At 39.1% G+C, this 63,049-nt stretch overlaps 1 protein-coding gene across 1 annotated transcript; it reads right to left on the reverse strand.

Annotated features, from left to right (window-relative positions):
- Positions 1 to 25,446: 25,446 nt before the first annotated feature.
- si:dkey-215k6.1 (transmembrane protein 132C) lies at positions 25,447 to 59,037 on the reverse strand. The gene is made up of 11 exons (XM_046034152.1): positions 58,486 to 59,037; positions 40,008 to 40,213; positions 35,978 to 36,041; positions 35,622 to 35,753; positions 34,818 to 34,895; positions 31,932 to 31,994; positions 31,136 to 31,264; positions 28,572 to 28,700; positions 28,062 to 28,361; positions 26,858 to 27,132; positions 25,447 to 26,269 (listed from the first exon to the last, which is right to left on the reverse strand). The coding sequence occupies exons 1-11, from the start codon at positions 59,035 to 59,037 to the stop codon at positions 25,675 to 25,677; spliced, it is 2,523 nt and encodes an 840-aa protein (XP_045890108.1). The 3' UTR covers positions 25,447 to 25,674.
- Between the last annotated feature and the right edge of the window lie 4,012 nt (positions 59,038 to 63,049).

Consider the following 63,049-nt stretch of genomic DNA (forward strand, 5'->3'; position numbering starts at 1 on the left):
TCTCTCTCTCTCTCACCCCAACCGGTCGAGGCAGATGGCCGCCCACCCTGAGCCATGGTTCTGCTCGAGGTTTCTGCCTCTTAAAAGGAAGTTTTTTCCTTGCCTCTGTCGCCTAGTGCTTGCTCTTGGTTGGAACTGTTGGGCTTCTGTAAATATCATCACAGAGTACGGTCTAGACCTGCTCTTTTATGAAAAGCGCTGTGAGATAACTGTTGTTGTGATTTGGCGCTATATAAATAAAATTGAATTGAATTGAATTGAATTAACTCCTCAACCATTTGGCTTAGATGCATAATTCTGGTCTCCTTTGAAAGGTCAGAAGCCAAGGAACATAAATCCATTGTACATTAACATATTTATTTTACTATTACGGACTACATGGAGATGAAATGCAGAAAAAATATGAGATTTTCATCCTTTTTCTTGGTCTCGACGAGACGAATCCGTACGTATCCTGGATGTATGTGTAGCTCCTACGGGTCGCCAGCAGAGGCCGATAAAGGCCGCAGCCGCCAAAGCAAACTCTTCTTCTGTAGTTGTATCTGATGACAGAAATGAAACTTAGATCTAAGGCGACCTCACCAAGATGGCGGTCCGCCAGACGGTCTCTGTTGACACAAAGTGCCGCTGTTTTTGGAAGGAAAACGTCCCCCGTACCGGGTCAGTCCGTTTCCAGGTGTTAACCATAGAGTGTTTTGTAACATAACCAAGCAATTCATAAACACACACACTCAAATAATAGCATTCTGACAGCTGAATGTTAAAAGTCCTACAAGCCTTTCTCTGCCAAGAAAGAAAATTTCAAGGAATATATTATCTTAAAAATGTGTGGAATATATTCCAACCACATGGCTTCATACTGGTGAAACTTATTGCCCAGCCTAAGTCCTTAAAGTCTAGTTCCTCAACAAACTGGCAGCATAGAGAGCATTGCCAAACTCTGATTTGTCCTGGCACATTGCAGAGCACTGCTTTTTCTTTATTAGCTTCAATGTACCAAACAAACTTGCAGTACATTTTTAAGTTTAAACTACTTGACCATTAACTCCCTCACAAAAAATTCTAATGTGTGGTCTCTTTGATGGTTTCCTCTATCCATTGTATTACTAGTTGTGTCTACTTGGTGCAAAAACCAATGATCTTGACCTTGATAAGGTCTGCTCTGCAGAGCAAGCTATTTTGAAATACACACAAAATACCTGTTGACTATACATTTGAAACACTTTTGAAAAAGTAACATTTCTACATGATGCAAAATTTGACAAATTAATAAAAAAATATATCTGGTTATATTCTGATCAACATGTCTCAAATATGTTTCTGACAACGAAGAGTCACTTTATGTGTGACAGCAGCACAGCGATATTTGGAATAGGGCCAAGATATGTGCAGAATGCTGAGACCTGAATCCTGATACCAGCATCTGTCATTATTACTCTTTGCAATTCCTTCCATGTCTCTTCTTCTATGTTTCTGCCTCATTCTTTTTTTGTTTTGTCTTTCTGTACTTCATTTGATGTCTTTCTCTTTCTCCTCTTGCTGAATCTCCAGTTGTTATTAAATAGAGAAGGGTTGAATGGAGTCTGACTGTACATGTCATACATCACACACCTACACAAACATAGTCCTATCAATCAGCTCGTGCACACATTCTGTACTCACACAGCTTATTAGTTTAGTCTCATGTAAACACACACACACACACACAAACACACACAGATACATAAACGCGCTGCCATAAATCAAGACAGACTTTGCTGGACTCTTAGTAGGGGAGGAGGGACAGATGGCGCAGTGGTGTGGGCTGAACAGACATGTATCTGAAGCCGAGGGGTGTGTGTGTGTGTGTGTGTGTGTGTTTGTGTGTGAGGGTGAGTGTGTGGAGTGGGTATATAAAAAATAAAGCTGTGCAGCTAACCTTACCCCTTTCCTGATTTTGTGTGTGCACATGTATTTGTGTATCACGGAGTAAGCCAGTGGATTTAATTGCAGAGAAAGAGTGTGTGTGTGCTTGGATTTTGGTATTTTGTGTGTAGATTCATAGCACATTTTATTTGCCATGTATTTCTCACAATTGGTGCGTCCTTTAAATACATGTGTATGCCTCAAGTAATGAGGCAATTAGTTGCTACAACCTTGACACAGAATGCAATTTAGTTGACTCAGTGTGAAGTAGGTGTATCTATTTACTATATATATGTGTGGAAATACACTATGTGTGTAAACAGTGAACAATGCCTATTACCATCATGATCTGTGAACATGCCAAGAGGCTCTTATTGCTTTGTGTGTGTGTTTGTCTGGTAGGATATCATATATTAGCCTGCAAGCTCACTAAGAGCTGTGGCTCATCAAATACCTCAGGAGAAACGATGATTAATTTGGCATCAATTACATGTTCAGCATGCTTGTGTGTCTGTGTGTCTCTCTCTCTCTCACTCACACTCTCTCTCTCTCTCTCTCTCTCACACACACACACACACACACTGTCTGTGAATGTGTGTGTAACTTTTATAAATCAACTATTAAATCATGAAAACGCGTCATTCATTTTCTGATTTTCTGAAGACTTATCCTAACATTGTAGCTTGGGGAGTTGAATCCCCAAAATGTGAGTGCACGATATAATAAAAATGCCCATAACATGATACAAATGCACACACACACACACACACACACACACACACACACACACACACACACATACAGACTTACATGGACTGCAGAGGGCAGAATGAGAAGGGAAGAAATTAAAGGAGGAAGACACTGACAGGATTCCAAGGTTAAAAGGACAAAATATCGTTACATATTTTGAAAGGTGAGAAAACAAAAGCAGAGGAAAAATGCACAAGAGATACTACTAGTGTTTAAACTTAAATGCTACTTTAGTCTTTGCGTATTGTTTGTGATGATGCAGAAGCATAGGTCACAGAGGACAATCAAGGGAAATTAAAGGGTTGAGAAAATATTTTCAGCTCTTATAGAAACTGTTCAGAATCTATTGGATGAGAACAAGACTGTTTTACAGTAACAATGACAAATTGCTTATGTAATTCCATAAAGGGAAGATTAAAAAAAAACAAATTACTTCTATAAAAACAATTGTACCTCTGTGTAGACTAGTTAGAATGCAAACCAAAGTGCAAATGATTATTCAAGGCAGGGAAACACAGGTAGGACACATTGGCCTTTAGTACATGATCAACAGATCCTAATTCAAATACTGGTTTCACTCTAGCCGGCTTCTATCTACTGGGAAAACCCCCAGTGGTAATGGAAAGGTTAATTAATGATGATTTTGTTTTTTATAAAAAGGGACTATCTACGAGAGAATGATCTTTAGAGTAGCTGGTGGTAAAGTCACTGTATCTATCACTGCAAGACAGTTTGCTGGCGAAGTTTATTGTCATGCAAACAAATAAGTTATTTTATTTACAAACCGTGTATATTAGTTTTGGTTTATTGGCAAATAATATCTGCGTCAGATTAAATAAAGTTTTCACTGTCTACCTTTCACACAACTACCAAACCAATGCAGCCTTTAGGAAGTGAATGCCACATGGCTATGTAAATTATTTCTGGTGGGACACACGCATAGATATACACTAACAAATGCCGACACATACCCATTTTATCTCTCAACCTCTGTTGTTGCTCATTGGTCTCTGCCTCAGTGGCTGGGTAAAGTTAAGACATCCAGTGGCCCCTGTGTTTTTAATCCCCAAATCTCACTCCTCGTAACATCAAATGTTTGTAGTTGACAGATATTCACACAATTTGCACTTTCTCGTTATAAAATTAAATGGAATAATTTTGTTTCTCTTCACAATATGTAAAATGTCCCGGTGCTTTCATCTGAAATAACCCAGTTAGACACCAACTTTCTGAATGGCCAACATAATAAAAGCTCTCTCAATCAGTTGTTAAATTTTGATAAATGGACGAGTGAAAATGTACACATGCAGGGCATTTAATATTTTTGGACTGCACCAGAGCAGTTAAAATTAGGACATCTCCAATGAATTTAAATGTTCTCTTTGCACATTCGAGGCCCCACTGGCACGCCGTGTCCCTTGGTGTGCACCCGGGACACACTGATAGTATATGCAGCCATTTTGACCTCCCTTTCACAAACAAACACTACATTGCTGTTTATGACCCTACACACACTTGCATAACACACCTTCAGACATACGTACCTTGTTCCACATGCTCTCTAACCAACACAGATGGTAAAGCTTAAACTCACACACTTAATGTACAGTATTTCCTTCTGTGACACTTTTTATTCATCTTTCTGTCTCACTCTCCTCCTCTCTCTCTCTCTCTCTCTCTCTCGCACACACACAGAAGCTTTTGGCATGCATAGCAGCAGTCATTTTTCTTGTTAATGTAGCGTGTCGAATTTGCAGGGCGGCGGCGTGCAAATGAAAGGTTGCACGTCTCACTCGCTTGGCAATATGTATTTGATAAGAGCTGTAAATCAACTAGTGTAGCAGAGTGGAGCCTGCAGGGACGGACAAAACACATGTTAATGGAAAGCGGGCTCTAAATTGGAGTGGAATACAGTATATGCCTGAGCCAGTGACACAGAGCGAGACTGTGTGTGTGAGAGAACAAGACAGACGGTCAAAGACTTGTAGGGTCAGAGTGAGAGGAAGACATGGTGTGTGAAAAAGACAGTTGCATTTGTGTTTACCTGTGTGGAGTCGGAAGTGTGTGTGCAAAGGGGTTGAACAAAGGTCCTAAGATTTGCACGATGCGGAAAACAAGGACAGAGTCATAGAATCTGATAATGAAAATGGAATCAACTGTAAAACATCGAATATCATGGAATTTACCAGAATGCAGATGCAATTAAAATAATTATAAAATTCAGAAAAAACACCTATGCTGCTATGTTTTTAGTGTCATTTACGGTCGCGTCTGTCCTCCACACACACACACACACACACACACACAGGCACACAGGCATTGAAAAGGCCCTCAGAGACAGCTAAGTCATCCAAAAAACTGAGGAAATTGACACTAACTGCTAAATCTAGAGCAGAACAATATCCAAATGATTACTCGGAATAACGACAGAGCAACTATTCTGTAAATTTCAACAACATGCATCTAATGACCAACTACATTTAAAAGCTCACATCAAAAACTGAGAGGCAGCATGCTAGCAAGAGCTCATCACTTCAACAAACTCTTAAAAGTGCAACCATATTGGCAGCTGCAAGATACGAGTTCAATGAAGACTTTATTAGCTAAATTATATTTTATATATTTATATTTTAGAAATATAAGTATATATTTGATCAAAATCATTAATAAAGACTAATAAATAAGTAGCAAGTATCAAGGACTAAGAAACAAATCCTATTAAAAATTAAAATACATTTTGTTCAATTCTTTTCTGTTTTTTACCTAAAAGAATTCTCAATTTTTCCTCATGGTTCATTGCAGGTTTTGAACTGCAACTTTCTGATTGTTTTCATTTTTATGGAGGGATGTAACTATTTTTAATATGCTATAACTGTCCCTGTGTTGGAGTCTGTCGCAACATCTGACTTCTTCCATTCAAATAAATATTGTGAACAATATGTCATATGTAATCTTCTTTAAAATTAGCATAAATTAGCAGACAGATGTAAGTTTAATATAAGATTTGTTTGATCTAGTCCAAAAATGTTGCAACTGTCCCCAGTCTCTGCTCTCTTTCACCGTCACTTACCGCTGCTCACTCTCTTAATCTCACACTGTACGCACACACATTACGCACTGCACTGTTTCTTTAAGTAATTAAGCAACTTTTATAACAGTACTATTCATGTAGATGTTGAGGAGAGGGAGCTAGCCAACTCACACACTCTGCGAGTGAAAATCATTAGTATCCCATTGATATTAATAATAATAATGTGAAATTTTAGCAGTAGAGCTCAGTGATGCACCACTACAAAGTTAATATGGAGAAACAATGGTGGGCAGGCAAACTGCTCCAACGTGATGATGGCTCAGACAATCCTGGAAGGCACCCCCCATCCTACAGCAGTTTCTGCAAACAATGGGACCTGGAGTCCTACATTGTGAGCGGAACAGCAAAAACAGTCATTGCAGAGACGAGAGGGGTGCTTGACCATCTCTGTGATGCATTCCACCTGACCTTCACAAAGTACTCAAAGAATGAAATGTTTTGTTTTTTAACTGTATTGATAAAATTAGTGCAAGGTGTTGTTACATAAAATATAATGATATTCGTTTCATTTTGAATATTTTCTCATTGAATTGTTGAAATTTTATTCATCCACCACAGTATTACACTCTTTCTGATGACAAAATGTGAAAATATAAATTGATTTGATAGTGACCTATGTAAGGGAGAATGATTACAGTTTATGGCAGGTGCAAGTGCAAGAAACTGATGGAGATATCACTACATAGCATAGCTATAACAACAAGGCCAGCTGAGTGTCCGAAGTTTCTTTAGAAAGCCCAATAATTGTGATGTGGTTGATAAACGAGGTGAAAAGAGGGAGTGATGCGACAGAGGGTGAAGGACAAGTAAGTAATGCTGATAATGTTAATCAGCCAGAGGCAGCTAATGTTGCGGGAGAAGCAAGTTGCAGCAAGGAAGTCATTCATCTGCTTCTTGTGGTGAATTGAAAAGTCTCTGTTCATCTTTTCTCTCCATGCCCTTATAAATGCATAATCTATACATTCTGTATATTAAATGTTGTTGTGATCAAGTTGCTTTTGACAATTAAATGCTAATAAATAGGCTATATGAATTATCATATATTATCATTATCATGATGGAAGCTATATAAATTGTAAAACGTTAGCTATGGCTGCTATCGTTAATTAATTCCCCACACCACTATTTTGAGAAACGTTGCTGCTGTCGGCAGGGCTGTGTGCGATTATTGTCTGGAATAGGACACCTGAGAGAGAACGGTACTTTTTATATTTGTCACAAGATTCTTGTTGAGGTTCTGATGCCTCCACATCTGCTAAGTTACTCAAAGCTTAAACTTTGAGTGTAAAATAACATTGCTAGTCTTGGCTACTGGACATTTGACAGCTGATAAAATTGTCTGTCTTAAAAGGACAACACAAAAACATTTAAAGACTGTCTCCCTTGTTCCATTTTCTCCCACGTATGTGACATAATAGTGCTGTCAACATTTAAACACTGAGGCATCTTTTAGAGGACCATCTCAAAAAATTAGAATACTGAGGAAAGGTTCATTGTGAGCATCAGAACCAGACTGAGAGATTAAAGGCTTCAAAACCTTTCCAGGTGTTTTAAGTTAATTAGCTGATTAGATAGCTCTTCTGCAGTTGACATTTCTGTGTAATTTATAATACAGAAATGTATTTATTCTAACATTTTAATACATTTTGAGATAGTTGAGTTTTTATTTCCATGAGCTTTAAACCCTAATCATCAAGATGAAAACAAAAAGGCTTTGAAATGCTTCAATTTGTGTAATGAATCTAGAATATATCAAAGATTCACTTTCTGAATTAAATTACGAATCATCTGTATTTACTATATATTTTTTTATCACCTGAAGAATTTATTACACATTTTCCTCCCAGAGTCAAATATTGTCCATATTTGTTTTATAGGCCCATTTAAAAAAATATATGGTTTATAGTTCACTTGTAATAAATTCTATATATATATTAGCACTCCCTGTCTATACTACTTACTGAAAGGCTAATCGTATACCACAGATAAAACATGAAACATTAAAACTGAACTCTTGCTTAAGAACATCAGTCTAGTATAAGTTAAAAAGTGAAAATACTCCCAAACATGTTTCACATGACATGTTGAAAAGTAATTATGCAGTGTATCTCTGTGTGTGCAGGAGTATTTTTACTTTCTACCTTATACTTTAAGATAAATAAGGAGCCATACAACCAGTACCCATAGACCGTATAACAGAGCCTGAAGTTCCTGTAGAGTGCCTTGTTTGCTGCTCTGATGTAAGTCTAGTTTAAACACAGAATAATGTGGGCACATCCAAACCATCCTGTGGGTAAGAGCTGAAACAAAGAATGATCTGCACAGAGTAATTATGAATTCCACTAGGTGGTTTTTATTGTGACCTTGCAAACTCTGAAGTCTCAGAGCTGACTGAATGCACATGTAGTAAATAGGTGAGTCTATAAAATGTAATAGATGTAATAGGTCCAGACGATCCAATCCAGTAAAAACATTTAGTCCAAAACACTTTTTTCCATCAATAAATCACCAGGGACTGCTGCTGCATCGTTTTATAGTTGCCGGCAGACGTTGCTCGTTTGTCATTATAACCGTAATAACTCCAATTTGAATGTAAACAACTATGATATCTTGCATTCAAATTAGCCTCTGAACTCTGACCTTTCGAGTGACACCAAATTTGACCCAATAGGAACTCACATGTTGTATAGCCAATGAGAGCCTGCGCTGTAAGAAGGGCCAGCCCCTATTATTTCGTGGGTAGGCTGAGCCAATTGCAACCAAGAGTGAAAATAATAGCTTTAAGTAGGAAGTTCACAATCTACCAGAAAAAAACACATCTGCGTCAATCTACCGGCTAATACAGCGCAGCAGAAGCAGCCGCTTGCCGCCAAGGGGCGGTGCTGTTTTACAAAAAATATGCTAAGACATACACTTAGAAAAATCTGTGTAAAATAGTCATTTTTCGCAGTATTGGTATAAAATTTAAACTTGTACTAGGTGAGGCTTTATGCCGTGGCCCTACAGTGTTTTCCAGCTAATACGTCCCAGCGATAGTTTTCTGCATGCATTTGTCAACAAGCATTTTTAAGTAAAAATTAAAAATATATTAGTTTTAGTGTGTTTAAACTTTTCAATTTCAGTCTATCAATTCTGACTTTTGGGTTACATACTCCAGAGTGTTATCTTTCAGAGATAACACTCTGGAGTAGTGTCTTTGTATTTATTCCAAATGGTTCAACAGCTACAACTACACATACTTTGGATATGCCTTGAATAGGCATTTTGCAAGAATGTTACAGGAATGGTAAGAGGTTAACACCCGCCAACCTGCCAAATGCGAGTGGATTTCAGCCGTGGCGGGTAATAGTCACTCCCACTAGCCATTTTGGTGTGGTGTTAAGTGCCGTTAAATCACAGATATCTTCATGATTATGTGACATGGTGTTACTACCAGCAGGGCTGCCCTTATGTCCCATCATATCATCATCTCACAACTACCTTTCCAGAGTTAATTCTATTTTTTAATAACAGTAATCATGCCATTTAGAAAAGCAGGAGATGCGTTTGAATGGGAATAATCTGGAAAATAAAGACCAGTATTCTCGTTTCAGGTGGTCGTATTCAGTTTGTTGATCCCTGCCCTGCTAGCCCCCAGCCTGATCCCCGGCCTGCTAGCCCCCTGCCTGTCCCTGGGCCTGCCAGTGCAGCTAGCCTCCAGCCTGCCCCTTCTGTTACCCAGCCTGCCTGTCATCCCCTCTTCCCGCCCGACCCCACGCTTAACCGCTACCGTCTGTTCGAGGGAGCCCGCCTGGCCACGTCTCCTCCGATGGCCACCACGGCTCCCGCCAACACCCGCCACTTTCCCTTGGTTCCCACCTGATCCCCGGCCGGCTAGCCCCCAGTTTGGTCCTGACCCCCAGCCCGCTAGCGCCGCTAGCCCACAGCCTGTTCCCGGGCCTGCTAGCGCCGCTTTTTCCCCAAATAAAACCTGTTAATCCCCAGAATTGCGTTTGGGTCCACTCTGTCCCAACACTTCACAACACAGTTACTCATAGTGACCGGAGCTTTGTGATGATGAACATAAATCCAATCAGAGCTCTGAGGGAATGAAGATGCAAAACAAACAATCCAAAGTGCCCAAAACTGACATAGGCCTACATAAAATTTGAATCCTGTTGCCTTAAAGACCCCCTCCAGCCAGTTTTAACTGCCGTTTTTGGTTAACGTTCTTTCTCAAACAGAGAATGGGGTGTGGTTAATAGTCGGACATAATACACTACCATGACAACGATATTCTGTGTTAACATCACTACACTGTAAAGTTTAGTAACATTACACTTTACTGTCTGGCAGGAGTAGCTATTACTTACCCATGACAGAAACGAATGTGCGCGTATCAGCTGTTATCATTCATACAGTTGATGGTCCTGTCACGCACTGCACACGATAAATCCCACTACGTTTTATGGTGTGCTTACTTTACTGCGGTGCGGGGGTGGGTGGGGGGTCTATTACTCTGTTGAACTGTATGTAAAGACTTCTGATACCATTGCCTCTGCTGATGCATTGGGAAAACTATTAATTAACTATTAACCATACAAAACGTACTTTTACAAAAACAAAAAATATGGCTGGTGAAAATGCTGTGTGGCTAGTAACCTTGGAAAACCACTAGCCACATTGGCTAGTGAGCAAAAAAGTTAATGTCAAGCCCTGGTTATAACCATATTACAAATTACATTGTTGCAAAATATGTATATGCAATAGATGATTTTACAAAGTTCTGTATACTTCTTTATGTCACATTTTCACTTTAATTCTCTCTTTGCTATAAAGATTTAAGGAGGGAAAAAAAAATTATATTATTATTCCAACACTACATGAATGCACCATCCGTCACCGCTCAGCCCTCCCTTTCCAGGCACGCAGGAGAAGCTATGGTGGACGACATGCTATGTTGTCTCTTGTGCTAAATAATAAGTATGGGCCTACAATTTCTCTTTTCTTACTTCTAAGAAACCAGTCGATGACGACTACTACTACTATTACTGCTACTACTAATGTTACTACTTCTTCTTCTTCTTTGTGCTTATTCAGTGTAGTGATGAAACATGCTCTGTAGAGACTTTTCTCCGTTTGGGCTACTGTAGTAACATAGTGTAGATACACAGAGGTAGAAATGGGTGCCGGTTCATTATTTAAGGTCTTTATACACCACTGAACTGGGCGCCATTCATCAAAGAACTGATATTGCAGCATTGTAGTTGTGTTTGGTGGTAGTCTATGGCTCTGTTCTGGGATCTCCCTGCCCTTCTACGTGGTTACGTGGAAAGCCACGAGGCAGGGAGAGCACATCTCTCTGCCCATCCATGTGCCTACATGGAAATCCAGAGGCAGAGAGCAGTAGTAAAGAACCTCTGTACGAAACAGTGCAGGCATGCCGAATTACGCAATAATCAGATACAAGATGGCACTGAAACACTGTGTTAAACGGGCTGGGGCTGAAGACCATACTGTTTATTATCAGGCTGCATCTCTGGAGTTCCGTGTCGCCTCTGCACATGAACACACATATGCGGACGTGCACTCACACACAGCAGCCAGTGCAGAGATAGGCTGACGCTGAAACGGTGAAAAACATCTGAACCTTGATGACATGTTTGTTTGGCTCCAGCTGTCTTCACTGTGTCTGCGTGGCTCTGTCTATGAGCAGCAATATGACGCCCAGAGCGCAACAACAGCAGTGGCGCATGTTAGCATTATTTGATTCTGATCGACCAAATACTCTGCCAAAATCCATTTCCCGATATGATTCCAATAATGAAATATACACAATCGAATTGATAATTATCGTGCATCCCTATCAGATACGGCCTGAAAGGCGAAGCTGGGGTGGTGGTGGGTTATGAGCTGTTGCAGAGGAAGCAGCAAGGCTACGGCAGCTTAAATAAGGCATTGGAATTTGCCAATGAATGCTAAGAGATTAATCAGCTGTCAGCATGTGGCTGGCTTAAGATGGCTGCTATCAGCTGACGTGCTGGGGTTGTGAGCTGAGCTTGACTTCATGGCCTGCCTGAACTAACGCTATGCTTGATATGGATATCATATTGCATTTCTGTCAATAGATCCTCCTAAATATTACACACTGAATCTTTTAATGAAGGATAAAGTTCCTATCCTATATTACACAGCCTATATTTAATATATTTAATCAGCTTTAACTGATGGGGACAAAATGCCAGTGGCAACAACAGATGAAAATTTGGATCAAACAGATAAGACACAGTTTAATCATGGACCTGTGATTGTAAAGCCACAGTCCAACCCATTAATTATGATTTTGGTGATTTTGAGTTGAAAATGTGTCTAGGTTCAAACTGACTGTAAAGTTTTAGATTCATATCTATCATACAGAACAGTGTCACCAATAGATTTTATTCTGAGCTGAGGAAGAATCCACAATGTCCAGAGATCGCTGTCTCTGTTACATTGATGACAGATGGATCATAAAAGTTGTTAAAGATCATCTTTGGGTAATGAACTAATATCTAACTGGGATTTCCATGTTTCTAAAAACTTCTGTAATTGAATGTATAGTGTATGTGCTTTTATAACAACAGTATGAAAGAGGAAATGAAACAGTGTGTCAGACGTCTGCTTCAGGCTCTGTAGGAGGGGCAGAGTTCGAGAGAAACTCAGAGTTTGTTGAAGCTATCCTCCTGAGGAGGAAGATAGCTTCAACAGCAGAAGTTGCAGCACACAGCATGAATTGCCAGAATTACTTATCTAGGGTTTATCTGATCTTGGTCTCTGAAACAGATAAAGAGTTTCGCTCATCAGGCTTATGTCTTTGTGTTTGTGTGTGTGTGTGTTAATGTTTGTGTACCCTTCCAGGAAAAAATAAAGTGTAGAAGGCGTATTTGCCTTAATAGACAAAAACACTATGACTATATGACATGGGGAAAGTAATACTGTCATTACTGTGCTCCCTCTAAAGCAACTATTATATCAACAACAGATAGTGTCATCATAACATGCACACGGGCATACACAAATACATACTGACACACTGATACACAGACATACAAAAGACAAAAAATATAAGCCTGTGCATACAAACACACATACACAAATAAATAATGAAGCCGTCCTTTCACCAAACAAAACCAAAAATTACTGGAGCCCTAATTTATTCCTAAAGTAATCTTGAACTTGGTGAACAACAACAACTTGGTCCTCATAGGGATAGAAAACGCAAGCGTACAAATACACTCATAAACACAACACACACACAGTCAGATGCATTTGAACAACATCTGAGTGGTATGTGATGGAGGAAAATGGGTAGATATTTGGAGAAATGGCCTGAGAGGCTCTCTGTGACCCTTATTACTCATAAAGCGTAATAAGGGTCTGAATTTGGACATCTGTGCTTGTTTTCCCACATGAGTATGTCTTCTCTCAATAGCTGCATCCTCACCGGGGCGTAAAATACATTTCAGTGCAGCATCCCCATGGCTCAGCATGTTTAAGGGTTACACAAGCTGGCTCATGTTCCACAGGGAGAAAAGTTGGTAAAAGAATAAAATAAATCAAAACTTATTGTTTATTCTTTAAAATTACAAGAATTATGAAAACCCTATCAAAAGTTACCAAAATCTCTTTAACTTGCTTATAATCATGAGTTACTACAAGTTGACTGACGAATTTAATTATTTGTTTTGGCACTCACTGAACCCTACAGGTACAAACTGCAAGCCATTTTAGATTTAGGCTTTAGATGAAAATGCTTATAAGTTTGTCACATTTCAGTTATTTTTATCCTTCATAGCTTTAGTCCAGTTTAAGTTGACGGAAAGTCCTTACATTTTTGTCAACATTTGGTCAAAATGTTTTATCTCTTAAATTAATTCAATTAGGCTAAGACAGGACACAAGACATTCAAGTGTGGAAATTCATAAAACAACAAGTGCAGCCAGTGTTGTACAGAGGCTCTGCAGGTCTGCAGGCAGCATACTGCCTACCATCTGAAAAGACCAGAAGCCTCTGCATCATCAGCAGCTCCATGTTTGCAGATTTCTTGTTAAACATGCCAGACAGTTGTATAAGGCTTTTGTGTAGGTTGTACATACAAATATTACCATTAAAATCACACTAGTGCTGAAACACTGGCCTTGGAGCTAAGAAATCATACACATATATCTTTCTGTGTAAACTAGATAGTGATTGCAATGCATGTTCCCCTGAACATGCATTGCAATCACTATCTAGCTTGCCAATAAGCTTTTTTCTAGTAAGGACAAGTAGGTGAAAATGGATCAAGCATAATTACAGGTTGGTTGTCCAAATAATACTCAGGCTATAAACGTTACAGCAGCAACATGTGATGTGCATTTCAACTCATTGGTCTGAAAAGCCAACACAGTTTCACCTCCATGTTTCATTTGAACAATAGGACACTATATGATAAAGCATTTCACTTGTCAGAAAAAAAAGGTTGCTTGTCCTGGAAAAGTTGGACATGTTAATTGTCAAGCTGTCCATGTTTCACTCACAACCAATTGAAGCTAATAAACTGACATTAGCTAACACATTAACCTAGCCATCTTTAACCAGGCTCATTCATTAATTTGCTACGTAAACCAGTAACTAGCAAATTTGGCGCAAATTGACATATCTTTTCTTTTTCTCGAACCTTTTTGGATTGAAACCATCATAGCCCTCAAGCAGTCAAGATGATCTCACCGCTAAAGAGAAAAAAATTATGATCATTATTAAATAAATAAATTATTATGATATTAAAGTGCAAATAATGCACTTTAATATCATTTTGACTTGACCCAAAGCACTGGTGCGGTCTCCAGAGATCTATGGCTGTCCTCTCTCAGCTGAATGTACAAAGGCAAAACAGTGTTTGTGCATTTGTGCAGCATCCACACAAGTTGAAACCACATGATGACTTCAGTTTAGACAGGAATGACACACGTTTTCTTCTTTCCTGATCCTATAAAGACAGAAAATCAGAACATTTCTATAACGATCGAAAATGTGTGTGTATATGTAAAGACAGAGTGCATTTCTCAAGATAATGCGAGCAGGGGCATTAATGCTGCATGCCTGTGTGGGAGTTGCCAGTGTTTCGGTTATCAGTCACTTATTCTGTCCTGTCTAGTTGAGTCCTATTTGGAGCCATTTTCAGAAAATGGTTGTATTTATTGTCTACCCCCACAGTGCACTCGAGAAAAGGGAAGGCTGTTGATTTACCACTGATATAAAGACACAAATTCAGAGTTCAGTCATACATTTAGCCAGCCAGTGATCCTTCCTTTTTTGTTGTGACTTAATAAACAGGTCAGTTTCCCAGTGGTGGTTCTGATATTAAACCACAGGGGCCAGACTAGTCCCAGCTGTCAGTGCCAGTTAAATCTGTGGTTCACAAATGTTTTGGCTTGTGACACAAAATGAGGTCTGCTTTTGACCTCACATCACAGAGTATGGCCTCAGTGTGGACATGAGAGAGATTTATCAAATTGTTTCATATGAAAGATTTGTATGCGCTTGAAAATGTGAAAATCCAGTATTTCGCACCCCAAAAAAGACCAAGAACTTAGTTCTGAAACAAAGCGGGAACACAGCTCAAAGTCTGTGAATTTGTGAGTGTGGAGATTTTTTTGGACTTTAATATTTGTAACCCACAGAAAACAATCCACAAATGTGTACTATGATGGGTCACGTTACATGTGAAACAAATACAGTGAAATAGTATAGTAAACTATATATACTAAAAGTATAGACGGAGTAGAGTCCAGTGGTAGCCCAGAAAGCAGTGCTGCAGGCTGGGAGTCCAGTTGTAGCTCGGACAGGATGAGGCAGAGAAAATGGGGAGACAGAAGGGGAAAGGCTCACTGATATATTGTAGAAAATTCTCATCACGTCAATCCCGTAATCATAAAACAGGAACACAGTGCAGTGACATCATGATTTACTGTCACTAGGATAATGATGATTTTGTACTGATCAGTCAAATTCTCCTACCCTACTGATTCCATCACTGTGGAACCTAAATATTGACTCATCACCTGACAGCGGTCAGGTATAAAAAAAAGGTGTATAACTGATTGATATGCTAATTCCAGTTGTAGTGTGAATGACCAATTATTGTTAAAGCCATAAAATCTCTGGACTTGAACTAAATTATTTCATGTTATGTTGTTACGGAACGTGGGTTGACGTTGCGCAACTAACTTAGCACAGGTAACACAAAGTTATTAGACTGCACAGCAGACTTACCTAGAGATGACAAGGATGAACCCGATCCTGAATCACGAGCGTTGAGTTAAATTAAGATTCTCCGCCCCTTTTTTTTGGCTAGAGTCCTTTTTCTTGTTGTCTCCTTCAGATGAGGATGACGCTGGGTACTGCAGTGGATATCCTGTCAACTAATTTTTTTTGTACAAGTGCCTATAGTTTATTATAAAACGGGTAGCTCAAATCAAGCGATCTGATTGGTTCATAGCAGAGATGGGGACTCGAGTTTGAGACTCGTCCTCAAAAGACTTCAGATTTGACTCAGACTCGAGGTGTGGGACCCGTGAACAATGTTTATTTTTAGAAAACGACTGATGAGCTTGCTGTTATTCCCTTCCCTGCGTTACCTATAACCTGCCTACGTAATACGTAGAATCAGCTGCGCACGGCCATACGTGATAGAGAACAAAAACACCGGCAGCTGCTGTGCCATTCATCATAAACTTTGGCTTTAAAACTTCATACAACAAGACCCAAACAAAGAAGCACTGAATACGCAAGATAGGTTAGTAATCTGAGGTTAGTGAACATGTTCAGCTCAGCATTGGCCATCTAACGTTAGCTTGCTTCTTGCTTTAGCTATGATCTACCGGAGGTTAACTCCGACTGTGTTATGAAAAGATGAATGAGCGTTTGTTTACTTGCCAAACTTGTGGTAGCCAATTAACGTAATCATTTATGTCCTGCTGTCTGCCATCACGATAATTATTAACGTCGACTGCAGGTTTATTGATGATCATGTAACGTTACAGTTTTATTTAGTTATAACGTTACACTGGTTTGAGAGTCTGGGGGACGTGTTGGCTTACAGTAATTTATAAGCTGTCATTAGTTGTAGACGCATTGTACATTAGGCTGGTTGTGCTCTGTAAGTGAAAAGCAGGTTTATTGTTAATCACGTAACGTTACAGTTTTGTTTAGTTAACGTTACATTGAGTTTGAGAGTCTGGGGGGTGTGTTGACTGAGAGTACTTAATAAGGTGCGATTAATTGCATTGCACATTACACGGTTGTGCTTTGTAAGTGAAAACAGGTTACAGTTACAGAATCCCTTTTAGGTATGCAGACGTGCAAATTCCTTTGATGACAAATTCCTTTGCACAGATATCACTCCGCGACAAACAGGGTTCGAATTATAATCTGAGCTTCGTGGGGGTCTCTAATATACTAACTAATGTTACAGGCGGAGATAAATAAATAAATAATGATGAGAGAGAGATATCATTTGTTATTATGTGATTCAACATTTCCCTCTCTCACACACACACAGCAGTCCCCAGATGTCTGCGATATTGCAACAAAGTTTAAGTTTCAATAGCTTGAAAAATGCCATCAAAAACTATTGCTCAAGGAGAGACAGCAGTTCCCCTTTATGGTAGGTTTAATATTAAAGTGTTATTATTTTACGCACTGCTGGCCGCACACAGTAGCAAGCAGATTATCATATGTAGCGCTGTATTAATTTTAGGATGCAGCAAAAAGCCAATAATACTAAACAAATAGGCAGCAGTCAATACAGAGTCTAATACAGTACAATACAACTGAGTTCATGTTCGCAGGTCGCGGCCTCAACCTGTTAGTTCAAAACTGTGCGCACGATAGTGGCTGATAATGGAGAAGTGCAGCCCTCCTGTCAGTCATGCGATGCGCAGCATCGTTCATTAGGAAAGTATGTTCATTTAAGTCTGTTTATCTTTTTAATGTTAATAATGAAAAATACATTATTTGTGATTCAAAATAATGGTTGTTGATAAATTAATTAGTGATCCCCACAGATGCATGATTTTTCTGCTTCCATGGGAGCTCAGACTCTGCTTGTGGGCGCTGAGCTCACATCACCACCTCACAAAAAATGCAAACCAAGTTCAAGTTACCAAAGTCAATCGCTGAACAGTTTTTAGTGACTGAAGGGGGTTGCGAGTACAACAAACAACGCTTCTTAACTGTGATATAATAAGCGTATACCATGGCCTGTCGTGACCTATTGCTTAACTGTACTTTATCACTGTATTTGTTTTACATGTAACGTGACCCGCAAATGGACAGTTAGCAATATGCAAATGTGCATTTTAGATTGCAGCCAGGTACGTGCTCGTACGTGTGCTCAAATTCATGAGTGAGCAGAATCCGCTCATGAGCTTCCCACAAAGTGCTAGAAACTCAGGTAAACATCCACTGCAATGTTAGAGTAATATTTTTATCAGCCTGAGGTTAAACTAATCCATGCTCGTTGCATGAAAACGTTACATTGACAGCAGTCAACATGATACATCAGGTTTAGCTCCCTGCCGCTTTTCCTGTTGGTGCATTTTTCACCCCTGAGCACTCACCTGTGGGCCCTCACATCCGCCTTTCGCAACGTTTCAAATTGCATAATGTCCGCCAGCCAACAAGACTAACCCTCCACTATTACATTATAACTAGAATGATTTCTATTTACAGCACCCTCCCAACTCATATATAATGTTAATGTTGTGTTGTGTAATGTGTTTGTCCAGTGGTCTTTTTCCTGTCAAGCGCGATAATGTGCTTGGACATCCTCACATCATCTTTCTTGCAAAGTTAGTAGGCTATTTATCATGTTTAGGAAGTCTAAGAAAAAAAGTGATGCACAGAAGAGGAAGAAGAAAAGAAAGCGGGAGGACAGTAAATCCAAATTGCCAAAATTGGATACATTTCTTTAACCTTCACCATCAAGTGCTAGCAATATTGTTGAAATTAGCAACGTTGATGTGCAACAGGAGGCTTATGTTAGCATGCTACCTACTTGTTCCAAAACAATCGAAGATGCATCAACCCAATCAGAGATTTCCCTGTTGCAGCCTCAAGTCCGGAGCCCAGTGGTAGGTTTTCAGCCTAGAGATAGGGGACTCTGTGACAGTACTGTGCTTCCCGACCCCAAGACCAAGAGCTATATCATCATTTAAGAAGTAATATGTGACAAGAAAGACTGAGTGGATTGGCCACACTCTCTACTGAGAATGACAGAGCCAGGAAGTTCAATGTAAGCAGTGTTGTCAACGACTTTGCTGAACAGAAGGCCCCTTGAGTGAACTTCTGATGGGTGAATTACCGGTTTCTTTCTGTTTAGCGTAGGATCTGGGATTTAAATTGCAATTGTTACCTCTTGAATGTTGGAAAATGAGCACTTACTGTAACCTGTCTCTGTAACGTTTCTGGACGCTTTGCTGCTGTGTTGTTGGGACCTGAATCCACAGGAGAGGAGATTGATAATTGAAGGCTCTGGTTCCCATTCTACTTTCGACTCGAGTCTATCTGTGAATTCTCTCCGACCAACAGCCCTACAGAGTGCTGACTGGCAGATTTAACATCACCAAATACCCAGTTTGCGCTCATCTGCATAAATGATGTTTCCATGTCAAAACCCACTTGTCACATATTTCCTCACAAACAGGACAGGCCTTTCATATGCCTAGAGGTTGTAAATACAGCCTCATTCCTACAGTGAAGCTACATTTGAATTTATCATGTATAAATATAGACATGGCTGTCAAAGTTCTTGTAACCTCATGAATCTTGACTATCACGACAAAATGATGATTTAGCCCCTGGAGGCAAATGGCCAGTGTTTCAGGGTTTCTGGTGTACCCGGCAGAGATCCAGATACTTGTGACTATGAATGGAAACCAGAATGCTTCAGATTCCAAAATCTTTTCCCTTGCCTGCAGATTCTGCATTACAAAGATTCAAGTTCAGGAGGCTCCACTGTTTATGCCTAAAAAACATCAGCAGAGCAGTCACAGCCAGTTGCATTTTCCACAACCTCTGAGTAGAACTGGCCAAGTTGTTTACAGTGTTTCAAGAGGATACTGACTGACCACCACTGTGATGCATGTCATTACAGGTGCCTATATCACTTCTTTCTACATTACACAGCTTTTCTTTGAACACTTTGTGAGATGGTGGGCAGGATGCCACAGGGTGATGGAGGCAAATGTAAATTTTATCATGGATATCTAATTTCATACTTATGCGTGGTAATCCAGTGGGCCACAAAGCATTATCTTAATTAACATTTGAAGAAGCAGCTCACAGAAATCTGGTGATTAGAGCCCAGACAAAATTAGCAAGGGATGTTAGAGCATCAGTGGTCCCCAGAGGTAATCACTTCCTTTGTAAAATGGGACCATCCAATTCATGTCTGCTCTGTGAGCCAATAAAAGGGGAGAATATCATAGCTATTGGTAAATTTATAATCGAGATAGCTCTAAACATAATCATGTGCAAATGATTTCCCATCATGCACATAGCTGATACAGGCATCACATGATTGGGTCGACATAAGTTTAAGTTGGACATAATTTATAACCAGCAGGCATTGTTCTAAGCCAGACAGTGATCTGCTCAGACGTTAAAAGTCGAGCCCAAATTTGCCACCAGTTGATTTCATTAGTGATTGACTAGACTGACGGAGTACTAATCAGTGAAATCAGTTGCTGTTGTCTTGTAGCACTTCATCACACAGTTGCCTAATTCTAATTCACTGTTGAACTTAGGTGTTTTTACAGAAATACCAGTGGAAATCTTAGTCTTATTGTCTACAAATACAAGCAATTGAAAGTTCATCTCTGTGCAGCCAATATGTTTTAGATTGACATTTCAACACAAAAGTCTGATTGAGAAACACAGACATATTATTTGAAAATGACAGCTTTTCTAAACAAAGGATGATCAGAAAATTTAATTTTAGGAAACTCCTGATGACTAAAGTTCCAGCTACAGTACCTACCTTTCTGATTATATTCTATAGTCACCATGAAAGGTAAAAAAAAGAGCTTTTTTAATGTGTATGAATATGAGTCAAAATTATCATGGCTGGAAGCTGAAGTTGATTGTTATTGTGACTTAAATGGATGACACAATAAAAAAGTATTATAAGACAGTAAAAGAAAAGTCAGTTTTTTGGGGGTCTTTATTGGCCTCCATGAACCATGTTTAAACAATGACAATAGCAAAAAGAAAAACAAATAAAACAAACAAAAAAACCCCCTTAGGGCTTGTGTCCATTGGCACCCCTTCTACCTGTAGCACATTCAACTGTGGCCCATGTGTAGGTCTCACTGTAACTATGTAAAAACTGAACTCAGCTCGTTTGCATAATATAACAATATGTATTTGTTTTTTAGCGGTAATATTTTTTTTCAGCACTGTCAGATGTAGCCACTGTAGATGTCCCATTTTTTACAGCTTGCTTGCTGGCTGAACTCCGGCTGGGCATTGGCTTCATCTGGGAGGAATTGTTTAGAAAAATATTATTATTTCCACAGTTAGAAGTTACTTGCATTGGTCTGAAAACAAGATGGTTAAGGGACGTCTGTAGTGGCTAATAATGTAAAACCATCCTCTGAAAACAAGTCATCCTTGTTTTCTCTCAGAAAAATAAGGCAGCAGCATAAATACAGATCCTTTGTCACCACGAAGCCTAAGTCTGTAGTGTCAACATGAAGAACAACTGAATCATCCAGTTCAAGGATATACAGATCTGTCTCAAAACTTCTGTTCATTTTAAACTGTGTTGCATTAGTTAAAAAAGTTTGGATTAGGGCTAATAATAACGATTAATTGTTTTCAAATCGAAATTGCGATTTGAAAGAACACGATTAGCTAATTGTGAAGATGGCGAATAAATAGGTTAATTATACAGCGCATCTGACTCGTTTTAAACAGTCATGCAGTTACAGATTAATTCCGTTGTCATCCTTGTGTGACAGATCTGCTCGGCAATAACAAGCACCATGCGCCTCCTGTTACACTCCTACTCACCTATCAGAGTGCGCAGGCCGTGCACATGTTACAACAACAAACAAAACTAGAGGAAAACGCGGGACAATGGCACCAGGCAAACAGACACAGGCTGCAATTGGTTTTGTCTAGCGTCAACTCAAGTGTTTCAGCAGCGGAGCGTTTACCTACACTTTGTTGACGTATTGTTAATTTGTCATTTTGTGTACTTGAACTATGGATAACAGCTCTCTGTGAGCCCGTTTCGTTATGCTTTCTGCAGGCTACAGATCCACATGGAGCATTTCAGAATAAGAGCGTTTTGCCTGCCTGCTTTTTCAGACTTGTTAAGATTTTGCTAATTTGTTCAGTTATCTCTGATTTTTGTGCTTCTATCCTGCTTAACTAGGCTACGTAGTTAAATTGTCTTTTTGTCTGTTTTAACTGTATTTATTGTTGACGTATGATCGTGAGCCTGCACAGGGCATTTTATTTTGGAAATCAACCCGATTCTCTATGCCGTTCTGTGTCTGACTTCCTGGCCGGTTCATGAGCTCTGTGTTGCTTGACGCGGCTTGCATCAAAAATAGACAGGAAGTGAATATTGAACTTTAGCTAAACTTAGATTAAATGCAATGTTTCTGTGCAGCATTATGTTGAATATTGGAAAAGTCAATGCTGTTGAATGCGCTGAACACATTGTTTGCCCAATCGCCTCTCTTAGCTCCACATCCTCGCTTCTACTTACACTGTATAACATCACACTACTTTGGCTTATAGTTGCTATTGCAAATTGGTTAAATATGAACATAATTCTGTAGAAGACAGATTGACATAAGATTGGGTATCCATTTACATGTATACCAGAGGAACAGCCTCTGAAAGGTGAAAAATAAAATAAAACACAACTGTGCTCTTGTTTCTGCACCTGCTGTTGAGCCACATAGCATGAATTAAAACAAAAATCTACTCTCTAGTAGCAACAAATTATTATCCTGGGCGTTCTGTGTAACTTCTGACAGCTGCAAATATGATAATGAAATCAAACCTTTATGCTTTTAAAACAATCCTTGGGAACTGTGCCAAAGTTCAAGCAGTTGTTTAGTAAGCAGTCAGTAAATTGTGGGTCCTTCCGCAATGGCTACATAGTACATTTGTCTTTCTCTGATATCAAAAAAAGCTGAAATGCCCCCCAAAAGTTATTTTTTTCAGTTGATAGCCATACAGTTTTAGACAGGTAGAATGGGTGTCACAAACTTTAAAGTATAATTAAAGTCACAGTTCTAGCAAGTCAAAACATTTTTCATCTGAGAGCATTGCTACACTTCTACCATACGTAACTATGGAACCTGTACCTGTTTGACTGATCCTTTCAATTCACAGCAGTGTTGTAGCTACGTTAGAGTAGGCGAGATACAATAATGTCCAGATCATATGGTGTGGTCGCCATCATCAGTCAAAATATCTATTGCTTTGGTGGAGGCTGTGCAGCTAATGTACTTCCCCCATTTGAAGTCAGCTCAGGTCTCTTATCTGTGTCTATCTGAGCTCTCTGGCCTTTCAATCCTCTATTTACTCAGTAAAGATGATTTGTGATTTCATGTGCATTTTTATCCATCCATTGTCAACCGCTTATCCTGCATACAGGGTCGCGGAGTGCATTTTTATCATGTGTCTTGTTTAACAAATGATGAAAATATGGATGTTTACATCGAAGTCCAGATTTTGCCTTTGTTTTCTGTTGGACTAGCCCAACATCCTAACATTTGGTTTGGTTTTCTTTCTGAAATGGATCTCTTGGACTCACCATCCTCACGCAATTTTGAGTGTGATGTAAGATGGATTGCCTCCACTTTTACATCTCATGATGGAGGTAAACTGATTCCTACCCTGTACAAAGACAAGAACTCATTCAATATTTTAAACAAAGACAGGAACATTTTTAGAAAAAGAACCAATAAGATCACTTTCACATTGTGTTGGTAGATAGTATTGTGTACCATATTTGCACTGTAAAATGTACAAAATATCACCATGTTGTTGGCTAGTGACCTGCAATCTTATTCACAAGCACTTTGAAGCATGTTTATTTATCTACAACATACAGTGTACTCTGAAACAGTAACACATTTATAAATAAATATTGCAATCTTAACAATCTTACACATCTCCTTTTTTATTGTTGGTTCTTCATGACTCGTCACCTGAGCTTAACGAAGGTGAGGCAACCTCTGCCAGTTCTGTCTCCTTCCCTTCACTTGTTCTCTTGTGTGCTATCATTCACCAGCAGGTCTATTATTTTCAATCTTTGCCCATGGCCTTTCTTTCCTTCCTCACCCTCTCAAATGTTAATTTAAATAAATAGATAGCTAGGAGAAAACAGAATCATATATCCTTAAAATCTTAATAAATCTCTGAAATAAAAAGCTACAATTAATATCTTCCCAGATTAGGAAAAAAACTTAATATGGAAAACCGTTAAAACATTCTATTTATCAAAAAGGATAAACAAAAGGAAAGAAAAAATATATAATCATGTTCAGCAAGAACAAACATGTTTCATCAACCCATATCTATTTGTGAGATTTTCAAGAGTCACTCCATTTTCATTTGTATTGTAATGTCCTTCAATATATCCTGTTAGCTCCATGTACAACACTGTAGGTACTCTAGTCTTGTTGCCCACATGGTTTCTGGTTTAAATAATCCTCATAATCAAGTGTTCAGTCAGGCTTTGCAAAGCCCAAGCAGCCTTCTTTTTATATGAAAAGAATCAGTCAGTCCCCTTTAGTTTACAGACATTTCACAGTATTTCACTGTGTACTTTAGTTCACAAAGTGTCTACTGCTGTCCAATCACTGACAAGAAGAGGGGCAAGGGGATGACAGGATTGGTTCTGAATACAGGGAGAAAGCTGTCATTGGCTGGAAGGTTTCAGGAAACAGGAAGTAAGCCTCAAATACGGCTAATGTCCTTTCCTGTTTGTAATTGTGCAAGTTTGAATGCCTCTGTCTTGGATCCAAGGGAACAGTCTTTTCATCATCACAATCAACATTTTCCAACTCTTGACACATTCTGTTGTTTGAGGAAAGAGCAATATAGCCTGTGTTCAGTGCTGAATGGCAACTCCCACTGCTATCTGAATTTATAATTGAGTACTTGGAATATATATATATATATATATATATTACATGTTATATTTTACTTATGAGCAATTCCAAAAGCAAATTGGTCACATGATGGAACAAAAACAGATTGTATCTTTAATGCGAACCTATTCTTCCGTAATCATAATCAGTGATTATTATTCAACCATTCAGCAAACTTGGCAGGTGAATGACAGGTTTATATATTAAAATTAGATATAGCAATAATCAGTTAACAGCCACAGCCAGTGCTGGCAATATACCACATGAGTAAAAAAATACTTCAGAAAAGACGTTCTTGCCATCCTCATTTAAAAATGTATAGTGGCTTAATTATGTTTGTCCAATAACATACCCTGAATTTACTGTATATCGCAATGGTTTACTGCTATTGAATGAATAAATGAACATTCAAACCAATAGTGACTTTATTATTGATTTGTACATAATATTTTTTACAATAAGTAAGATAAACTGAAATAAAATGTTATTTATTGTTTGCTACCATTGATTTCAGTGCGAGCTAGTGATGACAGTATGCTTTCCATAGCCTAAGGGGAGCATCCCCTACACTGTCTGTTCAGTAATCTTCGCCTCACTGTCGCGTTCTCTTTACTGTTCTCAAATTCCTTCCATTCCCCCTCCCATCATCCATTGCAAAGGCATTACAGGTGAATTGTACTCATTGTCCATCCTCCTCCTCCTGTACTCATCCTCTGCCCCTCCATTTCTCAGTCCCTTTCCCATCAGTCACAGATTGTCTTGTAGCCTCTCCATGTAGGTTCTGATTTCAGACTGACCCAGGTCCATATCCTGGCACACCCACTTGATGTCATCCTCACTCCCATTGGTCACCAGGACTGAAGAATTGGTGTATGGGCCACCCCCACCTGAATTATCATTGGGCAGCACAGTGGCAAAAGATGTGAACTGGACGCGTTTGCGCTTGGCGGCTGCAACTGCAGCTGCAGCCGTGGCTCGGGGGGAATTATTCAGATGCTCCACTTGGCCAGTGGCAGTCTTACCACCACTAGTGATTGCTGAAAGGCACTGGTGTGGTTCTGGAACAGATCTGGGCAGGGTTTGTCCATGGGTGACGCCTCGGTGTCCACCTGTGCCCACGCCCATCACCATGGTGTTACCAGCCCCATTTAGCAGGTACTTGTTCTCCTCATATCCTCCTTCATTCCGGTCAATGATGGTGGTGCACTCATCAGGCAGCCCGCCCTGGCATTGGTCAGAGTGGTCAGCTAAAAGGTCCGCCTCATTGCCAAGCCACACCCAGTCATGGGCGTGATTCATGTTGCCTCCTGCTTCCAGCACGGGCACCTGCTTGTGACGGTATCTGCAAAAGAGGGATGATAATTAGTCTACCATTGAAGTACCATTTTGAACAAGTGCAATTTTATAATGTGCTGCTTTTTTACATTAACATATGGCATCCCTTTATAGAAATAGAAATGTACAGACTAAAAAACATAACTTCAGAGACATAATTTTAAATGTTGATAAAATGTGATCATACTCTTGACACTCTTGTGAAAAGAAAACTTAAAATAGACTAGCAGATGTCTAAGCATCATGTCATTGAAATTTTCAAGAAACAATTTATGCATAAAAATAGTGTTCACCAGAAGTAAACCTTAGATTGTGTATTATTTTCTAGCTACATGTAATATATATTTGAACCAAAACTACTGAGCAAACTGAGACTGAACAAATCAAATTCAAATCATGGGCTAACAAGCAAACAACAATAGATTAACCAAATTTAGCCAATAAAGACATTGTCCCTCAATGCCAGGTGCATCGTTGCTGTCTATGCCTTTCAGGTCATATGGTGATCCACACAGAGACCATACAATTTAACCTACCAACAATTTTATTGCTGGATTCCCTTAAATTATAGTCCTCAATTATCACAATGTTTTACCTGAAAGCAAAGCTCACACAGTTGATGAGGAAGACTAGTATTGCCAGGCAGAATACACCCAAAAGGGCATACATTCCAATCTCCAGGTCCGACAGTCCCCTGGTGGTCTGGGTCAGCTCACTATCCCCAGTGCCTGGTATCTCGACTTGTGCTGGGTAGTTATTGTAGTCCCCTGCTTGGCTGGGGCCTCCACCCCGACTGCTGCTGCTGCCTCCATTAGCAGCTTTACCACCTAAAGCACGATGGGTTACTGTGCTCTTGGTCGTTGTGCTAACCTGATTGATGGAAAAGAAGACATAAGCAGTGTTTACATGGACCCTAATATTACTAATAATCACAATAATAGCCCAATCAAGGAATTTTCAAAAGGGTTAAGAGGGGTAGTGTAAACGTTTCAAATTCTATGAAAATGACTAATAAACAACCTTGTAGCTTGTATTCCATTCAATAGGAAAATATTAACAGCTAATAACTATGTAAACACCCAATCCAATCATTTGTCTGTGGTTGGAATAAATATGTTCTCCTCATGTTTTCCACATGTAGGGGTAATATTAGGTGACTTGAGGGACAGAAACATGGCAGTAGCAAAACAAAACTGGTTTGTGGCTGATACAACTTTTTTGTTGGAGATCGTGCTGTATTCACAGGGATTCAAGCAGATGGTAGATGGCAGACAGACAACAAATTCTGGATGGCACAGGGAAAACAAACTGAATGGCAGGAGGGCAAAACTAAACGCACGTGACAATATGTAAAAGGTAAAGGTATTTTTCTGTCACATACACATACATGTAACGAAATTAATTCTCTGCATTTAACCCATCCCTCAAGGGAGCAGTGGGCAGCTACTGTGCAGCCCGAACCCGGGACCAAAGTGCTATATACTGGGCCACTGGGCCGCCCATGTTGCTATGGTGATGTCGACTACCTAGCGTAACACACTTTCCATATTACCTACCTATTAACCAAAAAATACTGTAGTTTATAGTTAAATGTTGTGGAGTCAAAAGCTGAATATTTTTGTCTTTTAGTGTTAAATTGGAGATTTGGGAGATTGGACTGGACCATCATGCCTGGCAGTGTACAGGTCATTCTCTTCCCATTGAGATACATAAGAATATAGTCAAACTAATGGTTTGGCGCATTTCATCTTTTGCTGACTGCACTGACAAGAGTTTTACCCATCCATTGTTCCTCTCACCTTCCTCATGGCTCCTTCCTCTCGATCCAATGCTGCACTGTTGGACTTCCACTCTCCTCCATCCTTTGTTCGATGCTCACTGGTGCTGTTGTCCATCCCTCCTCCAGCGTTCTGTCCACCTCTTCCCATAACACCTCTTTCCTCACTCTTTGCTCCAAACTTCACCATCACATTGCCAACTCCAGATGCTAGCACACTCTTCCTTTTGGATTTCTGGCAGGTCTCGGAGATGACCATCTCTACACGAACCAGGGCTCCCTGTCCGTCACCCTCTGCCACTACAATGGGCCAGTGTTGCTCCTAATAGAAGAAAAGAGACAATGTGAAGGTGAACAGACAAAGCAGTAACATTTGGTCGTGTTGTACTTTGGACACTATACTGTCACTTTTGAGTGTTTCCTGAAAATATGTATCAGTAACGTCTGTAAAACGTCCATGGATTTTGTTCTGCACATATTTTTTTACACACCTTTAAATCGTCAAATAAAGAAAACTTTTGACGGCTAGTACCTGATTGTTTACGGAGATGACACTCTCATCCAATGACACAGCCGACAGGAGGAAATCCTTGGGATCATAAACATCAAGTGGTGTCACTGAACCGTCACTGTACTGGATCCATGCGCTAATCACTGCTTCCTAAAAGACAATGAGAAAAAGATTATGGCTACAATTTGCATACATACATCTAATTAAGAAAAGTGTATTAACAGTTAACAGTGTTTTGTATATACACTTTCCAACGCTGTAATCTCTGCTGCCTGCCTTTTGAATCTTTGTAGTTTCTTAATGTACTTCATGGATAGATCTCAGCAAACTTGTGCACATTTATTCAGCATTTGTTAAATGCTCGTATGGGTATACACACATGCATACTACAAAACTTCAGTCTTCCTTTTTTGGTGTCTGAGCTATTCCACTGTTACAGTACAGTACAGGAGCTACAATGAAGAATGATAAAGGAACTCTGATGTATGTTGAAATTGCTTATTTTTGGTGCAATGTTTTAAAGTTCAGAGATAGATGATTTTGCTAAGTGGTCGTTTTTACTTGCACATGTTTTGTTCCGGTGACCTGGTATTTAAAGCTGCATTTATTTATATTTTTACATTAACAACAGGTTAAAGTGACAAAGTGACCCCCGAGAATTATCACCAGGCTCTGCAGCTTTATGGGGCTTTTTAGCATCTTTAAGCTAACTGATTTAGTTTTCTGGTAGGTAACTTTACTGTTTTGATTCATTCTCACTGCTCTCATCAGTGTTGTATCCAGATGCAGCAGAAGACAAAAATATGGTAGTTAGCAACAAGCTGGAGAAGATAGGGAAGCATTTAGCAGCTAAAGAGCCAGATCCTCCTGAGACCCGGCAATTCATTTTTGTCCTCTGTAGGGGGCATGGCACTGAGGGCTCTATTTCAAACACCATGCATGTAACCTGTTTTAGTCCTAATGTACTGTGTAGAGTACATCCTGGGCTTTCTGGTGATGTCAGACAGATGGGGGTGTGGCCAACAGATTAAAACATAGTATATATTCATTGGTGTTGGCCTTGGTAGCTTGTGGGTATGATGTGTTTTTTGAGTAATTCAGATTTTTGTATCAATCAATCACACGCTCACACACTCTCTCACACACACCAACTTCTCTGTCTTTGGTCTCCATCTCTTCTATTACAATGAGGAAAAACACTTGAAAGAAAATAGTTTTTTTGTCAATAGTCTTCTTCCAGCAGCAGCTATTCCATCAATAAAGAGTTCTGCAGATAGTGTATTTTTCTCTGCTTGTCTCACTAATTTCCCATGATAAAACCCTTTGCCTTCTTTAATCAGAACACAAAAAACATTGTGTAGGTAATATAACAGCAAAAAACTCCATACAAAAGTAATTAAGCTGCAACAACCCTTTATCTCTTTCCCTCCCTCTTCTTTTATTAAATTGAAATGTTTCCTTGCCTCCTCCATTCCCTTATAAAGCACTTTGAATTACCTTGTTGTTGAAATGTGCTATACAAATAAACTTGCCTTGCCTTGCCTTATTTTTACCCCTCTTTCTCTCTGTCTTCTGTTTTTTTGTTTACTTCTTTCCACCCTATTTTCTTCTCCTCCTTACTTTCACTCTCCATAGTCTCCTTTCCACAGGTAATTGTGAATGAGGTAGATAAAAACAGACAGATAGAAAAATAAATAACTGTGTGAATAAAATGCAAGATCATATCTCAGTTTTCATCTTAATGAGCTGCTTCTCATCCAATTAGCCCTTGGATAGAAATTATAACGTGGGCTATTATTTGATTTATAAAAAAGAGAGAGAGGGAGGGAGAAGTGAAGGTGGGGGACATAGAGGGTGTGAGGGATAATAGTTTGAGATGTGATTACAGAGTCAGGAATACCATGGCTTGTAACATGGTAGCCTAGCAATAAAGTATGCATTTGAGTGTGTGTAAGTGTGGTTTTCCATAGATAGTGTGGTAATGTACTGTGTAAGGGAGCAAAAATGGAGAAAAGACAATTAGAAACAGGTTTTTATAAATGCTATAAAATTCAATTTCACAATTTTAGTTTGGTTGAACACATACAGTATATGACAAATGCAGTTTTAACTGTAATTTCAACTGACTATTGTCAACAGAATAACTGCCTCAATTTGGTTCTAGCTAACAATATAGAGTTCTTTTTACTGTAGACCTTTAGGTGGTTGTTAGTGTAGTTAAAGTAGCGCTATAGCCCGGAAGTTACGCACCACTAATTAGAAACTGATTAATGGGCGAGATAGCAGCAATATGATGTTCCAGCACAGAATTACTGTTTAACATCTATGATTACAACGTTGGGGGTATTACTGTAGTGTGTGTGTCTGTGTAGTTGTGTGATCCCACCTAAAGGCAACGAGGTATCTATGTATGCTTATGTTCATGTTTTTTCATAGCAACTTACATTCTGAAAATCTGATACATACAGCCCTGGGACGATATGGTGTCTTGCAGAGATGGAGCTATTTTGATCTGTGTGTGTGTGTGTGTGTGTGTGTGTGTGTGTGTGTGTTAATGAGTTTGTTATACCTTAAATATCTCCTACCTGTTTAGGTGTGTGTAGCAGGTCTGTAGCTGTAGTTGTTAGTTGTATCGCCTGGTAATTCCCAGGACTTGCTGTCATACTGAGGGACAGAGATGCAATCAGCTGGACTCCCAGGTCTGTGATAGTGACCTAGACAAACAAGAGATACTGTATCTCATTCACAGAAGCAGCCAATGAAAAAGTTTGACTTTAACTTGTCGGCTCCCCTTTTAGTGGCTAGAAATTACAAGAAAGGGAAGGGTGTTTGAGAGACAACGTTTGGTACAAAGTGATGATTTTATCTTGTATGATGTTTAAAAATTTACTGAAAGTAAATCACTTTCTCGGTGGGGTAGATTCAGCACCTTTGGAAGTATGATGAAATTTTCATAATCTCTGTCGCACTGGAAGTGGTATGACAGGTCAGTCGCATAGGATGGCATGCAATATTTATAACTGATGATTTTAAGACATTGTACATGCTAAGGATAAAATTAGAACCACAATGGATAAACTTTACCTTTCTAATGCTTTGTTATACTATAGGATGTACGGATTCTATATTGCTCAGTACTCAAAACCTATGAGTAATTAGGATTTGGATTGGAGTCCTCAGGGATCACCTTAATAATCAATTGTTTTCTTGCAGTGTGCATGTTGTTTAGTTTCATTTTTCAGACTATTAAGATCAATGCTTTCCCCTTGTATAACCAATGATCTTCAACATTAGATTTAAGAACATACAATCATAGTAGATGCTAATAAAAGGGACCTAGTGCATCCCAAATACATACAATAAAGCCATATGTTATTTTACCTTGTCATCCAACACAGTCACAGTCTTCTCTGCCAGGATAGAGTCATATAGCGGGGACAGAACCTGCAACAAGGTACAAATCAGAATTACATTTAAACTTGAAAGAAGCTTTTGCTGCCTCAAATTAATCTACAATATTAGAGTAGTAGATGAGACGACATAAGCTCAAAAGCAATTCAATCCAAATTTGCACTCTATGACATTTTCTGGCATATCTATAATTTTACAATGTCAGATGTTCATGTTAAACATGACCAAAGCTTCAAATAATGAGGTAAAAGTATTAAAAAGAAGTCCCTGTGAGCCAAAACCTCAGACTTCCCCCTGTTCTGAATGCTGTTTTAAACTGTTTTTTCTACTAATGGCTCGGTATGATGTCATTCCGAGCCGGATTTCCATATATGGGCATTTGCTCCAGGCAGAGAATGCTTGCCACACCCACAAATGAAAATGCAGCCCCATCCCTGCAGCAACCTGGTAAATACATAAGACAGTGGCCAATCAGAAGACAGTGGGCTTTGGAGGGGGGGCCTTAAAGAGACAGGAGCATCTACAGCTTGATTCAGACAGAGGCTGAAATGAGGGCCTGCATGTAGTGCCAGTATAAGTTCCTGCAAAGCTGCCATATAGGAGTCACAGAACTACAATATAAGACTGGAAATACAGAATAATAGGTCTCCTTTAATTCCTGTTCAAAAAGCGTCAGATAGGTCTTTCCAGGGAAAAATCGTAAACAACACAGTGTTTTCTGTTTGCACCAGCTGCTAAATCAAAGAAAAAGTCATCACATTTCTGACAAGCTGGTTGTTGACAGATGATAGAATGACAGCTCATGTCTCAAAATGTTGCAAAAATACCAATGGAAATAACAAGCTCTTTGGGATCAGGCTGCGCAAGCATAGGGGATTGGGAAGTACAGGTAAAGTATAGGAAACTCTGGAAGACAGTATGGAAGAGAGGTGCATGAAGGAGATTTTGTTGTTGTCTCAGTTATCATTGCCTTAAGGTGTCAATGAAGAGTTTAACACTGACAGAGGAGCAGTGACAGCTGGTTAACCCCACAGTGCTTTGGGCCACATAGCCTGGCAGTATAGAAAAACTAACACATACATGCGCACAGGTTGATCAAGTGAGTTCGATCTACACTTTACACAGGATGTTATCTATCATGTCTTAAACACGCATCTAAACAAACACAGACCTATAAAAGCTGATACTAGTATTGTCTGTGTGAAGAAAATGATGGTTTGGAAACACTACTGCTGTTATTTAACATCTCTGACACAATATAACACACACTAAGTAGTGGAAACACACACGCACATACATGCATACGGTGTTCCCATCTGCCTCCCAGTGTGCTCCAGTGTGTCAGCATTCAACAAAGACAACTTAGCATAAACAAAACGCAAGGCCAAAACTAAAGAACTGAAAGTGAGCGAATGAAACGAGAAGAGAGACAGTCTAAGTGAGAGATGGCGAGCAAGCGAGAGAGAAATAAATGGAGTAGGTGTCAGAGAAAGAGAGACAATGACAAATAGAGGAGGACAGAAAGTGAGAGGGGGCAGAAAGAAGGAGCGTGAAAGAGATTGGGGTTCAGATGGAGAGAGAGAACAGCAGACAAGACAGTGATAGAGATTAGGAGCCCCGTGTTGTAGTGCACTACTCCGCCCGGCGACAGCAGGACAGGCAGATCTGATTGGTGTACAAAGAAAATCTCTCAGCGAACGTGTCGGTGTATCAAACTCAATCCCACCCTCAGCGAGGTAACAAAATGCAATGATTGACGGCTCTGGGATTGCTCTTCAAGACAGACAGAGTATAAGAGGGCGAGAAAGAGAGACTGGGGGCGAGAGAGGAGAGAGAGACGTGGAGGCGACTTGAGACTCGGGGAGATGGCGCTGGGGGGTAAAATTGAAATGTCAAACTATCGAATGACGGCTGTCGACTCTGGCATCTCGATGGGAATGCTAGGGAAAATTCTCTCTCCTGGCACCCAAACAGAGCACAGCAGTCTGTACGTGTGCATGTGTGCAGCAGTCCCCAGTCGATCGGATGCAAGCACACACTCAGCTGTTCCCCAAAACTCCCCAGATCCCCCCCCCCCCCACACACACACACACTACTGCCATGAACTCAGAACCAACTCACTTCTAAAACACTTAAAAAAGACTCATCAGAGAACCCATGTGTGTATTGTTGTGTGAAAGATGACTTGAAAGATTATAATGACTTTGAATAACATATTTTGGCGATTTTGCGCTGGCTCTGCAATATAACAGTATAGCAGTAATGTAAGACAGTAAGCCACAGGACTGTCCTCCACTGTCACATTCAGTCACAATAGACCGGCTTATTGGAATTCAGCAAGTGTGCAAGTGTGTTCACCGTGTGTCAATGTAAGTGGGTGTCTGTGTGTAATTGCTGAACATCACACTGAGATGTCAGGGCCAAATCCGACAGTTAATTGTGGCTAATTGTGTAACGAGCTAGCAGTCGAGGCTTATAACTGGAGAGAGAGGACGAGGAGAGGAAGAAAGAGAGGATAATGTTTACATCACTGGAGTGCTTATGGCTGCAATGTGAGACAACTTCAACTCTCTTTCACATACATTGTCCATGAATCCTTAAAATGCCATTGAAACACTGATTCTGGGATGCTTTGTCCTTTGACAGAGGTTGTCAATTTTTAAAACTTTCCATTAAAAGCTGAGTCAAAGTGACAAACTGACACCATGTAAGAACTTTTAAAAGTTTTGGGATATTTCATGCTATATTTTATTTATATTTGATTCTCATGTTGGCTGTCGCGGCTGGTGAAATGTAAAAAGAGAAAAGACTGGATCACTTGTATAGTTATGAGAGCAGAACATAGAGTGTACATACCTGTATAGTGGTATGCCCCCGCTCCCGCCCGATCAAGATTTGTCCGTCTATCAGTCTGGCAATTTGAGGATCTTCTACCTGTGGAGTTTAATCAATCTGAATGCAGTTATCCTAGATCAATACATACATACGTACATTTGCTAATTTTAACTATTATTCACCAGTCAAACAGTCAAATCAGTCCTAACAGGAAAGAGTTCAGAATTCAGAATGTTTTAATGAAAGACATAGATTTTTTTATGTAAATTTAGATTTGAAGATTGATACAAATTTTGTCTGTGAAGGTTCTCAGTCATCCAGGTCATAATTATCCAACGAAGGTTGAAGTCAAGGGCAACTGGATCAATCTTCTACCAAGTCCAGTTGCCCTTGACCTCAACCGTCATTGGATACAAATCTTGCATTTGTGCGTTAGAGTTAGAGCTGGAGTTGGGAGATGGTTTGCATAGGCAGCATGTAACTCCCTCTAATAGCACAAATTATTGTTTTTACATATTTATGTACAGATTAAACAGATGAGATACAATGTGTTGATTAGGTGGGTGTATTTCTGAGAGAGCCAGGCTAGCTGTCTCACCTCGCTTACAGTCTTAACGCTAAGCTAGGCTAATCACCTTCTGTGTCTATATATAAACTTAATGCACAGACATAAGGTATTGGGATTGATCTTCTTATCTAACTCTTGGAAAGCAAATTATATAAATGATAAATACAGTATTTCCCAAAATGTTGAACAAATCCTTCAAGGAAGATTTGGTGTACGTGTGAGTATATGTGAGTATATGTGAGTATATGTGGACCTACCTTAAGCTGGTCTAAGACCAAATGGGTGATATCAGCTTGCCAGTCCGCACCTAACATGTAGACCATTTCTCCTCCTGGGTCAGAGGGTTCTGCAACAAAATGGGTGTGGACCCGCACCAAAGCATGCTGGTACTGAAAGGTCAAGAGAAAGGTGAAATTAGACTCTAATGCTTTGTCTGTCAATGTATTAGCTTGTGAGTTAACTGACGGAAAAATAGTACACAATAATACTACACAGTATCTTAAACCAGCTGAAGCTAGTATGTAGCAGGACAGCTCTCAGGGATACTGACATTGAAGAAAAGGATTAAAGAAGACTCTTTAAATGTGTGATAGGCAAACCAATCAAATAATACCTGTAAGGTGCAGCCTTTGCCCTTCCTCTCATCATCCTCATCATCTTCACTGTCTCTTGTAGGTCTGGGGAGAAAGAAGATAAATGAAACAGAGAGAACAGAGGGTGAGATTATCTGGTAATTAAATGGCATTTTTACACTCAGATCCGGGTAATCTACTGTATAATCTCTGCCCCAGGTTACACTCTCAGTCAAAGAAAAGACAGTTTTTAATCCAGCTGTAACACTTTAGTCATACAATGTGGATTTCTTGGAATGCCTCGGTGAGCAAATCATTTCAGATGTAACTGGCCTTGTGATGCACTATTTGGTAATGCTGTATGCAGGTGATTTTTTTTAATTAAACAGTATACCTAAACTATTGTAACTTCTCTTGAAAAGACAATTCCCGTGTGAATGGAGCCCCAGTTTACCTCAATAAGTGTACAATATAAAGTGGGACTTGGTAAAAAACTTGCCTTATGAAACTTCTTAAATGTTCATGTACTTGAAAAGATGTCCGTTTAAAACAGCAACAGCGTCTTCTACAGTAAGTTCTTATCCCAACACAGCATTGAAACAACGTCTGTAAAGGTTGAAAAAATCTTTCTATACTGGTTTGTTGACAGGATTGAGCTTTGAGTTGTTTTTTCCTATTACTGTTCTCCAGTGCTATGAATCTGCAAAACTGACTCAAACCTATATGGAGGCACAGTATAATGCACAGTGCTACATATCATACTTCTTTATAAACTGTACTAAAAGTACTTTATCTAAGTATTTATATAAGTACCAAAAGCAAAAAGCAGTAGTTATACAATTTGCTATAAAAATCTGGATCTGATTCTGACTTTATCTGTTCATGTCACCACAATAGGTATTGTGTCCTTTTGCCATCTTTCCATTATTTGCCAATGTGCACCTGCTAATGAAGCACAATTTGTGTTTGAAATTAAACACAAAGTGTGTATATATATATATGTATATATATGATTAAAAACATATAAAATAATATGAAAAGTATAACTTGGTATAATTCCACAGCTGAGGAGGCTGAATAATTCCAAATAAAGAAATAAAATGAATCTAATGACACTTCAGTTAAAACAGAAAACATCTCTCCCTCACTCCCCGGTGGAGGATCTCTATTTCTCTTTTATACACAGACACACAAAGAAACACACATTCTTTCTTCTTTGCCTCCCTCTGTGTAATATCTACACAATACCACATGCAGGCAGGCCCACACAAGATCATACATCCACACAAGACACACGCGCGTACTGTCCCGGAGTGTGAAAGCCAGGCAATATAACAGGAATTCTTTTTCCATTTTTCCAGTGTCCCAGTTGCACAGTGTCTGTGTGAGAGAGTGTGTGCCTAATAGTGCTTGTGTTTCACTCAGATAGTGGTTAGGGGAGATAGGTGTGTGTGTGTGTGTGTGTGTGTGTGTGTGTGTGTGTGTGTGTGTGTGTGCCCAAGTTGGTGGCTATCTGAGCAGAAATTGGCAAAATTGAAAAATAGGACCAGCAGAACAGAATGAAAGGGTGGCAAGATGGGGAATAGAAGCAACACACACAAACACACACACACACACACACACACACACACACACACACACACACAAATGTGCAATGAAACATAGAGGCATAGGAGCATACACACAAAGAGAAAAGACAAACAGACAATTAAGAATAGGGTTTTTGTAACCTCACAAAGAAAGAGCACATGCATAGTTTGGCTGATTTTCAACTGTGTGTGTGTAACAAGTGTATGCTGTTATTAAAAGTTGAGCCTTTGAAACTAAATTCCCTATTGTGACTCTGAATTTCAGTTCAAGTTATATCAAGTTGCAGGCTGTGCATCTAAATGTGGCAACATCTTGCTTACATATCTCATGTACATTGAAGTTGGAGTTTCTTAAATTATATAAAACATCTTCATTTTGGTTTGTGCTGTCAAGCTGGGTTCAGTTTGTTCCCAGTGTTTTTGGTGTTTCCCCCTCCCCTTGTGTTCTGTCTTCCCTGTCTGTTGTCTGTCTCTGGGCCTTTCCGAAACTAGACCCTTCCGAAACTCAGCCCTTGCGATAGTGACTCCCAGCTTTTTTGTAGTTTTTTGCTTGTGCATGTGTTTTATCTGTATAATAATTTACAGTCAGAGTGTTGCATTTGGGTCCAGCCTATTAGGAAACATAACATGTGCTCAGCTGAACATAAATGTGAAGTTCCATTTTTGTCACATGGTTGATGTGCGTACGGCTAAGTCATAGTTTCATCCTCAGAGGAAATACAGAGTTTTAGATTTCATTCATTTTTAAACATTTGATTATAACAATGGTATACATTATAGATTGTACATATTATCTAATATTTTATTAATAGAAAATCTGGATCGAGATCTTCATTAAAATACACAGTGACAGACAATCATAGGTTACATGTGCCATTTTTTTTTTGCAGTGCAGTGACTCATCTCAGCCTATAATGTTACTGTAAAACATTTTAAAACTGTTCCTGGACCTGCAGCAACTAAATCCATAAAATGGATTTTTTCATATTCTAATGATTTGGATTTCTACCATATTTCATAAAGAATAGCTACATTTTAGAGATTCCCAGTTAACAAATAAACTGACAGATACAAACCAGACAGAAAACACATTCTCCTTGGGAGGAAAACCTAAATGACAAAATAAACAGAGTAATTTAGAGAATTGTGTTAAAGAAATATTTCATGGTTTATACAAAACTGATTTCTATTACAATAATTAGTTTCTACTGTAAAATACTCATCTGAGATTGTCTTATTGCACAGTAGAAGAAAGATAAAAGCCCTTCTACAGTTTATATTCTGTCCTATATTCATTCTTTCTCTACTGTTGCACCCTCACCCTCCTACCTTCTTTCACATCTCATGGACACACAAAAAATAACAAGACACACATACATGTACACAAAGACACACAAAAGTATGTTGAAAAACTGACCTTTACACACCAACACCAGCATTGTCTCCCTTTTGAGAGATGGTGTGTTTAAGTGACTGAATGCTTCATTCAGTGGCAATGATGCTAAAGCCATAACTGCTCCATTCAATAAGCACCTTATCACACACACAGGCACACTCGGACAAAGAAACACACAGAAAAGCCGAAAGACACACACATTCACACATTTCCTCGGTTTATTATTTTCTCTATCTGTTGCAAATCTTTAGCATAAAACAAATTAGACACAACAATAGTGTCTTTGTTTTTTCTCACATGCTGATACTCCGTACTTTTGTTGAAGAAACAATATGCATTTACTGCTTTCAAGCTAAACAAGTGGATGGACCAAGACATCATCAGCCTTTTCTGTTGTTTCTGCTCTCACACATACTTCAGCAACTACAACAGATTCCAGAAGACGGCAACGTTTGATGTGAGAGGAGGTCCTGAATGTTTTGATTGTTTGTATTAAAATGACTTGAGTGACAATACTTGCTGCCACAGTACAACTAGATTTTTAGCATAATGGTATGTTGTTGCTGGTACATGCTCCTATGTCGGCTTGGTCAGTGTAGTGATTTTTACAATGACGGCTCAACGTTGTGATATCTGCAGCCATCGGTGATGGACGACGGCATCATCTATTGGCCCAAGCCTGTAACATATGTTGTGTGTTTATTTAAAAAAGTGAAAATGGTAGTCTCCTCAAATCTAGCATCTGGTGGGCTCTATTGCAGACTGCCAGCCAGAAATGTCTGGCGATTTCAGGTGGACTAACTAGCGGGAGCCAGAGATGATACAAAAAGATGATCCCTCACTGGCTTCCCACCCTTGAACACTATATACTGCACACTCAGTATTCTAACAGCAAACAGTCATGTTCGCTGGTTTGATGTATTTAGCTGTTGCAGGAAAGGTGCCAGGGAAATGGAGGATGGGCAAATAGTATGATTGTCTTCACAAAATGACCAGTACGGTTTAATTAAAATGCAAACCGATACTCATGCTTACACCATCTATGTTTCCCTCAGTTATTCCCTGATAGTCATACAGGTAATTCACCTCTTGTTAGTGATGATCGGTACCCTCCAGCCTTTAACCTGGCTCAGCTCAGTATCTGACACATCTATCTGCAGAGGTAGCTTTGGCACCCAGACAGTGAGCTGCAGCTGAGCAGAAAGGTGCAGGTAGGTGAAGTTGATTGCCAAAGACTGCCGACCGCACATTTCTTTACCATTCAGCAAAACCTGGTCACAGTCTGGGGACACCTGAAAAGAGGAAGAGCAAAAGAGGAGAAAATTAGTTGGGTTGAGTTTGGGAAAATGTGCATGCACAGTCTGACATGTCAAACTGACAACAAACAGACCTAACTCAGGGATTCCACTGATGCAGCCTGTGGTGTGCATTCTCTAAAGAGTAACTTAGGTATTTTTCAATCTGGAGCCTTATTTAAGTGTTTGTCTCTGTGTGACTAATTGGGACAAAATGTTTAGAAATTGGTACGGTAGTGAGTAAGTGTGCTGCATTCGACAGCTGCTACGTAATTCTTATAAATAATTGCGCCCAGTCAAAGTATGTCCACTAAAGTGCTTGTTTTTGCCACTGACAGTCTCAGATGCACAGAGCAAGATCTTTTTTGTTTAACCAGGAACAGCCGCTATTTCACTCTGGTCAAAGCCACCAGACTCCAGATAAAAACAGTCATCTCTCCTGGGTCGGTTAGTTTGTCAGTGTTATTGTGTGACTTTGTTGTTTATGTTCGTGATATTATGTGACTTTGGTGTTTAAAATGGTTAAAAATACTAAAGAATAAGTCACACAATAACACAGGCAGCAGTAGACTAGAAAGGTAATATTATTATTGCTGCTCGCTCAATACCAACCAATTTCAAAAAATGCTTTCTCCATTAGACACATAGAAACAAAAACATAGGAAAATAAGTTCCAGGTTAAAAAAATACCGAAGTGACTCTTTAAGCACAGCCTGGAGCATATTTTCATCAGAACCTTCATGCTCTTGCAGCAAATAAGATATTTTGTCACTGATTGCTTACATTTTTATTCATCTTGTAAAGCACTTTGGTACGCTGTTTTGCAAAGTGCCACATAAAGGTTAATAATATGCTTCTGTACCTTCTTCCTGCCACATCAGTGGCATTTGGGTTTGTGGATACCCAGTGAGCTTTGGTCACCTGCGAAAATCTGAAGTAATGTACAGTATAAAATGTGCAACATGCAATGTTCTAAAACCAGGAAATCACATTAATTTCAATCCATTAGCACAATTACTTTGAACACACCACCCACGAGAATACTGGGAGCATTTGCACTGACTTTTAAATTGTGTGCCCATGGATCTAGGAGGAGATCTGGTCCAAAATATGAAGAGGGCTAGAGGGCAAAAATAAACTATGAATACAAGACTTGTATTTGGATTTCAGTTTTTTTATATTGTTGTATACATAGGGACTTTTTATTGGACCTGAGTACTTCTTCTACCACTGTTTGTCTGAAACAGCAGCACCGTGTATCTGGTTGGGTATCAAACCATCTTTATGTTTAGCTCTCTGTTACCTCTAGTCCAGTCTGTGGAAAATCTCTTCTTTATCAACTTGACTGAAGTTATGCACCATTGTATGTTTTCTGTTTCTATAATTATGGAAATGCAGAAATCTAGTTTTGGAACAATATTATTGAAATTAAATTGAAACCGAAGAGCAAAAAATGAATGTCGACACTGGATTATTATGGTTGTATTTCAGAAAGTGGACAGCACCCTTACAGACAATGTGACAGGCAGAACAATGGAAAAACCAGGATTTTAGTCAGTTTCATTTTCACCCTCCTTGCTTGTCTGACTGTGTGACTGATTGAAATGACATTGTTGGGACAAAATCATCCCACATGTTTTACCAACAATGGATTCACGCAAGAAGGACTGATCATAACCCGAGGTGGGCATTTGGTGATGGTTTGCCAAGCTGTTGTGGTAGCTATACAGTAGGCACACAGTATATATTATCTTAAGATGGATATATAGCCTAAACAGAAGTGCAAGTGTCTCTATTTAATGTACAGCAAACAAGACCCCCCCCCCACAAAAATCAATCTCTTTGCATCAGCAAACATGGAACAAATACAAGGTCATCTACAATTTCTGTAATTTATCTACACACCATTACATTATTTAATGTCACATTTATTTAATTAATTTCTACATTATTTTAAAGAAAACTGAAATTATTATTTTGTCAAGAAATTATGCTTTTTTACTGGAACTTATTAAGAATACTGACTAAAATCATCGAAATGTACAAAGGTAAAATCTATAACGAACGTAAATATTAAATCATATTAATTGCTGAAAAACTGTATTGAATTTATTTACTCATTCTGTCATTATCAATCTTTTTCTCTTTCTGTGCCTCCCCTTCATTACTTCAGATTCTTTCCGCATATTTCCACAGCCATTTACCCATTCCTGGCATGTATATAACTTCTACTCCCCCTCTTTCTTTACCCTACACTTATCCTCCCTTGCTCAGTTTTATTCTCTTTTTATCTCTCACACTGTCTTTCATCTCCCCTTGCTACACGAATCCTGCACACCTAATTCTTTCTCCTCACTTCTTCCTATTTCACTCTAAGCTTAACATTTAACATGCACTCCTTTTGTCTGACTTTCTCTTTCTTTCTGTCTCATACAGTCTGTCTGACTCTCACTGCCTGTCTCTCTCACCTTTCAATATGTATCCGCCTTATTCTACTTTCTTTTGAAAAACAAATTTCCATACACCAGGTTTTGCCCTTCCTTCCCCTGAGCCCCACTTCACATTGCTCTGATTTAAATGTATATATATATATATATATATATATATATATATATATATATATATATATATATATATATATGTATTTTTAAACCTTGATTTACCTGGGGTAGAGTTCTCTAGTGGGTATGATCTTTTCAGCAATACCCTCTTTCATATTTATCTAGTCATACACATTTGTACCAGGCAGCTAACTAGACAGGGTGCCTCACTTATCTTTTTCTCCCATGTAGATATTTTCTCAGGACTAAATAGAAATGAAAACAAAATGAGAGTGAATATTAGACTCAAACTCATCAGCTCAAAAATAGGACTCAAGTGGGATACTCATGTAGCTCTGTGTCTGCCGGATGTGGTCCAATGAGTCACCCGACAATTGCATGGATGTTCATGATCAAATTATCTACCCAAACATGTTTATCCAAGTTCATCTCTGTGTTTATTTTTTGTTAAGTCACATTTGATCACTTGCATTTCTGTGAGAGTCCCTGGAATCAACACTCTGAAATCATTTAGTAAATACCCAGTGTGTGGATACCCAGTCTTTGTCTGGTGTTTGCATTCCTACAATTAAAATATATACAGTATACAAAAAGTTCATTTTTAGCTGTGTCTGTGGTCTCCCACACTTTTAAAATCAGTTAAGATTTGATAATCCTCTAGTGTGCACCAGGCACAAGAGGTATTCAGACAGTTAGAGGTAATGCCGTTAGCCAAAGCTAGCTAGCAAATGCACTGACTGTGTCTATAGATGAGGCGCTCATCTTTAAAATTTGCTTTCCATTCTAACAACCAGTACAGTTGGAGGGAAAATGGTTGCTAATAATTTAATCTAATAACTTGATGACCCTGGCCTATAACTTCATTTTGGAGACTTTCTGACTCATCAGAATCCATGGTAGCGGTATGCTTCATAATTTCCTCAAACATTGGTGGTCTCTTTGACATATCGAGTGTAGTTATCTTGATCTTAGTCTTGATTATTTAATGATTTATGTGTTTATTGTTGGTGTTGGGCAGGAGAGGGCAGCAGATAGCGTGAGAGCAGCAGAGTAGAGAATAGCAGGAGAAGATGTTTTTGGAAGTTTACAGTGTTTCTCGCAATGTTGTGAAAAATTTGGAGGATTTATGAGTTGGTTTTTTTTTTTTTTTTTTTTTTAATGAGTTTTTACATTAAACTGTTGACTTTTGTGTCAGGTTCTGGCTGATTATTGTCAGGCTCAGGCCAGACAGAATTTTCAGTTTCCCTGAAAAACACAAACAATCACACGCAGGACACACGCTTTGTGTGGAGTGGCATTTTTTCTGGCTTCCTTATGAAACTCTTTGATCTCAAAAGAGGTTAACATTTTATACATCAGACCTAAACCATTTCCTCTCTATCTCCTCTCACCTTTTAATTTCTTTCAATTTTACTTCCTTCTCACTACTTCGGCTCCCCTGACATAAAAGGAAAGGTGCCCAACCCTTCTCCTCTCTGCTTTTTCTATTCATTTTCTCTTTTTCTTCTCTTCCTTTAATTTTCTTTATATCTCCCCCAACATCCACTGTTTGCCCCTCGTGACCTTCTCTTTTTCCTTTGTCCCATCTAGCCCTCCCTCCCCCTCCTTCTTCATCTTCCTCTCCCTCTGAAACCTGATTTACCGCTTGTTAACATCAAAGGGATTTTAGACTGTTGGTGCCTCAAACTATTTCTCCAAATCATTTTTATATTCCAGGTGTAAATCAGTGTGAAAACTGCACATGGTTAGTGTGGCAGGGTTCAGTTTCCAATGAAGGCATAAGACAGCAGAAGTCGAGGGAATGCACAATGGTTCTGCTTGAACTCCCACTGCAGCCATTGTCCAAGTCAGTCATTTTTATCATAGGTTTGGTGAATTGCTTCTGCTGTATGGCTCAATGCCCCAGATGAATGTTTTAGAAAAATCAAGAAGTTCATTTATGTCAGCATTTGGAAAGTTTGAAGAAATAGACTTGTAACTTTTCAGTTCAGTAACACAGGAGTTTTGAGTTTACAAAATACACATTCTACTGCACATCAGGATAAACCCTCAATTACTAATACAAAATGGATGCAATGCAACTTTTCTCTCTTTTGTTTTTGTTTAGTTTCATTGTCTGTCTCATTTGTAATTCTTATTATCTTTCCCCCTCTTGTTCAATTTAAATTCTCTTTTAATTTCTCATAGATTGTCTTTGCTGTGTTAGTGTGTGTGTGTGTGTGTGTGTGTGTGTGTGTGTGCGTGTGTCTGTGTGTGTGTGTCTGTGTGTGTCTGTGTTGAGCTGTGGAGCAGAGCTGTGGAGCAAAGTGCCAAAATAGACTCATGATGGCTGCCAGACACATGATGTGGGGATGGCAAAGTAATGCTAGTAGACACATGACACAAACATACACACAGCTGAGGACCAATGATGGAAGAAGTTTTCAGAGTCTTAACTTAAGTAAAAGTAGAAATACCACATTATAGGTAAAAGTCTGGTATTCAAAATATTAAGTACAGAAATAAAAAATTAAAATTATTATAAAATTATTTATTATGTAGAATGGCTTCAACAATTTCCAACATTTTCCACCACAGACAAAAAAGTGTGCAAAAGTTTAATATCTTCACATTTGAGGACTAATGCCTCAGGTGACAAACAAAAAAAAAAAGTCTATAGACAAATTTAACTTCTAATTTAACTATCTTGACACATTTACTCTTTGAAGGTTGCTTCAGTGTTGCAGTAGACACAGCATAGACAAAAGCTTGCCACCTCTTTCTCCACCCTCAGTTACATCTTCACTAGCATCACTCTTAAAGTTAGGGTAGGCAACGCAGGTATCAGCTGGATATTAAAAGTATCCAAATGGATAAAATCCCACCTCATCCCTCCAGGCCTCCCTACAAAGCCGGGATATAAATAGTTTCAACAAATATAACAAAAATGCTTCTGAAAGAAATTGCCTACCCTGGCTTCAAAGTATAAGTTGTTATTTCCTTTGCTGCCACTAGTAGGCACAGTGTAATGTAGGTTTATTAACCCGAAATAGTCCACATTCAACTCCACTAAAAACTAGTAGTGTTTTGAACACAGCAGTACCCTGATTACTGGCAACAACTTAACTCAATATAGTCTTTTTTTAGATTACTACTGCACTGACAGCATATATGGTTGATCATATTTTATAATCCCTTATCTTAATCACGTATTACGGTATATTTTCCGTAGGTATATGGTTGAGCGTTCGACCCATGTACAAGTCCAGCCTGTGACCCCTTCCTGCGTTTCGCCCCGTCTCTCTCCCTGTATCTTACTGCTACCCACAGTCTTGTCTCTCAAAATAAAGGCAGAAATGCACCACCAAAACTGATTTTTATCTATGAAACCTTTTTTTCTTACAATTACATATGAAATATTTTATTATGACAAAGTGGGAAGAATGAGAGTGGTCCATGTCAAGCCTGATGCATGCCTGATCGAATTCATTGTCATAAATTGTTAAAGGAATCGTTCGACATTTTGGGAAATACGCGTATTTGCTTTCTTGCCGAGAGTTAGATGAGAAGATTATTACCACTTTCATCTCTGCATATACTCTAAAGCTACAGCCAGCAGGCAATTTGTTTAGCTTAGCGAAAGACTGGATGCAGCGGGAAAACACGAAGCCTGACTCACTCTAGATGCTAAAACATTATCTGTCTGCACCTCTAAAGCTTACAAAAACAAAACACAAACCGAAACTAGGAGTTAGGTGTAGCAACTTCCTTGAGGTTGTTTTTTGTCACTGTGTGGTTTCAAGGTAACCATCTGAGGCCTATGTTTTAAATTTTGGGGTGAGCCAGGCTTTCAGTCTTTATACTAAATGCACAGTTTGGCATTTTGGGAAATCCGCCTATTTGCTTCCTGGCAGAGAGATAGTTAAGAAGATTCAAACCACGGTCATATCTATGAAAAATAAGGCTACAGCCATCAGCCTGCTTAGCACAAAGACTGGAAATTGGGAAACCATTACCCTGGTCTTGTCGAAAGGCAACAGAATCAGCTTACTAGCGCTCACTAATTAACGTTTCATTCATAAACCGTTTGTTTAATCTGTACAAAACCTAGCGACTGTTTGCCGCTTTACTAAACAACTCCTGACTCCAGCACTGCATAGTCAAGACAGTGGTATTGATCTTCTCATCTAACTCTTGGCAAGGTAGTGAATAAGTGTAAAGCAATAATACCTTGATTGCAGCAAAATAACTTGTCAGTATCGATAATTACATATGTCCACCCTTTCTGTCACAGAAGGTATGGTATTGAATCTTAATTGTTCCCAAAGAAAAACAGAGCAGAATAAAACAGAAACATTAAGTTGTCCCCATGGAGTCCCCATGGAAACAACTTCTACATATGAGAGACCAGTAACATTACGTTTGGAGACAGCAGGACACAAATATTACATGAAGATTTTAACTTCAAAAAGCTTTATATCATCCTGAAATAATACGTGTTTTTATAATTATAATTTATTTATAAGGAAAGTTTTAAAGTTGAAATAAACAAAGTGCAGAAACTGTGTCATTTCAGTGCTTATTATTTAATAACCTAAAATGGACAAATTAAATGTAGTTATTATTATTTTAAATTAAGTGTTATTATTATTAGGCATACTATTACTATTATATGTTTTGGCTGCTATCACATACACATACACACACACATTGAAAACAAGTGTATTGGTGTTTTTGCAAGTAAACAGCTGAGTTGGATGTTTGAGGACACTGAAGAATGGATTTAATCTCTCTGTTTCTGAGAAAGACACACACACACACACACACACACACAGAGCAGGACAAACAGGAGCGGGAACGAGAGAGAAAGCAAAGCGAGAAAAAATTTAAGAGACAGAGAGACAGGTAAAAGAGGAGCAAAGGAAAAGCAGTGAGAAAAAAGTGGCAGAGAGAAAGTAAAAGTGTGGATCTCAGCAGTTAGGACTTGTTGAAAACACAGAGGCCAGAAAAACTGTCTTCATGCCCTTCTTCCTTTATCAAATACCACAAACAGCACCACAACAATTGTACAAACCTCTAAAGACTATCGCTGAAAACTTTCCTGACTCTGCGGCAGCAATTCAGCAAGGATGTTTTGGTAGAAAGTAGTGGCTGAATACTGTTCACATCACTTTAAGCAAAAGAAATGAGGAGGTGATTATTTTTCGCAGCTTTTCTAGTGTCAAAAGCTATAACCCTTTCTTATCATTGTATACAAACCCATTAAAAGCTACATTATTGTACTACTGTTGCAACAGATGCCTCATATGCATCATTTGCCTTTTATTATTTAGCAGATGTTAAGTAATTTTGACAGTCCATGTTTGAATTCTCTGAAATAGGATTTTACTGCAAGTACATACTTTGACTTGTAATGATCTGCCTACTGTTAAAATAGGATATTATTCATGCAGGAAACTCTGACCCACAGACCTTGTTTCAGAGAAAATGACACGTTTTATTCTTGGCTTTTGTGTAGAGGTTAATTGATGGTCATGTCGCAATATGATTTACATGAACATGCAGCCCTTGTAGCAATCCTGCTTCTTACTGTGTGCTTGTCAAACCACTTGCTGCTGTGGTGCCACAGCGCCATGGCGCCATCCCCCAAAGGCTGCTTGTTCGTTGAATGTCAGACCTTAAAAGCAATGGTCCTGTTGGTTTGTGAGGCACCTGCAGCTCATGTTTCATTATAGTAATTTGTTTCTACCACCAGGCATTTGTCTGTACTTTAAAGAATATTTCTGACTTCCCTGGTATATATAACTTTATTTCTTTAAAATAAGTTTGCATCAAATCTAGCCCCTTTTGGACTGTGAGGAACAATGTGTTGACTCTCTCTGGTGTTAGACCAGTAGTACCAATGTATGCACAGATGAGCTGTACAACATAGGGTTTCCTTATCCAAAGAAGTGCGATGATAGCAACTTTACCTTCTTCTGCTACTTCGAATATTGTACATTTGTGCAAATTAGTCTATTCTCATAATCACTGTGGGGTTTGTTGATCTGGCCACCTTTCTGCTTTAGTTGTTTAGTTGCTTCTAGTTTCAAACATTCCCACAGTCCCCACAACTAGTCAAATGAAATTTGATTTGACTGCATCCATATTCGGAAACCATCAGCCTATACTGTATATACTGTTCATGTGACCTACATTGTGCTCCTGAGCATTCCTATATTATGACATATTATTAGACAATATACACAATATACTGAGCACTCTGACAGGCAACACCATTCTCTAGCTCTGACCTAATGCTCTGTATCTTTAAATTGCATTTGAATCCTGGTGTCATCCAAGTGCAGATATATGGTGCTTGTTCATGGTGGAAATTTTTGGGTCTCTGTTAATTATTATTAGCACAAAGAATACAGTCTAGACCTGCTCTATATGAAAAGTACAATGAGATAACTTTGTTATGAATTGGTGGATATGAATACAATTTAATTGAATTGAATCACTGGCAGCCTGCTGCTAAACCCACCAAACAAACCAAGCAACACAATATAAACTTTTCTCTATAACATCTGCTAACAATCCTTCAAGTAAACAGTGTATTTTCTACGCTATTAAAAAATATATGTAATGCTCAGTTTGGATACATTTTTAACAAAAGGATATAAGCTGGGACTTAATGGTGGCTAAGATGGGGTTTCACTATTTGTATCTATTATCAAACCTGTGTTCAGCTAATAGTACGTGAAGCACTGGTTTAAGTCGAAGCTTAAACCAGTGCCTCGACAGACAGGACAATGAGACAAAAACTGGAGGGATGAGGTCTGGATCACATGAGCACAGTTAAGTTAATACATTGCAGCATGGTGCACCTTTGCTGCATCTTATTAAAGACTTAAACAATAACTGTGTGCTCCAGATCTCATTCCTGTAGATTGTGTTGAGCTCTCTCACATCCTCAAATCTACCCAGAAAATTAATAACCACAAAAACAACTGCTAGCCTTTTTTGTATGTGGTTCTGCATAAAGTAATGTCAGACTATGGAATGTGCTTTTAGCTTATTACACCCCTCTTCCACTCGACTCAGGAATCACAAAACTCAACCACCCACTCATCCCCATTTACCGGTGATATCCCCAAGCTGAGTCATTTATTTAAATCCATATTTATCTCCCTCAAGCTAAGTGATCTGTCTGAATTTATGGTTACTTCTCTCTCTGTCTTTTGTCTATCTCTTAACGTCTCTTTTTTCCCCATTAGTCTCTCACAGATGTATATTTTCTCCCTGCGATGCAATCCATCAATCTCTCTCACCATCATCTTGCACTCTTTTCCTTGTGTGTTTCACACTTTCCCTCCTTCCCTCTCTGCCCATTCACTTGTTCTCTGCCTTGGGCAATCCAATCCATCTGACTTTAAGAATCATATCATCCAATCAGGGCCTACACGGTAGACAGGGGCGGGCCCCGAGGGACAGACTAACCAACTCTCTGATGGGATTAGACTTCCCACCTGTCTGTCATTTAAGAAAACCCACACTAGGCCAATCGCCCCTGCACATAGTTTCATATGGCATGGTACAGGGTTTTGTTTTCTGCATGCGCACACACACACACACACACACACACACACACACCCAAGTGCACTCATTAGCAGCCTGTAGCCTAATGTATTATTCTGATTTGGCTCGGATAATAGACAGCTGATGGAGAGAGAGCGGTTGGAAGGTGCACACACACACACACACCCACACACCACACACACACACACACAAACACACACAAGTTAGCAGCATATCACTGGGCCTGTCATTTTGAATTTGGAAAAGGGGGGAGTAAAATGTTCTCTAATGGCTATTTGCACTCTGCTTTTCTCCACAATAAAACAGTATAATCGAGAGAGAGAGAAAGAGAGAGAGTGAGAGAGAGAGATAGAAAAAGGGACAGTAATGGAATGAAAAGAATGGGAAGAGTTATAAGAAGTTAAAGAGAGAAAGCAGTAAGAAGGTAACATACAAGATACAGGAAGAGAGAGAAAGATAAAGGAAAATACAAAAAGAAGGGAGAAACAGACAGGAGAAAGTATGGTAGAGATATGAGGTAGGGTAAGATGAATGATGGTTTTCTATTTTATTGGATGGCATTTTTATTTTGTGAACTAGAAAGCTTGATGGAACTGGCAAAATCTTAAACGGCAAGACTGAAACATTAATGTTCCTTTGAAAAAAAAAAGTCCTGGCTGTAATAGTGATTCTTGTGAGCGAGTCAACCCCTTTGGAGAAGAAGGTTTCAGGAAGCTCAGGATGTCTTACACGGCATTGTCAATTGAAGCCCGACCGAGGAGGCTTGCACCAGCTTCACAGATTGAGAACAAAGAGCAGTGCCAAACCAAATCTGAAATCCTAGACCTACAGATATTCACTATGTGTCAAATAAGGTTATTCTTCACCCATTTATACATGTTTAATGATGAATGAATTGGATATTGGTTCAAAACATGACACATGCTTACCCACCAAATTCATGTTGTGTGTTATTCACATGCAACACTTTCTAAAGAAAGCCAGTTAGTATGTCTGTAGGTAAACAGACTAAAGATAATCTTGACCTTGGTTTACCTAAGAAATGGATCACAGAGTTCATCCTTAGCGAGTCAGCTGCGTCAGACAGTCAACACAACAAGAGGAAAGACAGAGTCTGACCTGATGTTATGGAGAGTCACGGGCTGTCACTTTTGGCTTACTTTAGCTCAGTAAATGACCCTAACATGACCTGGGGAAACCTGTGTGTTGGTAGATAAATTCTACATGCAATGCAAACACATTTGTTTGCGCAGGCCTTCCAAATTTCTTCTAACCTTCTCTCCTTAATAAGACAATGAAAAGTAGTTTATAAAATCTTTCCTAACTTCAAAGACTTTCTCTCTTTGACTCTCCTGTCTTTGTCAGGGAGGTCTGCAGGGCTTTAGGAAAAGGCAGGAGGGTTTTCTTGGTGTGGATCTGTGTGTGTCTTTGTATGAATCTGTTGAAGTATAGTCCTTTTTTTTTCAAGAAAGTTACCGGCCCTGTTTGAATTAGTATGCTTATTAGCATAGGGATATAAGTCAACACTGGCCCCAATGTGTCTGTTGGTATGGCCCTATTGTGGCCTAGGTGTGTGTGTGTTGTGTAAAAGGGGTGCGTTTTTAAGTGTGCATATTTGCTGTTTGAGTTGGTCTTTTTGCTTATTTCTGCCGCATTATTAGAATCATATTGAAATGAAAGATATAACGGTCACTACAGTATACATTATGTATTCTTTTTTCTTACATCCTGCATTAGTGCTGAAAAATGTTCTATCTTGAAAGTATACAGACAAATTTCATTAGTTAGGTTAATGTACTGTATAAGATTACTCTTCTTTATAATGTCTGATACAGGGTGGATGTGACTGATTTTACAAATAGCCGTGATGTAGAATGTTGATAGAGGAAAATTACAATACTTAGCTACGGTTTAGTTTTTTCTTTTCACATAACAAGTAACCAGACCATTCCCTCATTCTTGGTACATCTCGACCAAAAGAAAAAATCACTGGAAGGAGGCAGTTGTTCAGTTAGCATGCTTTGAACCATGGCATTTCTATAATAGTTTTTTTTCTGTATAAATAATTTTTCCATGCAATACAAAATAGGTTCCGGTGTCTTAACAGTTGGTATAGAATGTGAAAACTTTCTTGATGCTGACTGTGGTGGCTCCAGTTTGGCTTTGAAGATAAATGCTGCGATATACAGTACAGATGAAAACTGAAAGGGATAGCTGCTTTTACTCTCTATGTGCAGTGAAAATGTTGATACTGCATGGTCATTACTGCAGAGAAGAAGCCATAGCTCAGATTCAAGAAACAGAAATGGGTCAGTACACATGATAATAGGAGTAAGTCCAAAACTAATGTTTAGCAATTTATGCCATTTACACATATACAGATAATACCTTCCTTGAATCACTTCACTATTTAAAAAATACTACACTAATGCACAGTGGCTCGGAATGTAACCTGATTATGTGCCACACAAAACACACACACAGTAGTGTGCTGTAGAAAAAAAGTGTGTGCCAGGCATTAAGTTCATCCAAGACAGACTTAGTGGACTGAGCTAATCATATTGGTGATTACCTGCTTGTACTGTGCCCATTTTTGCCCTCTCAATTTTACGCTACATAGTTTCATAACATTTAGTGAGTAAAGCTTAAGTGGATGTAAACATCAGCGGTGTAATGCTGGAAAGGCCAGACGCTCGACCTCTGTGAAAGCAGTTCAACAGCCTGGCCTTTCTGATGTTAATAGCCCTGCAGTGGAGGCCAGCCACTGGCTGCTAACAAGAGAACGGTGCAGTGGGAAATGCACCAATACTGCAGGTGATTTAGACAGTCTCTCTCTCTCTCTCTCTCTCTCTCTCTCTCTCTTTCTCTGTTTCTTTCCTCCTCTGTGTTTTCACTTCTCAACTTTTAAATAGGCTGAGTGCAAAAGAAGACGTGGTAAACATGACAAAGAAGGGCAGAGGAAGAAATGACTGAAGATGGAGGCAATTCAGGATCAGCAACAAACTGCTCAGGCATCTGATCAGGATGCCTCTCTGGATGCATATCTGGGGAACTATTCTGGGCACGTCTGACTGGGAAGAGACCCCGGGGTAGACCCACAACACACAGGAGAGATTATATCCCAACCAACATTAGACGGCCTCAGGATCCCCCAGGAGGAGCTGGTGAAAAACGACATCTGGGCGGCTCTGCTTTTCCTGTAACCTCAATCTGAACTGGACAAGTGGCTAGCAACTTATCAGTGGACTGATGTTTTAGTGAACAGAGAGGAGGAATGAGCACAGTCCAGCAGATTTCCTACGTCTCCGTCTCCCGTCTCTACTGGAGTCTAAATTAATGTTGATATTTTATTGACGAAGAACTGTTCGCATAGCATCTTGAAATAAATATCAGATTTGTCTTTCATAATCTGTGGCTTCATGTCCCACTTTACTACAGCATATAAACAATCTGTCTTTTTCTCTCGGCATGTGTCTCCGTTTTTTCTAGCACTATATCCACAAAGCCACATTAATCTTTGCTCTTTCACTGTTTTTCATCATCATCTGTCTCTCTCAACTGTCAGGTTTACTTAAACCTTGAACATCTCTGTTGTCACTTTATTTGTGTGTGTGTGCATGCGTGCGTGTGTGTATGGACATGCCTAAATGCAAGTATGATGACAAACGTGAGCCGGTGGGAGACAGGTGAAGATGTTTCACTTAGCTAGTGGGACAAAAGATTCTAAGCACATGTGCACAGTGTATTTAAAATATTAGATATGTGTAACATCTACTGTATAAAAGTTACCATATAAACTGGGGGTGATAAGATCACAGATCATTTTAAAAATATATACTAGACAATAGTGGTGGTAAGTAACTAAGTACATTTGCTCAACTACTGCACTTAAGTAAAAATTTGAGGTACCTGTACTGTACTGTATTTATACTTTATGCTGCTTTATTCTTCTGCTCAACTACATTGGGTGATTTTGAATTTGAAAGTTTGTGATGAATTAAAGATGAAGTGTTCCTTTATGGGTTAAGAAAATTCTCCTGCTTCTTAAGTCAAATAAAATCTTTAAAACCTCTTCTTGTATGAAGCTGGAAATTGCATCGTCACAAAGCTGAAGACAGGGCTGTTTGTCTGAAAAGAGATAAGTGGATCTCACAGGACAGCAATGCTTTGATGATCTTATAGAATGTGATGCAACAGTAGTAGTAGTATAAAGTAGTTAAAATTAGCTCCACCATAAACATCTACAGCAGTAAAATGGAACATACACATTAATTCAGCAGAAATATTCGTCCAAAAATGTCATTTATAAGAGTAAAACACTGACAAGGACCATTGTTGGTTTTACTTTTGATACTTTTAAGTAAATTTTGCTGATAATACTTTTACTCAAGTAAGGTTTTGAATGCAGGACTTTAACTTGTACTGGAGTATCACAGTGTGGCATTAGTACTTTTATTTTAGATAACAATGTGTATACTTCTTCCACTACTGCTGAATGATCTATTTATAAAATAGATTTTTACTGTAAATGGATTCCAAGTATTTATTTTTCTTTTAGCATTTATTAAGTTGGAAAATATATGGTCCATGAAATGTGAAGTGTCACTAGTGCTTCCCATAGACACTCACGACAGCACAGACATTAAAAGCAGTTAAACTCTGAGGCTTTTACCCAGTTTTACACACTGAAATAACCACCACAGTTTTAACGTTACATAAATGTGGAAATACAGTATATAACTTGCAGTTCTTCAGATAGGCTTTGAATAAGGCACAGTGTTACACTGGCTCTGTACTGCATAGCCATCAATCTGTAAATGTTAGGGTCACTTTAACAGGCTATGTGGTAAAATTCAGATTGTTAAAGAGTAAAGATGTGGCTTTTTTTAAAGCATCCATTTACAGCAGAGGTCCGCAAACCAACCAGAGTGTGACGGTACCTGACAGGCTTGATGCACTCTGGTTGGGTTTGGAAACATTCTCGTGTGCATTCTGTGGGCTCTGGTTGGGTTTGCGCATAAAATATGAACTTTGCACTGATGTCAATTTCTCAGACTTTTGTTTCTGTTCTTTGACAATTTAGCCACCTTTATGTTGTGTTTTTTTTTACATCAAGACTAAATGGGGCACCAGTTTTGATCAATTACAAATTTCAGGCCCATGCAGAGAACTTTAATCTTTAATCAGAAATCAAGTCACAATAAACTCTCTTTGAGGTAATCAAAACACAATCTATAAATTCTTTATTTTTTTGCTGCGTTTTCCAAATATGGTGATTACAAACAACATATTTTAAAGGTAATTCAAGTCAGCCATAATCCAAGTGATACTACTTGAGCAATCTCAAACAAAATGCTACAGATAAAATGAAATGTCATTTAGTGATCTGTGGTGCAGTACATAATGAAGGTAATTCTTCAGCACTGATTTGAGTGAGTAAAGCCAAGTAGCAGCACCACAACCAAGAGCACTTTGTGAAAAACAGACAACGATAAGCTAAATTCCTTTACCAATAACACTGCATCATTACAAAGAAGGGTCAAGCACAGGGCAGGACAGACCGATATACACGCAGACACATCTGAACGACAGCTAGCAGCAGTCCTTCCTGTGGTCTCTGAACTGTCCATGAGTGCAAGTGATGGGGCGCTAATGCACCACCAGGAAACAACATGGCTCCCTGAGGTAATGCAAAATGGAGGGATGGCAACAGCTGCCAAAATGTCAGGCTGATGGAGAAAGAGAAATGGGTGGAGGCCAGCATGTGCGCAGGAAAAGGGGGGTGCTGTGGGAGCAAGAGTGAAACACAGTGGAAACAAGAGCAAAGTACAGACAAAGTGCTGACAGATGGTACAGTTTCTGAAACAAGATGCATCATTGGTGTTGAATAAAAATAAAATAACACCAAAGTAAGTGGTAATCAGCCCATGTGTTAAGCCTGTACATTCAAGATTTCAGATGCACGTTATAGGATTATTTGCCGATATCCAATATGCCGATATTTTCCCATCATTAGGCTTTTCAAAATGTACACATTCACCGGTAAAAATAAAAAAAACTATTGCTGGTGCATTTTTCTCTTTGTTCTTCACAAATTCGTCATAATGATCGGGATGGTGGCTCTTGGGGTGGGAAATTAAAATTGCAGTGTTGAAATAATGTGGTTTAGCTCCTCCCAGCAGTGTAACATAGTTATGTTGGGCCCCAGGTGCAAATATTTTCCTTGGGATCAGACAAATCAGCCTTTGATCGAAATCATTGACAACGGCTGCCTAAATGCCAAATTAACCAAAGCTTTTTCCCCTGTTAATTTTAATTCCCCTAACATTCCCCTGTTTTATCCAGCTTACACTAACAAATCAAAACACAGAGAGACAGTATGACGATAAGCACAGATCTATAGCCATCAAGATAAGCACAGCAACTCAGTCAAGTCTAGACGTATGATCACACAATTGCTAATAGGCCTATAAAATAAAAAGATCATTGGACAAACAGATTTCCCAATTCCCAGCAAGCCTTGTTACTTTATAACTTTTGACAACAAAACAACCAAATGAAATAAATTGCAGGTAGAGGCCCTGCACTGCCTGCACTGCCTGCACTGGCGGTAGTTACGCATGTGGCTCCTCCTAACATGGCCAACCCTGAGCATTCCATTAGCAACTTTGCTATGTTTCGGGCACTTCAAAAAACCTCCATAATGCAGACATACTCACGTCATGTGCACATGATTATAGCACAATCTTACTGACCTGTCAAATCGGCAGAATATTTTTTTTCGGCCACACCAATAATTCCTTTTAAAGCCTTTATCTGCCAATATCAATAATGTGCCAATATTATTGTGCATCTGTATTTTTCAATTTGTTCAGTTTTGACCGAGTCAGCAGTAGCTGACAGCTTGCTCAGGTTGTTTGTCTGAGAACTTAAGACCCAGATGTTAGATAATTACAATGCCTAATCCGGTACATATCCTGTGGTCATATTATTTCCATGGAAGTTTCAGATTTAACCACATAAAATAGTTAAATGCTTGCTTGAAAAAACACTTCCTTTCATATGGTGGGGAGAGATGATGACTGACGTGGTGAGACTAATCAAAGAAATAAGGGAGGAGAGGGTTGAAGGATATAAAATGAAAGTTTGGCCAATATAGGGTTAATAAGTTATTTTCAGATTTTTTTTTTGTATCTTGGTAAACTGTCAAACTGTCCTCTTGACCCTTTGATCTTCACTAAGTGATTGACCTTAATTATGGCCAGTGTGTGTGTTTGTGTATGGTAGTGTGACACATGGCACCACCCCACTTAAGTTATCAATAAGTGGGTGCTTGTGTGCTTATGCAATTGCAGCTGTGTATTTTAGCATGGTAATTAGCAGCTAATTAGTTATTGATTGAGGCCACTACATTTTATGGAGGTGAGAGGACAAGTGTGACATGGGGCACAGCATAATTCACCCTCTGCTGCACACACACAGACACACAGTGTATATTTCTCCACTTTAATATTTCACTGTCTTTTTAACCCCGGGAGTGGTTCAGCAACCATCATATATGCCTTCATCTAGATCAGGGTTGTCCAAACATTTTTCACCAGGGGCCAGATTTTATTTAGACTGCAATAACAATCGCACTACATTAGCCCATAACAATTTTATAAGGAGTGCAATAACAGTTGTTTTGTTTAAATGGCAACGCAGCCTAATATAAGCCACTCATGTGTGAACAGGTCTCTGAAAAACACGTCTGCCTTTCTTTCATATCACATAGGCCTAAAATAGTCAGATAACACAATTCCAGTTAGGAATTCCACAACAAATTCCACAAAGCTGAGAAATAAAAGGTTAATTATAGTCACTCAGAAATATCAGAATATCAGATGACCATGAAAACACAGGCAACTTAATGACACCAGTTATGTTTGAACAGGTCTCTACAAAACAATTCAGTCTTTCTTTCACATCACATAAGAGTCAGATAACATAAGAAACAAGCAGTAAGGAATTCCTAAATATTCAAAGCTCAGAAATATAGGTGAATTTTACTCACTGAGAAACTGCAGTTTTTGACTTTCAGGTGAGCAAGAGACAGACGACTTACTGGCCCTAACGTGAGGGGTGATACTGAGATCTGGATTGCAGTACACAGGCCAAGTCTGGTTTGAGAGCAGCAGTTGCGATGTGTAAAATGTCACATTGGTGGGGATCTGTTAGTCTGGATCTCAAGCGGTTCTTGTTCAAGTTCATAACAGAAAATGTCTGCTCACACAAATATGTGGAGCCGAACAAACTCAGCATTTTCTTTGCAAATGTTCGCATTTCTGGGAACCTGCCTTTATCCAGCTGCCGGTAAAAGTTCACAGGTGAGAGCTGCTGGTGTCGGCCGCGTAACTCATCGCACTGCAGCTCAGTTAGCTCCATTTGCATTTGATGAGGGACATCATCGAGGTCCATGGAGTAAGGAGAGGAGAATAGCCCCATGTCCTTTTTGAGAGTAGCAAAATCCTGAAAGTGCCCATTGAACTGTGCAGACAGAGATGCGATGGCTGCTCCATACCTCCTTGTTTGCGCACCAGTATGGTCCTGTGGCAAACTGTCCATGACCTCACGCAGCGCAGGGAAATCTGAGGTGCTGGGCCTGAAGGCCTTCATGTGTGCATAGAGCTGGCTCACCACTGTGTCTTGCCCTTGTAGCATGGTGTTTAGCGTATATAAATGCTTTGTTGTGTCAGCCAAAAATACCAAATCTGCCAGCCAGACAGGATCTGAAAGTTCTGCCCCAATTTCCCTCCTGAGAGAAGTGCTGCAGCGCTGACCCCCGACTGAGCGTCTTTGTGGTAGATAACATCTCCATATATTCCGCCTCAATTTTGTGCAGGAACCGCTGAAACTGCCGGTGGTACAGGGCTTTGGAGCGAATTAAGTTACTAGTCTTTACCACTGGTTTCACAACATCAAATTTAAGACATTTGGCTCAGAGAATTTGTTGGATTATACAGTGGAGTTTAATGGCGTTGCCTCCATGTTCGCTGACTTTGTTACATATAATAATAATAATCTTTAATTGTAGAGCACTTTTCAAAAACAAGTTACAAAGTGCTTTAACAAGTGTAAAGACAATAATAATACCCAAAAGACAATAATACAAAAACAATACAAGATAAAAGCAAGAAAACATTGAAAAGACCAAAAATACACGTTTAAGATAAATATAAAATAAGTAAAATAGAATAAAATATAGTTAAATAAGATCGGGAAAGGCTCTCCTATAAAAGTATGTTTTAAGAAAGGACTTAAAAGAGTTCACTGACTCAGCCGACCTGATTTCCTCAGGCAGGCTGTTCCAGAGCCTCGGGGCCCTGACAGCAAACGCTCTGTCCCCTTTAGTTTTCAGTCGAGACTCTGGAACAGACAACAGACCTCTGCCCGAGGATCTCAAGGTACGTGCTGGTGCGTATGGGACTAAAAGGTCAGAAATATAACAAGGCGAGAGGCCATGAAGAGCTTTAAAAGTAATCAATAGAATTTTAAAGTCAATTCTAAAACATACTGGGAGCCAGTGTAATGAAGCTAAAATAGGGGTGATGTGGTCATATTTCTTTGGTCTGGTTAAAAGCCTGGCAGCTGAGTTCTGGACAGTCTGGAGTCGATCAATAGATTTTTGGGTTAAACAAGTGAAAAGGCTGTAAAGGCAATAATCCAGGCGTGATGAGATGAAGGCATGTAAAATGGTCTCGGTGTCCTTAAAAGTTAACATAGATTGAATTTTAGCTATATTTCTAAGTTGATAAAAACATGATTGAACAAGCTTTGTGGTGTGCTGCTCGAAATTTAAATTACTATCAAACCAAACACCAAGGTTCTTTGCCACAGGCTTAATGTGATTTACTAGGGAACCGGCAGATGGCAGTATATGTTTTTCCATCTGTTGGGACCCGATGACCAGGATTTCTGTTTTGTCTGAGTTCAGTTGGAGGAAATTATTTGACATCCATTTTTTAACTTCACAAAGGCAGTTGTTAAGTGTACTCAGCATTCCAGGGTCTGTGGATCTGACGGGCAAGTATATTTGTGTGTCATCAGCATAAATATGAAAAGAAATGCCATGTTTATGGATAATATGTCCAAGGGGAAGCAGATACAAGGAAAACAAAATGGGTCCTCACACCGACCCCTGAGGCACACCATATTTAACTGGACAGAATGAGGAGACATAGTTGTTTACAGACACGCAAAACTTCCTATTTGACAGGTAGGATGAAAACCATTCTAAGGCAGTACCAGAGATCCCCACCCAGTGCCTCAGTCTGTCTAACATGATGTTGTGATCAGTGGTGTCAAAAGCAGAGCTAAGGATGAGGATAGTCCACTTCTTTCACCAGCCATAGCGGGTGCTCTATCGGTAACCATTCCCCTCATTTTACTCGATGGCAGTTTAATTTCATCAACATCTGAACAGACTGAGTCAAACAAATCCACTGCTCTTGTCTGGCCTGTGAGACTATGGAGGTCAAGCAGCTCTTCAGTAATGTTCATGTCATCATCAACTCCTCTCAAGAAAATTAGTAACTGGGCAGTGTCAGTATGTATCTGTGCTTTCATCGCAAGCTAAAGAAAATTAAAATTCAATCCCCTGTCACGCTCATGCCTTTTAATGTCTGAAGATATTTCTTCAATTCTCCTGGCCATGGTATTACAAGCCAGACAAACATTTGCAAACTCTTGATTATTTTCTGGGCAAATCCACCATCTTCATCACACAGTCTTTGATAAACTCACAATCTGTAAAAGGTTTGCCACATTTGGCGATTACCATGGCCGCTTTGGGTTGTGTTTTCATTAGATTCACGAGCCCTCACAATGAGCCGATGCTGGGAGGCCAAGACCGCTTCAAGCTGCTTCACTTTTTCTTCGCGGTTGTTCCCTGTCAACTTGTCATATGCATTAGTTTGGGATGTCTGATAGTGCCTCTTTACATTGAATTCCTTAGAAATGGCAACACTCTGTTGGCAAATTAGGCAAACACAACTGTTTCGGTTTTTAGTGAAGAAATACTGTAATTTCCATTGCTCTTGGAAGCAGTGACCCTCTGTATCATGACAAAGCTACAGAATGGTGCTGCCACCCTTAGGTGAGGAGAGAAATTACAACTTGAACTTTACTCTTTGCTCACTTGAGCTGTTTGATTTATTTATACTTCACCAGTGCTAGCGGGCCACAAACAATACATTTTAAGAAGGAAGGCACCATGATTGGCCCGCGACTTAGGACATGCCTGATCTAGATTGTTATGGTCGTACAAAAGTGGCCCTCTTTTGTATCACAGAGCCAAAAAAGGACAAAGAATATTATGATGCTCTTGATAAAGCGTCATATAAATCTGCTAATTTTGTGTCATGGGTGTGGTGAGTGTCGAGAGATTGATGTTTTCATAGTTTGGCAAATAGCCAAAAAGATATCAGTATATGACAATGTTGGTTGGCATTAGCAACTTGCTGGTAACTAGTTACTTATTATACTAACACTTATGATATCCCATTAAAATTACCACCTGTTTGAATGTAAATAGGGATATGACTTATACAGTCCAGTGCGGCCCGCCAGAGTGTAATCTATTCCGCCACAGTTTCATAATGAAGCGAAAACATTCTCAAACTTCTCATTATAATATAAATGGTCTCTAAAGTTGTTTTTTGCCATTGATTTGGCAAAGTATCTGTCAAACAAACTAAAATTGAAAGCACGATATGGCTTTGTTCCCTTATCAAATCGCAAAAGACTGCAATTTAATTAAATAAGTATAACAAGTATAAATAAGATATTAAATTAGTATACATAAGTTATTTTTGCAGGTTAAAAAAGTAACTAAGTAATGTTTACTCTGAGTAAATATTAAATGAGCTACTTTTTACTTTTACTTAAGTAGATTTTTATACCAGTTTTAGTTGTACTTAAGTAAAAGTCCATCAAAATAATAGTACTTTTACTTAAGTAGAATATTTTTTGTACTCTTTCCACCTTTCTTATATACACTATATATTTATATAATACATTAACATAGATGTTTACATTTTTATCATGGTCATTATGATGCTCTTATGTTTTATTGCCTTGAGATGTGTACGCCTTTTCCTAATGTATTCCTCAAGAACCTAAATGAGAGCACCATTTATTAGGATATCTTGTTAGTCAGATTGTTACCCCACTGCAAACTCTTGTAGGATAGGACAATGCTCCCTTTCTTCCAACTAAAGCTGTGTCAACAGCAAACCTGATTTTTTGAGTGCTGACAGGTTGTTAGTACTGTATATACAATCGATAAAACTGGGGACACAACACAGCTTTGAGAAGAGGCAAGACATGTCAGGTTTCTCTTGGGAGTAATTTTGTAATGAAATTAACATAATGAAGATCACAGTTGCTTTTAGGGTAGGAACTGTTTTTGTATCATGGTTCCTTTGCATTGAGCTTTTTTTTTTTACATCTGACATCCTATATGGCACAATTACATAAATGGATGTTGCTCTTCATTTTGGGCATATCAGCACTTAATTATATTGGAAATGAATCTAGAATTATAAACATAGGTTGAAGCACTGGCACAGATGTGGTGGACTCTTTAAGTTGACAGTACAGACAAGGTAGGAAATTGGTTACATTTGTAATGAAATGTCTAACATTACACATTAACTCAAAAGTGGCCTGGCAT

This window comes from Micropterus dolomieu, linkage group LG21, assembly GCF_021292245.1.
Source record: "Micropterus dolomieu isolate WLL.071019.BEF.003 ecotype Adirondacks linkage group LG21, ASM2129224v1, whole genome shotgun sequence".
Taxonomy (NCBI): domain Eukaryota; kingdom Metazoa; phylum Chordata; class Actinopteri; order Centrarchiformes; family Centrarchidae; genus Micropterus; species Micropterus dolomieu.

Bases quoted from the DNA above. Each gene is read 5' to 3' on its own strand.
- si:dkey-215k6.1 (XM_046034152.1), bottom strand. From the start codon at position 59,037: ATGCTACAAGGGCAAGACACAGTGGTGAGCCAGCTCTATGCACACATG. The intron at 28,362-28,571 runs GTACTAGCCGTC...TTCTTCTATTAG, and splicing joins TCATCTCCGTAAACAATCAG to GAGCAACACTGGCCCATTGT. The intron at 26,270-26,857 runs GTAAAACATTGT...CCTCTTTTGCAG, and splicing joins TGTGTGAGCTTTGCTTTCAG to ATACCGTCACAAGCAGGTGC.